Below are 60,948 nucleotides of genomic sequence, written 5' to 3'. Positions count from 1 at the left end.
CGTGAAAGAGTTCAGAAGCCAAATTAGCCAAAATGCCAGGTTATAGAGAGACAACAGTATTTAGAATTCATAAAACGAAATAAAAAAATATGGAATCACTATAATATATCTTAAAAAAAAAACAACATAGAAATGCTATCATCTTAAATATACTTAGGAATGCAGAAATAATATATTAATGAAGTTCAGTTCATAGAGATTATAATGAACAATTTTAAGAGAAAAGTTCAAGAAATTTGATATGGCTTATAAAAATTTTTTAAACTTTAAATTAACTGCACTATATCTTAATACATCAAAATTCCATATTTGTCACAAAATGGAAAAAAATATATTAATTAAAAGATATTCCTTTAGCATACTGCTGCATTTATTATACTGTTGACCCTGCGCTATTTTTTTAAAATTCAAAATCAAATAATCTGTAGGGAAAAAAAAAAGAAAAAAAGAGGGAGATAAGAAAATAGATGTTTCTATTCTATAATAAACCTTGTATTAAATGATAAGGATTACTATAAGATAAAATTTGTAATCATGCAGACATTATTTAACCAAAAACCAAAATTGAATAAAAGAGTTCCAAATTTTCAACTTTAACAATATATTTTAACTAATAAAAAATTATTTCTATCAGAATCTAAATAATATACTTAGTCTTTAAATAAATGAAATAGAAAATAGATACAAAACTACAACACAGCTTGAGAGCTAATCACCTTATTTGTCTCTAAAAATAAACTAACCCTGAAACTTGCAGAAGTAAGAAAATATCTACACAATGTATTTAAAATTAATGCAAAAGGAGGTTACCAATGCACACAACTGTTGTGTATTTTTCAACAAGAATTCCTCTTTTTTGGAAGAAATAAACATAATGAAAGAATAATGGACAGACAAAGACAAGTTGGACGATCATTCAATGATTATCAGTGTGCGTGATGTAAAGATGAAAGTTAGGCACTGTAATGTCATGCTTATGGCACAACTACTCAATAAGTAGTTGACTGAAGCAAACAATACTTGTGACTTATCCACTGATTTTAAGTGGTACAGGTATTACTCTAAACACAAAACATTTTTCTAACAAGACTTCTTTAACTTTCTGTATTCAAAATAAGACTCATTTTTGTCTACAAAACTTATTTAACCTTATTTCCAACCAAAAAATTTTACATGGATATGCAAGTATAACAGAAGCAATACTTAAAAATTGATACAAATCCTTCATTTATTAATTTAGAAATTTAGTTCAAACATTTGAAGTAAGATTCTTTACTAAATTTTATTTACTTATTTTTCAAACAATGATTAATACACTTGCAATTTCAATTTTATGAAATTCATGCACATAATTGCAGATAAACTTAGTTTAAGAAGTCTTGTTTTATTATAATGGCAGTCTAAGAAATATCTCCAAGGATTTTTCATGTTAATAACAGTAATAATAATAATTAAAAAAAAGTAGGGAATGAATTATATCGTTTTTTTTTTAAACATGGAACATCTTATTCTTTTAATCTCTATGATTTGATGATAGTATGATTTTTCTTATGTGGCAATGAATGAATGATTGTTTTGAAACTTAACTGTATGATGGATCAGTTATGCAGCAAATTGCTGAAATATATAAATAGTTATGAGAGGATATAAGAAATAACTGCCTCCACTACAGCTCAAAATTGTATTACTTTGACCACATTTATATCCCACATGAGATAACAGATGATTCACTCTTCATGAGACAGAATGGCAAAATGTTACCAATATGTGTCCCTTTATCTACATAATAAATGCCTTTGATTTTTTAATAATGAGACAATAGAGCCAATGATTGGAGGGAAAGGGAATCGAAGAGTAACAAAGTAGATCTTGCATATTGTTCCAATTTACGATAATTCTTATTCAAAGTTTTTTTAGAAAAAAAATATATATATATTATTTCGAAAAATCCACAGAAAAGTCAGAAATAAATGCAGCTTCATCACAATACACTGATGAGTCATTATACTGTAATAAAATTAGTGATTTCAACTAAGAATTTAATAAATTATAAAACATGATCATTAAAAAAATCAAAGCAATAAAAATTTTCTGAGTACAAATAGCTTCTATAGTAAAGAAAAATTATTGTATATGAATAGAAGAAGAATTGTTAAAAAAAGCTTGAATTTTAATTCAAAATTGCTCATCTTCAAACAAATTCTTTGAAATTACTGTTTACCAATAAAAAAAAAAGTAAATCAATAAATTCAGTTAAAAAAATTTTTGCTTATGCAGTACATCTATTTGAATGGCTGGATAGAATTTAGTAAAAAATACTCTCCAAGTAGACTTGTTGGAACTTATTCATTTCCTGAAACTATAGCGAGTCTCCACACAACTATTCTATGTCTTAAAATACAGCAGTGACACAAGCTTTTCTGTGGCCAGTAAATACTAAGTAACATCTTTACTACAAAATTTGTACTGGTAATGCAATTTAACAAAAATACAAAATTCTAATCTAAAGAATTGAACAAATATTTCTTTTTCTTTAACAAGTGCATTAAGGATGGAACAAGTTTGCTTTCTTTTTTTAAAAAAAATCAGTTTAACATGCTTTTACCAAGCATATAGTCACTCACAAAACTTTGCAATACAAAAAGACTGAATAAACTTGTATAAATTTTAAAAAGGCAATAAAAAGAAAAATTTGCATATCATTGCAAATTCAATATTCCTTGGAGTAAATAAATTAAAGGCAAGAAGAGCATTATTGATAACAAGAAGATAACTACTAACAATGGTTATGGTAAATTAACAAATCTTCAAACAACTGTATTTTTAATTACTGATTTAATATTTAAACAAAAAGGAATTCAAAATTTTCAAAATGATTTCCTCTATATCGAAAACAAGGGGTTTGTTAAAACAAATTTTTTCCAAATTACTGAAGCTGAAACAAAATTATTATGTATGGCATTATAATTAGTGAATAAAAATAAGCTAATAACAGACTTTAAAAGAAACAATTCTCCCTAAATAAGTATTAATAAATTCTAAAAAGAAAAATCAGGTATAATTATCATTCAACTGTTTAGGATAGGTTGGATATCCAAACTTTTGCCTTATGCTATGTCATACCAATTCTGTCAGGTTTTCACACAATTGGTTCTGGTATGAAACAGCTGGGTTTGCATGGCATGGAGCAAAAGGGAACGATCAGCTTAATAATATGAAACAAAGTACTAAGTGGGAAGCATGAACTTCTTTATTTTTAACATGAACATTGCTTAAAAATAATAAATTAACCACATTTTAGAATGTTTTACTTTTCAGAAATCCTATCAGATCTAATTGTTTCAATCAATAAGAGGTTTTTAAAGACCTAACTACCTGAGAAGTAATTTTTGGACCCTGAATGTAATGTTCTTTTTTTGTACATGTATACATATATATTCTTTTTCTTTACAAGTGAATCCATCATTCAAAATTTTCAAACTGCAAATACAGTAAAACTAGTTTACAAATTTAAAAAAAAAAAAAAATGTTTCTAATATTATTGCTGTAAATTTTTTAAATCAAATTTTGTATACAGAATAGATATAATAATTATAATGAACAGAATATTCTTGGTAGACTGTGTATAAGCAAAATAATTTTTGTTTATGCTTCTGGATTAATATGTTAATACCTGAATACTAAAACTTCAGGCAAGAGATTCACATGCAAAAAAGGTATTTTCAATTAAAAACACATTTAGTCACATAAAATAAAGAAACAGATGAATTGAATACAGACAAAGACATTTAGTATTAGTATATGAGAAGTTCTTTGATATGTAAGATTTAGTCAAACCAATTACACTGTAATTTTTTTTTTTTTTTTTAAATAAAGAACTGTTTCTAACATTCATATTTGAATAATTAATGAAATATATATGAATTAGAAGGTTATTAAAAGTAATCATCACCTATAATTTAAATAGTTTTGGTAAGTTGAAGCACCATAACTATATTTATGAATTCATAATACCAAAAACATATGCCGCCAAATACTAGGTAACAATGCAACAGATAATGCACAAGAAAATGCTCGATTTTTTTTTTTTCAATCAAAAGAAAAATGTTTTAGAAATAAATAAATAAATATGCTTATCATTCACTAGTAAATAAATATAAAATAAATTAAACTAAGAGTATTAAATTAAAAACAACATAAGCCTATAGTCCTTTCAAATTTCCAAAAGTCAAAAGGGTTTTTTTTTTTTTTTTTTTTTTTTTTGCTTTGGAAAATGTATTAAGAAACAAAACTCCATATTCATAGAGGTTCAAATTACATGAGATAGTTTGCTATTAAAAATTTATAATATGTAGATAATATATAAGCATATTTAAAGAAAAAAGAACACATTTAGAAAATTTTTAGCAAATAAATATTATTATAAAAATATACATAGGTAAAAATTTGTTATTTAAGAGAACTTTCTTTTGAGAAAGAGAAAAATGTATATCCCAAAAGAATAGATAAAAAGTAAGCAAATTAGCCACATCAAAACAGGATATAAGCATTTACAAACACCCTATTTTATTGCAAATATAGAATTAAATAATATAATTACTAAATGCACGTGCATAAGCTCTCATGTTTTATGCCATAAATACAAAAGAAATTTTTATTATTATTATTTATAGTTATTTGATTCTTTCTTTAAGAATCATATAACTTTTCCCCAGATTTTGAAAATGAAAACGAGAATAACAATTCTAAAAATTTCATGTATGGAAAATTTTAATATAATATCGATTATTTTACACTTTTAAGTTCTATAATCTAATAAATAGGTTTCATAATAGACATCTGATTTAAATCAGTATATTATCCATTTACTTAACCAAACTGGATATAAAAAGGAAAACGTCTTGATTATTAATAATAATGAAAAATATAGATATATTTTCATATCTATATTTTTCATTATTAGGTTCAGCAAATTTGAAAAATTAAAAATTCTCTTTATAATGAGAATTTACAATTCATATCTAAATTTGAAATGAAGTCAAACAATTATAATCTTAACATATTTTACAACTGCTTTTAGAGTACAAATATAATAAAAAAATTTACCCAAAATTTTAAATTATTTTAACCATTAAAGAAGTAAATGTATATTTGTAAAAAAAAAAAAAAAGTCTATTTAACAATTAAGTCTTCAGTCAATATTTCTATTCTCAATTTAAAAACAATTATATTTTTAAAGCATTGCCTCCTTTATAGCAAATATACAATTTTTAGCATTTTTTCCCCCCTGATCTAATTAATAGAAATAAAGGAGAATACAAACGTTTTCTGCATTATTCTGGTTTCTCTCTTTTTTTTTATCTGTTATTCAACAAGAAACAACAGTGAAGGGCTTTAGAACATATATTTTAAAGATCTTTCAATTTTGATTATTTCCTTGTTTTGATGCAATTTCAAACCTTAAAAAATTCTAAACAGAATTTTAAAAAATATATTTTTAAAAATCTTAGGAACTAAGTTTGACTTGCAATGATTTGCATGTCTAAATAAATAGAATGGTATATTCAAATTATTATTTTAGAAGTTAGGAACCATATATACTGATTTTAAATTATCACACATACACAATCCAACGAACAATTCTGTATATTATTAGAATTCATATGACATTTTTTTTTTTTATCACGGGAGAAGCTACTTCACAATATAAGTCTTTCTAACTATTAAAAATTTGAAATTCATCGGGCTCAATTAATTCGATGTACATTCAATTAAATTTAATTAACAATATATATCTGAAAATAAGAATGCTTATTTAAAAATAATATAGGCTATAAATTAAATGAAATCACTAGTATGAAAGGACTACCAAATACCATATAAGATAAATGAGATTAGTAGCAAATATTTTGAATGTTATTTAACTATTACACATAAATGGTGAATGTTCGGATTTAAGGCAATCAACTGCCAATATTGACATACTCTTAGTATTCATGAAATTGTAATCCTCATTGAAATATTACATTCGATTTCAACATTCAATGATAACAACATTTTGAAAAATGAAAATGGATTTCAAAAGATTTTCCCCCTCATCTAGAAAATACTCCATTCTGTCAAGAATGTGGAATGATTTGCATAATAATTTTCATTAAAAGATTATGCTTAAAATTATCTGCATGATGGATTTACATATACACACCATGATAGATTGTTATTTATATAATGGTAGGGAGTAAAATTAAGTTCCAAAATTAAAATAATCCAAAGAAAATTCTACAAAGAGGAAAATAAACCATCTTTTTAAAGGTAAAGACAATAATCAAATCGAATATGAAACATATAAGTAAGCAGGTGACAAATCCACACTTCTATACATAAACAGAAACGAAGCGGTTTTGAAAGCAACAATTATGCAAAAGCTAATAACAGCGTTCATATAACAAAAACTTAAATAGAAAAGTTAGATCAGGGTATTAAAAATAAATAGTAATTTTTACTTAAAAAAAATAATAACCTACAAGACTGACATTAATACATTTTCGACACAAAAAATAAAAGCAAAACAAATCACCTGTCGTACACCATTTTGCAAACAATTAATGAAAAAAATTTTATAACAAATTAAGACTATACACATATAACAATAACTCAACAATTAAAGAATGTTGCTAATGCATCACTTTTTCCTGGAATAAATTTCTTATTGCCAGAAACAAAATCAGAATAACATAAAATGCAAGTATATATGGCAGCACAAAAATTTCTCAACCCAACAAATCATTTAAAATCATACACTCACCCAAATAGAAGTAAAAAATGTCCAAGGTGGCACAATGCATATAAATAGAAGAAAATGAAATGAAAAATCATCTTCATTCAGATTCAGAATCATCATCATTGAATCCAGACAAATCTACATCTTCCAGTAAGCCTCTACTTAGAGCATATTCTAAAAGAGCTAAATGGCAAAAAACATACTGATCGGGCATTTGAATACTGTAGGCTCTTTGTGCCCGAATTTTCTCAACAGTTTTTACAATGTCAATCAATCCTGTAGCTTCCAATTTGTTTATGCAAATGTCCAGGGTAATAAAAGTACCTGTAAGAAATATAATACATTTTTATCAAAACCAATTTTTATTAGTGTACTAAAAAGAGATTCATTTTAATTATTTTGGTTTTTAATTCATATTTCATTATAATTAATGTTAACAGTTTTAACATGATAATGTCTTAAACACTGGTAGACAATCTTGTTTCAAATGACATGCATGGTGAAATGTAGTTATTCAAATACTAAAGAATATATTGCTGAACTTAAAACAATAAAATTTAGCATATTGTTATTTCTTGAATAAAAGATGTTCACAATCAAAGGGATTTTAAAAACTTTATTTAGATCACTAATTAAAAAATATTCTGAAATTTTAAAATTTTTCCTCAGTAATTTCAAACTTTTGCAGAAAAATCATCTTTAAATTTCTTAATTTTTTATCATCATTTTTTGAGATGTAAATTTTACTTCAGAACATTTTTTAAAACTTTTTTATAAATTTTTTGAAATCTAATTGAAATATTTATTATCCTATTTCTCATTTCTTAAATAATTGAATTTATATTAATATGTTTTACAAAATATTATACTCATTCTTTGTTTATATGTAATCATTGCTGTATAATCAAACATTATGATATTGCAATGCTCCAAACTAGGAACATGAATCTTTTAAACTGTCCCTGCACTTCTTCAGATTCATTACCAAGTGGCATGATTAATATGGGATTAAGATTCAATTATATTTATCGATAATTATGTTCTAAAAATAATAAAATAATTTACTTGCAATAACACAAAAGATAATTCCAACTTTCTACACATGAGATAAAGTAATAAAACATTTATCTCATACAACAAATGCAAATTTTCGTAAAATCTATTCAAGTCTTTATCAACTAAGGAATGCAAATTCACACGGAGAACTCATAAATTAATGACGACACTAGGCTTGAATAAATTTTATTTGCATAAGCTAAATTCTGTCTGCAACTCTGAAGAAAATATATTATTCCTAATTTTATTGCAAAGAATTAACTTTTTTTTTAATAACCAGGTGAGATAGTATGGAGACTAGAGAATCAAAATCAAGATAGTTCAAAGCCTCGTTTAATAATAAAAACAAGTTCATTTTCATGTGTAAAACAAAAACCATCCGTTTACCAGTTCTGCCAATCCCTGCACTGCAGTGCACTACAATAGGTGGTCCCAATGGATGCCCCTGCCAATGGGCTCCAATCATCTGCACAGCTTCAGCTTGTTTCCTGCGGACTTTGTCACGGAAATCTAACATAGCTAAAGCTGAAGATGGAACTCCAAAGTCTGGCCAACTAGTGAATTGCATGTGGCACACTTCTTGAGATGTATTTTCCTAATTTGACAAGGGAAAAGCACACAAACTATAAAACTTGAAGAAAATTGTTTTTTTAATACAATTTTTGAGAATATTGTAAAGGGAGCTAATATTCATTTGCAAACATTGAACTGAGGATGTATGTTAAAAAGATAATTAGGAATATTAGATTATCATTAATAATTATTCTGCGGAATGCAGCATTTTCCATTACCTAGTCTGTCAGATTTCTTTCATCAGATACTTTTTGAGTGACTTCCATAGCAATGTGTACTAACCACAAACAAGTAAAATAAAATATAAGATGCCCAAGAAATCTAAGATTGAATGAACTGCTAGGAATATCTCATAACTTGTAAAAGGCATACCAATACTTAATTCATTTTTTCTCCCCACAAACAGAAACAATCTCTATGTTGAAATCCTATTCGACATAAGAAGGAAAGTGCATTTTATTAGGAGATATTTTTCTGGTATACAAAATAGAGGCAGAGCAAATTATCTCTATAAGTGCTAGTTCTCAAATCGAAGAACATTACCAAAAACATTTACAATTTTTTCAACAATTAAGACTAAATGTAACTAAGCAGAAGCAAAGCTGTGAAGCTAGATTATGAAGATGATCTCAGTTCTAATAATTCATGAATTTTGTAGTAATAAAGGTGATCAGAATTACAGTGTCAAACAGTAATCAAAAAAGGTTCACTGAACATACATTAGTAAAAATAAGCAAAACACTTTCAAGTATAAAATAAAGTAGAATGCATAAAAGAACATGGCTAATACTTTTAGAAATTTCAATTAATGATTCTCAAGGATTACATACAACTAATAAAATTTTCTATATGGGTAAGTTCTGCAATATTCAGAGATTTAGAAATGAGAGGGAAAAATAATACGAGATCTTAAAAACACTTTGTAATTTCTTAAAAGCTTCAGCACTTTCTCTGTGATTGTTAGGGGATTAAATCTCTGGTAAAAATGTGTTTCTACCACAAAATATATTTTTAAAATGCATAGTTGGAAACTTTACAGATAAATGAATCATACAGAACTAATTGGAAAATATTAAGCTATTTTTAATGAATAATTTAAAAACTGAAATTTTAAAAACTATATTTTGAGTAAAAATTCTTAAACTTTTAAAACAATTTACATCAATAAATGAATAAAATAATGTATGAAGAATAGGATTAAAGAACAGGTTCAAATCCATTTAATAACCTCCACAAACAATGAAAGAGAATATGTGTCTAGCCTGGTTCAAATACACTTTAGGAGATTGTACATCATAAAAATGATTTCCTTGGAAATGTTAATTAAGAATTAAACATTTTTCTACATTAACTTACAAAGATAATATTGCTCAAAAATTGTTTTTTCAACATTTTAAAATTTAATTTTTTAATAATATCTATTTAGTTGTCATATAACTACTTTCCAAATTTTAACTTCTTATATAATTTTAAACAACAAATTTCATTGTAGCAATAATATTTAAATTGTTTTGGCTCTGTCACCAAACATTTTCTTTATTTTCCTGACAGAAGATAACTAATGAAAAAAAGATTCCAATTATTATCTATACAATTCAGATGAAGAATATGATGGTCAAGTATGTATACAAGATTTATTATAACTAATATTTATATCAAACAAGCTAATAACCAAAGAGGCTAGTATATTATAAAAAAGGAAATTAAAAAAGAAAATAAAACTCATAGAGAAAAAATTAATGCAGAGTAATTTAAAATTCTTGAGAAAACTTACTTTCTTATTCGTTAAGACTAAATTGGATACAATATAATCAGCAAAATATTCCACACCACTATTATAAACATCAAAATCCTCATATTCTTGAACTGTGTTTTCTTCAGCAGGCCAATACTGACCACACTTCACACGACCTCTCTCCACTGTCTTTGTGGTCATCACAATGACATGGGATTCTTGATCCCAGATCATGCGCCAAAAATCAGCAAATGTTTTAGGAAGGGGCCCTGAAAAATAAAAATCAGAATAATTGTTAAAATGAAACTAGAAGATTACAAACATTTCGAGTCGAAATAGCTACCTTTTATAGTATTTAAAATCATTACATAGAAGACAAAACTTTTTTAAACCAATGTAATTTTATTTAAGTTCATAAAATTTCATACTTTCCAGAACTACAGAAAATTTTCTAAAAACAAATACTGTACCAAAAAAAAAATACTTAAAATCTAAATAAATTTCAATAAAAATAAATTACATTTTTTTTAAATAAAAATTTGGACGTCTTAAAAGTGATTACAAAACTATACAAAATCATTACCACTACTATTGCAAAATACCATAAAGTTGTTACTAAGTAAATAATAAAATATTAGTTAAATTTCAAAGCATTGTATTTGTTTGCAGCAAAATAGCAATTTTGAGATTAAATTGGATTGAATATTGCACCATACTCATAATTAAAAGACACAGCTGCATGGTGTGAGAAAATATGACAAATGAAATGATTAAATAAGTTGTAAAAAACCATTAAGTAGTTGTTAAAGGCAAAGTACAAAAATTAATAAAACAGATTTTTTTTAAAAAACTGAAACTGAAAATTATTTCACATTAAAAAATATGCTAAAATTTACTAAAAAAAGAGTTGCAATTTAAGACTTAGATACAATATCATTATTTTTAATGAAAATTAACATATTTAAATGATGTTCTTTTTTACAAAATCTATTTAGATTAAATCTATATAAAAGTTCAAATTATATGAATTCAAATATATTGCACATCTTCTTTATAATATGATAAAACATAGCTAATTTGAGAATTTTTTAATTTCTCCATTGTTTTTCATTAAAATCCATTGAAATTCAAATCTTTTTCTGGTCTTTTAAAATTTCCTATTAATGTAATGTTCAAATAATCTCCATGATACAAATTTATTTTAGGCTTAAAGACACAATTAAAAACTTTAAAATTACAATTATTTCTAAATTGTTTTCGTAAATTAAAACATTCATTGTAAATGGCACCCATACTTAATATTCTTTTGTACTTTGTACCTTGAGTGATTACAAATAAATAATATTTCAAGAACCTTAATTCATTCCACTTCAGAACTTTATTGTTGTAAAATATATTAAATAAAAAAATTATTATTATTATTATTTTAATAAACTTGCATAACAATTATATAGTTTATTTTAAATTTCAATGTAGAATTTTTGTCTTCAAAGTGCTGCATGCTGCTTATTAAAATTTATTATTTTTTTTAACTACAAAAAAAAGTTTTATTACAAATAATATTATATTTTTTAATTGCTTATTGTTTATTTAGTACGAATAATCCATTAAACTATCAAATAATTAAAAATCTTTACCATTATTTTTAATTCAAATAATATCTTTTGCTGTATTAAAAGACTCAGTTTTCTTGAATCATTTCTTTTGTTGAATTAAATTTATATTTTGTCTTATAAGCTTTGAATTAACGAAGCCCTCAGTAATTAAACATTTCTATATAATATATTTCAGCTTGTTATATATTTTCTGGATAATGGAAAAGTCTCAAGAACAAGAAAGAAGTTATAAAAGGAATAGAACTTAACATTCATAAGTTTTAAACATTATAAGAACCATAACATCTATAAACTTTTAAATATACCTTGAGTAGATATAAAAGCACGCTTTTGCTTATAACCATCAACATAATTGGCATTGATGTAGTCAGAATATGGATCATGATCTATTATAGGAAGTTTCACTCTGCTGTGATCATAACAAAGAACATCGGTATATCTGTTCTTGCACTGATTCACCTTTAATCTATCAGTAGAAAAAGAAGATGATATAAGTAGATATTATTTAATACTAAATTCAATATGGTAAAAAATGATAGGAATAAAGATAAAATTTTCAAATTATAAAATGCAATATAGTTTTAACTTTAACATTAATAAAAAAAAAAAAATTGTAATTTGGAAATAAAATAAGAAAGTTTAAACTAAACTTAAATTAAAAGAGATAGCAGAAACATAGTTTAAATTAAAAAAGATAGTAAAGGGAATTGCATCATACCTTAGATTAATACTACTAAGTAAAACAAAGGTGATTAATAGAAAATACATAGATATTTTCTCCAAGAATCAAGTAAATTCTTGAAAAAATATTTACAAATTTTTGTTTAAGAAATCGGTTGTAGATAATCTTGTTACATACATTTGTCTTATGTAATCATTATAAATAGTTTATATTTTCTAGCTAATTTATTTCATAGCTCTCTGCTTATGCTACATTAAAATGATGAATATTAAAATTTGCAAAACAACTATTTGAATTTTTTTTTAATTCTCTTCTACTTATTGTTTTTTATTCTCTTCTACTTAATGTTATCTTCATATCCATTGTTACCTAATGTTATTCTTTCCATTTTGTTAATAGGAAGCAAAAAAAAAAAAAAATCATAATATGAAAAGAACAGGATTTTTTTTTTACTGGTAACTTATCTTATTGAAGTTGCGAGAGAGGGGGAAAAAAATACATATAAATATATTCTAATGACAAAGAAAAAGGTTTTGTTGGAAAAAGGTAGAATAAGTACTTTTGTTTTCAATTTGACTATTGTTATATTTGATAAAAATGTATTACTTCACTGGATTATGAAATTTCTTCATAGTATTTATATCTGATATGTATATAAAAATATATATAATGAAAAAAAGCTAATTTGATTAAAGCACTTCTAATTTTAGAAGTAAAAATTAAAATGCATTTACACCCTTGAAAAAAATATTTGAAATGCTAATAGAAATTTATCTTTATACTACAAAAATTAAAAATTTTGTATTATGAACAACCTCCTTTTAATTCTATACCCCTCAACAAATCAAAATGGTATTAAAACACTACTCACTTGGACGTTTCAAATGTACCATCAGGAGGAGTATTTTTAATTTCTGCATACTCCTGATACAAGCCTTTTCTTCCTTTCATACGAAGATATTCGATGAATTTTTCAAGCGTCATGCCTCCACTATTTTCAGTATGAACTGAATCCTCCCAAATGGACAGTGAAACTGTACTGCTTGATAAAGGTTTTTCATTCTCCTCATCCTCTGTAAAGTCAGTGACAGCAGATTCTGGAGTCAGAGGACATGGTTCATCTGAGTCTTTCTGCAAAATAATGAAAAAGACACATTTCATGGAAAACTATAGAGAGTGGCAATATGAAAACATACTTAAATCAATAATAAAATATAAAATTAAAAATAACCAGCTATAACATAAATATAACACATTTTTTTAAAATACACTTTTATTAGTATTCTCTTTTTATTGTATACATTTTTTTAAAATTCATAATAAATATCCTGGAACCTTGAAATCATCCACTTCTTCTAAGATTCACAGTTATGTGATGACGCTTAAATGGAAATAAATTTAAGTGAATCAAATAATTGATAATTTTTGGAAATAACATAATAGAGAATAAATTAGGACACAAAATTTTAGAACTCTCATACACGATTAAGAGAAAAAATTGATTACGAAACTCCATTCTTAATAAACATGATGATATTAAAATATATTAATATTATTATAAAATTAATATTCTTTGCTATTCTGAACCAAGTATATAAAATCTTCAGAAGGAAAAAGACAGCTTCCAAATAGCCCAATAATTTAAAATAAAATCATAATTAATGAACAAAAGACTTGATTCCATTAGAAGCATCAAAAGAAGTATTTATTACAGAACATTGTTTACTCTGGCTTCTTTTTAAAAATTCTTCCCTTTATTCAAAAAACAAAACAAAACAAAAAAAAAAACTTCAAGTTTTTGTTATTTTTAATTATTATTATTATTATACATTTCATCTCAAACACATTCAAATTTTCATGGTAGTTTACACAAATGGAAACTAAATATTATCGGAAGGTCAATTTAAAATTCTAAAAATTAAAAGGAAGCTAAAATTTGTCACAATTTTCAAATAAACTAGAATTGTAACGCGATACATGCACCTGTATGCATAAACATATTTTTAAATGATTTCATTTGCAAAATAAAAAGTATACTTTCTAAAATCTTGTAAAAATTCAAAGTTTCAATACATTATTCCATAAAAAGATTATCTTTTTAGACTTTGAATAACAAAAACAATTGCTACATTAAGCTTGTCTTTCAGAGAATGTGGTAAAGGAAATGCTATAACTCAGGAACTCATTGCTATAACTAAGGAATTGCTATAACTCTAATTTCTTTTCATAATTAATTTAATTATGAGACTGAGCACAAACGTCACAATTTTATAAATAATAAACTACACTTTTGTGCAGTTTCTAACTCAAAATTCAACCAATTCCAATTAATTATTTATTCTATAAAAGAATGTAATATTCAATTTTTTAAAAAAATTAAAAATTGATTCTGAAAAAAAATAAGCTATATCTTACATTTTTTTTAGTTGACTTTCAATAATATAATTGCATTCTATTAAAAATTAAGTATGATCAGTATGGCATTTTGATGTGCACAATTGCTTTCCACTTTACTCTTCAAATATTAAATGCGAAATTAAGAATGTATATTAGCAAGCGTTAGAGAAACAGTTGCTGTAGAACGATAACAGCTCATGAAATGTAAAGAAGTTGATTTAAGTGCCCAGCTATTCTAATGATTATCTCACTAATATTCATTATAGGTAAAATCCCTTTCAACAGATTTTTTAAAGATTTTTTTTATCTTGAATTTTTACAATATGTTTAATGTGAATAAATATTATTTCATAGTCTTCACAGCACTTAAATTATCAAAATGAAGATTTTATATTCTCTAATATGTTATTCAATTTCAATATAACTTACATTTCAATGATATATTTGTACTAAAACAATATATATATATATATATTGCTTTTTCTGCATTTAACAAAAATGCAAACTCCGAAATTCCAGATACACCTGGAATGATAGCAATTAATAAATATCTCTACAACTTACAGGGGGCTCGAAGATCATTGCTTCTTTCAGCACCTCCACTTCCTTTTCCCTTTCTTCTGAATTGTACTTCTCATGCACTGAATCACTATGGTGGTCACTGTTCTCTTCCATATCACTGTCATTGTAGTGGTGCAGATGGAAGCCATTGTAAGGACCATTGTCACTAGGCGTCACAGATGGGGAATCAGAGATTTCATCCATGCATCGGTTGATGGTAGACTTGAGGCAGTTTTGCAGCCATGTCCTGTGATCTACCTGGAAAGTACCTCCCAGCTCCTCAGGGAGGGAAGAGGTTGGGATATGAGAACACAACTGAGGGATGGTCACCATAAACAGCTGGGAGGGGGAAAAAATAAAAAATTTTTACTTCTCACTTCAAGAGTTTTTCCAGCAATAAAAGAAAAAAAAATATTTCATGAAAGCAAAAGCAAACAAATATATATTTAAAACTTGAATCATCTTAGACTAAATCAAAGCTTATAAACATCTTCATCTTGGATACTATTTGCTTTTTTTTTTTTTTTTTAATGTACATAGATAAATGATCTAACTGCTCAGATCATTAATTAAATTGTGAATTTCTTTTTCCAAGTAGTTTCAATACTACACTAATTTATGTTGGTCATTATCTTGGAGAGTCTGTTTTGAGATTTATCTTGGCTATTCAGTCACTGATCAGGATGATGAATTCCCAAGTTTTTTTTATACATGATAAAAACAAAAAGTATTTAAAGGACAAGGAGATGCAAAAGAAGAAAGTAGCTTATGGGTCCAAAACGGCATTTGCTTATAAAATTCCTTTTTCTTAAGAAGTCTTCCATAAGATCAAAAAACGAGAAAGCATAGCTTTCATATGTTTTTGAAATTTTTATAAATTTGTAGTTTCCTGAATTTTACAATAAAAAAAGGATAAGTTAAATATTTTTAATTTCATTACGAGGAGAACCAATTATAATTAAAGCTTCAAAATTTATGAAGTATTTCTTTGATAAGGAAAAAGTCTCAATGCAAATCTGTGATAACAGAATATCCACTTTGCAAATATGAACAATAGTAATGATAGGTTCAATTTTTATCAGATGAATTTGATATATTTGCTTTTTTTAGACTTTATTATTTCTTTGAATGCTTTTTTTTCCAGGACATTTGCAGATATTTTAGGAGAAATCTATTATGTAGCTTGAGAAGAGCGATTATCTTGTGTTCAGTTATGGGTCTTTCCATTTTTGTGGGAAGCTAGCATATCCTAGTATCCATACTAGTTTGAGAAATTTAATAAAATTTGGTGAGAGAAGTTTTTAAGAGATAAAAAATTAAACTGCACAAAAAGTCTTTTTTTTTTAATGAAAGATTATTGACTGATTACACATATTTTTAAAGACTTTCAAGATTAAAATTTTTTATGCATCATCACAAAATTCAGAAATTTTAAGTGGAATTATTAGTATTTCGACAAAAGATTGAAGGAAGACTGTCATTCCAAATTAGAATGATCAGGAGAATTGGAAGAAAAATGTCCGCCCTTGATATGAAAAAATACAATTGCTTGAGATAATACCAGAAATTTGCTGATTTTAAGATGTGCAGGTTGAAGTCAGAGGAAATATTTTGCTCATCTGATGCAATTATAATTTTATTGTTCCAGAAAGAAAATTTATTATTTTGAGCCAATCTTTAAAAAGCTTCATTCAGAAAATTTTGTTTGGAAGAGATAAATTGCTTTGGTGTTAAAAAAAGGGACTTTATAATGGATTTTATAGAGAAAATAAGGAATAATAAATAAAATGTAAATACTGAGGTTCATATGAAGATCCTTAAAACATCGTAGAGAAATGAGTTTCATTAGCTGATGATGATCAAGAAGAGATTGGAGAAGTCGGATTAAAGTTGAATTCTAACCCAAAGTGATATTTGATGTAGATCAAAGAGGCCAGATTATTATATGTGGACATAAGGAGGGTTGAATCAATTCAAATAAAAAAAAAGTGGGATTGGAGTTCATTTTGGTAAACCTGTGGCAAATAAAGTGCAGAATGATTTAACATTTCTAAAGAAGGAAGTTTGTATTTATTTATTCTAAAGAAAATACGATTTCCAGTTTATTTTTTGACTGCGGCATTGACTGTCTGACTTGAGAAGTATGATCCTGTTTTCAAGGAATGGCTGCTATTGTTTTAATAGCATTTAAATAACACAAAAATTTCTTTTTAAGATCATCGAAATTATGGCTAAATTGAAAATTCAGTTTGATTAATACTTGATGATTTTTTTTTATTTGAAAAATTGATTGTCAAACATTTATTGGGTTGAAAGTGAGGTGCGATGTAATTTTGATAGTTTGTAATTAGAGCAGAATAAAAAGAATTATTGCTGTAAATGTAACAAGAAATTCCACTTGGAATAATACCAAAAATGTCATTCAAGTAAACTATAAATAAAAAAGCAATTAATATGTTTCTTTGAAGGATTTCATGAAATAGATGCAATTTTTCTAGGATCAAAGAATTTTCCTTTCTAGGATCAAAGAATTTTTAATAAGACCACGATGAATCTAAAATGCAGCATTGATTTATGATTCATAAATTGAATCATAAGTTGTAGATGGATTTATCATAATAATTCAATTATAATGATGTATTTTTCATTGTTTCTTTGCATTGATAATATTTTGATGAAGAACAGATTGAACACAACTGGAATCTTTTTGTTGAAGAAAAGCTACTACAGAAATGAAAGAATCAGGAATTAAAAAAATTTCTTCCCAAATTGTTTTACACAGTTTATATCAGGTATTACAATTTCTTCTTAGTAATTTATGCATCAACATGCAAATTTATTACATGCATGCATCATTCCAGGACATTTTTTTGCTGCATTTTGTACACATGAATCATTTCAACAAGTTACCATTGGACGTAAAAAAGGAAAACAGAGAAGACATTGCTTTAGGCTGTCAATAAATAGATGTACATTCTGCCACACTTTAATGAAGCTAAGAATGCTTTTTCTAATAATTGTGACTAAATTAGACTCAGCTGTTCCAGTAGCATTCTTTTCAGAGTTAAAATGGCATAAAAATATTTATTACATGTGTAATTATGAAATATCATGAAATATATTTTGTAAATTTTTAATATTTTTTTCCTGCCGCTCTATAAAGTTAAGTAAATTAGCTTAATTTTCAATATCCTAACTTAAAATTCTCATTAAATATGCTGTCAGGACTGTAGATATTACAGGAATTACCATTGTATGCAATATAATTTTTTCACTGTGGAATAATCATAGATTTTTAGTAATAATGTGTCTTGACTGGATATATATATATATATATATATTCTCCTTTGTATTGATTTTAATGTATCAAAGTTTTTAAGTCAGATGTACCTCATTATTTTTTGCTTAAGTATTCCTCTAATAAAATTAAAGAAAATATTTCAAACTCCTATTGTGGAGTCTGGCACATATTATCCATGTTCAAACTTGAGATGTCAGACATGACGAGAACAAACCACTATTATTTTTATTAATCATGACAGAATTCCATTATGCAATTTGGTTTTTCACCATTTAATATTGTACACTCTTCACAATTGGAAAAAACAAGCAACATCTTAGAAATCATTGTAGGTAATCTGATCATTAACTTTTATATAAGATTAATTGGCCATAATATTTTCAAATTATGAATAGTAAAATTAACATGTCATTAATTAACTGCCTATGAAAGTATACAACTACGCTTTGACTAGTGAACACAATAACTTTCTGTACTTCCTTTTCTTTAAATTAAAATAATTAAATTTAAAGTAAGTAATTTTTTCACTACTGCATCTGAGTGTCATTTGAACTGATGAACAGATACAAAAAAGAATTACATTTAAGTTTGGAACTCCTGTACATTGTGTATATCCTTATTCATTAATTAATATTTTAAAGAAATTGTTTAAAATCATACATCAATAATAAAAAAATTAGATCAAATAAAGTATATCAATATTATTATCATCATCGTTGTGTATATAATTAAGGTAGGATTAATAACATGTCATAGTTTTTTTTTTTTTTTTTTTTGTAACAGAAATGCTAACAATTAATGATTTAATAATTTTTTACTAATTTATTAGAAGTTTGAATTTACCAATTTTATTATAAATAATGATTGATTTACCACTCAAGACCAATAAATTGTTACCACAGGAGTTTGTATTCCTTAAAATGAACAATTCATATATTTAAAAACAGCCTTGTTACAATATTGTACACAATCTTATTTCATTTTTTATTTATTCTATTTTAAAGTAACTTCCATTACAAATTTATACCACATGGAAATTTAATTAAAAATGATTTTTTTTTCAACCTATCAGAAGATAAAATTTATAAAATGATGACCAAATTGTGAAATAATCTATGTAGAAACAAATTAGCATTCTAGTTTTTCTTTTCATTCTATTCAAATAAATCCACATATTCCCATTTAAATTTACCATAAAATAAAATAAAAGCTTGAAAGCAAAATAGCTATAAGAAAAAATTTTCACCTGACTAAGTGAGAGGAATAAGATTAAAAAACAGTGTTACGCATTATCCCATTTACATGATAATAAGTCTTTGCCAGAAAAATTTAATGTTTCTAAAATGTTTAAAGTTATTAAGGTAAAAATTTATAATTTTCATTATCTTGTATGAAAAATTTAATTGAAAGTTTGAAAAGTCCATTCTTTTTGAATGAAATTTGTTTTATGCTTATTTTGTAACACAATTTGCAGATAATCAGGCTTATAAACATCACCATGTGAAAACGAGAATTTAAGAAGAGCTCTTAACCAACAAATTATTTTTTCCACAATTATACTAATACACAAGAGAACAGAACCAAAATAACATAAAACATGCCAATACATAAGGAAGGTATTATGGATGGACAGAACGAAGCAATTTTAGGAGAAAGCTTAGTTTCCTATCACACATTTACTATTAGTACCAATCCAAAATGCTACGCACACATCAAAGCATGAAACCAAAGCTAGAGAGGAGGAATTTCAAGCACCCAAAGGGAAAGGAAAAGGAGACACAGAAGGAGAGAACTCATGGAAGAAAACATACCTTCTGTACAGCAGCTTCTTCTGTTTGCTAAACAAAATTTCACAACCATCATAAGTGATGCAGGGATAAATACACTTAAAAGAATAGAAGGGGATGGGATTGAAACTCTAATCATTCATCTAATAAGTTTATATAAACTACCAGTCTGACTACATGAACAGCAAAACTGAAGCATTATGAAGTAAACTAATTATGAATTTATAAATTAAACTGACATCAGAAAATGCCTGAATAAAATTAAAAATATTATTTTTACTTAAATATCAGTTATAACATGAAATATATATTTAAATACATATATACATTTAAACAAAATGCGTAGAAATGATTCATTATTTTAATAACATATCTCAAATTAAAATTAACCAATTTAAAAACATATCTCATACCGCTGAGTCAAAAATGAATGGCCTCAAATTAATGCTTTTAAAATTTAAAACTTAAGAAACTTATTATAAAAACAGTAAAATTTAAATTTAAACTTAAGAAAAATATTACTCTACATAACAGCTTACAGATAATACTACTAAACAGAGGAAAACAATACAAAAAATAAAAGAAAACTTTTACAAATATTAATAATGCATTCTAAATAATGTTTTTTCACTGGTTAGAGCAGCATTTTTATAAAAAAATTTTTAAAAATCATTCCTTACGTATTTTTATGCATTCCAATTTTGATCATAAAGGATAAATTTTTTTTAAAAGATAATCTAAAATAATACAAAAAATTTGGAATTAAGTACATTAATATCATTTATATAGAAGAGAGACACTGCAGAGAAAAAAATTATGGAATATTTGCTTCTAATTATATTTTTACTTTCAGAATTATATTCCTTATATAAAATTAACAGAAAAAATGTTTACTTACCCGATCTCTTAACTTTTCTCTTAAAAATAACTGAAATATTTTGAAAGAAGCTTTAAACCATAATGGTGCAGAAACTATTAAAACTTTTTTCAAACGAGCTGGATATCCACCCTACAATTAAAGATAAACATTTTATAACTACATAAAAATAAAAAGATTGGTAAAACATTTGAAGCTATTGCAATCATGTTCATCCATTTTCATTGCTTAAAATAATAAAAAAGAAAAAATTGATTATGATGGTTTAGAATCTAAAAAGAAACACGTTTAAAAAACATAATTGTTATTTTAACAATTCATTTATGAATGTAAAAAATTTTACGATTCAAAAATTTTAGATGTTATTAATAAAAAAAATGCTAATTTAAAGAATTCTTGAAACAGTTAAATACTTTTTGAAATTTAAATGACAGAAAAAGATTTCTTTAAAAAAAACTTACTATCAGTTTGAAGTATATAGGATTCCTTACTTACTTTTAATAAATTTAGCATTTTTTGACTCAGCTCATAATCAAAGTTAGCATACTTGGATCCTGTCATATTATAAATGAATACAATTCCATGCCTTTGAGTTTCCAAACTATTAATAGAAAAAGAAAAATAATTTAAGACCATGGAAAAAGGATTTTAAACAAGTAATAATAATAATAATAATCTAACCTTTCTAAAGCAACATCCAGTTGATAAATAACGCCTTGAAGAGTGATCTGATGTGATGTTTCCAATGGTACATGTTTATGGGCAGTGAAAATAGCAATTGCAGCACCACTGTCATCTCGTACAGGCTAAAGCAAACAAGAATTTCAAATACTGTTTTACATATTATATACATAAATGTTGCATGATATAAATCGTAAAGTAACTAAATATCATGAAATACAAAATTTTTGGTAGCTACATATAGGAATTTTAAACCCATTTAAGGGGGGGGGGGAGGAGAAAGCCAATAAATAAAAAAAAAATTGAATTTAATAAATGCAGAACAAGATTTTTAAAAACATTTTTCATTCAAAAACCATTTTACCTAAAAAAAATCATTGGAATTTAATTTTTATTTATATTTATATTTTTTAATAAAAAAATTGCTCACCCATTTGAAGTGTATACAAATCAGACAATATATACAAATCAGATAAGTAAACAGAAAAATTAAATAATAATAATAATGCACACAAACGAATTGAGCAAGATATGCTTATTTATACAATTTAAACAGAATATTTCAAGTCAAAACAGTTTGATTGTTGTTGTTTTAAATCATATTTTGATGCTATTTTTATTTGCTTTCTCATGTCTGTTTCGTGAAAATTATGCAATTAGTTTTAAACTAACTTTTTGATAGGCTAGAGACTTTAAACACAGTTCAGAACTAGATAATATTGCAAAATTAATTCACTTTCTGGCCATCTATTTGTTTGTTTGGTACCAATTTTGCAATTGATTAAAATTTTCATTACCAACAAATGACACCATACACTTAGCTCATCAGGAAGTTAGTTAAAATAGATTGTAATTTCACACATACAACTAAAAAGCAAAAAAATAATTATTTAAACAAAAAAATTTAATATATTTTTTTAATGGATTTTTAAAATAAAAAATAATTTCTCCAAGCTCTATACAGATTATAACCCCATACACATTGGCCTCAAAATGTATGACTAAATTTTTAAAAGCTGTGATGGTGAAATTTTAAAATTAACAGTCACAAATTTTCAGAACTATCTGTATGGGACTAGGAAATTACTTTATTTAGGCCATTTTAAAAATGTGTTACATTAATTTTTTTTTTAATTATTTTTACTGAGGCTAAATTCTTTAGCCTCAGTAAACAGCAGTACTAGACTTCAAAAATCAACAGTACTAGAACTTCAAAAATCAAGCATGCAATCTCAAACTTCATAAAGTGTTCATTGCCAAGGTATAAGAAATAAGAGCACAAGATTTGGAATTTTCAACCAAATTAAAAATAAACAATTCTGAAAGCTCTTAACATTTTCACAACAAAGGATATTTGTCATCATGATTTCAAGGCCTATTAAACAACTTCAAGTGATTCCTTGCTACTCCTTCATCCTACAACATCTTCTAGGCAAAATTTCATGCCGAGAAGAGCCATAAATTGGTTATCTCAAGTACTTCTCTCAAAATATGCTATTCACATTGACAATCAATTTTCTCTGTAAGTTCTTGCAGCTCTCTACCAGCCAGAGGATGAGAATACCAATTAGTTATCTGTCATGCTGAATTTCAAGCTATTGAAATTCAGCATGACAGATAAAATCTTTCAAAAATAGATTAATGATTTTTTTTTTTTTTTTTGTACTCAATTGTTGAATAATAGGCTAACTTCTTCTAATTTTGGGTTTAAGGATAAGAGGGTTGTTGAGGAAAAGTAATTCCAACTAACACTCCAGAGACTTGCCAGCCCAATAGCACAAAATATAAAAAAAGAGGCTTTATCAGGTCCGCCGTAACTCCTTCCGCACAGGTTTATTGAATATTCAAGAAGTTACATGCATAAGCAGAAAACAAAGGCAGTATTTAATACATTATTAAACACTCTTGGAGAAGCTCAACCAACATATGAGGTAATATAAAATTTGTGGTAGCATATATCAACTCACAGTCACAAGGAAGGGTTGTTATAGTGTCTTGTGATTGTGGCATCTGTGCAGATAAAATTGATACATACCACAGTATAACTATTTGTCGTACAACCGAAATCTTTAATTTCATTAAACCCAATGTAGGAAACTTATCAACCTGATGCCAAAATATTGCTCAAAATAAAATATCTATGGCCCAAATAGTAAAGATAATGAAATTTGTATAAGAACAAAGGTATGACGTCTTCTCTAATGAAGATTTACTTTATATATCTTCATCAGTCACTAAGACATTCATTGTCATTCTTATCAGTACACAATGTATGTTATGTTTTCTTTACTAAAATTTTCTTCATTTATATTTCAGATTCTTCCTTATGCTGAGAAGGCTGTGTTAAAACCTTATCAAGCCCATTCTTCCCAGTGGTTCAATAATAATAAAAGCAACAAACTAATCTTAATATTTAATCTTTAAGAAATTTAGGATTTTTATTTTCAGAGTGACTTAGTAAATGACATCCTCCCCCCCCATTACACAATTTCACATTGATTCTTTTTTTTATATTATTATTTTATTATCACACTACACATTTCAGGAAATTACAATATCCAAAAAATCCTGCATGGGTATATTTTCTTCATAAAAAAAACAATGTACTATATTATATAAGATATAAAAGAGGCTAAAATACAAGGATTCAGTAATATGTACAAGTGCAATTATAATATAAAATAAAATTCCTTATGGAGGGTTCTAAAATTCAAATTTAATTTATAAAGGAGAAATAGTGTTTATTAATACAAATATTCTTTTCATTTCAACACACATTTCAATGATTGTCATAACATCTGTTTGAACAATAATGAAGCTGTATCCTTTTTTGTTATTGTTGAATCCATTTAATGTTGTAAAATATTAATAATGACATTCTTCCTTAAAATCAAATACTTTAAGAATTTATCAAAAAATTAAATAATGCATTTTAAGCTTCATATTATTAGAACTGATTAGTTGAAGTATTTTTTGCTACTACAACATATAATTTAAAATTAAAATACAATATTCTATATGAATATTCAATTAAATATGAAAGCTGTTTTAAATCATTTTAATTTTGAACTTACTAATATGGTAAATTTGCCTGTTTCCAACTCTGTTCTGAGCGCATCACTGGTGGGATCAAACCTTATTAGTCCTTCTCGCCGTCGCATAACCTGCAAATTAAAACTCATGCTAGAATTATATCAAACTTTTTTTTAATCATGACTATTTGTAAAAGTATAATAAAGCTATTACACATTTTACAATTTGTAGAGGAAGAGAGAAAAGATGCTTACTTCATGAGCTTCAAATAAGGCTACAGCTCGACAGATATCGAATTTTCGTGCCATCATAAACTTAACAGCAGTAAATTCATTCCAAGATTTCTTATCTCCATTTTTGTGCAACTGTAGTTCTTTTACAATGGCCAAAAACTCTTTTACAATCTGAAAATAGCAAAAAAAATTAAGGACAAATTCTTCAAAAATATACATTAACATTTTTTGTCACCGATATTATAAATTTCAATAAATTTAGAATATAATAATTCAATAAATCTATAGTTGATTATAGATTGTGGAATAAACATGCTAATTGTCTGTAGAAAAGAATATCTAAATATTGTTTTTCAACTATAAAAATATAAAAAAATTACAAAACTTTGATAAAGGCAAATGTTTGCACATTTTTGAAGAATGCAACTTTAAAAACTAATAGAGTTTGAAATATTCCATAGAACTATCCCATTAATTTTCTTCGTTACTTCCAAATTATAGGATATTTTGTAATTAATTTCTTAGTATACTGAAAGAATTAAATTGTACATAGGAAAAGCCCTCTTCTTATTGATCAAATCTTAAAATTTGATCAAGATAAACAATTTTTAGTGCAAACACCACACACATAATTTCCTTCCTCTTACTTGTAGTAGCCATTTTAAGAATTATTAATTCTTTTAGCTTTACAGTAATAATATGAATTTATAAATATTTATAAAGGAAAAATCAAATTATATAACCTTGCAGATGAATTTTCTTCGTTGAATCATTAAAAAACAACTTTTAATTGTAGTTACATATGTTACAATAAATGTAATAAACTAGCGATTATTCATAATCAGTGGATTAATCACATTTACCATAACATATGCATACATATATTTTACAATTAAAAATTCATTATTGCACAGTCATTATCTCATTCTGTTAGAACAATCCCATGATATATATTTTTAATCTAACGGTGATTACATATTAATCTAAAAAAGGGAAAATTTTGTATTATTAATATTTTAATCATTTAAAACCTAAATAAAACAATACAGTATTATTCAGAAAATTAGACGAGGAGTGAGTTACATAGCTAAAATATATGCTTTAATGGATAAATATTTCATTCATAAATATTTTTAAAATAAAATTTGTCAATAAATGTCACACAATAGAGTATAATTGTTTTAATATTACCAATGAAATTATTTGCAAATATACGATTTTGAACTATGGTTTACCTCTCGTTCTGCTTCAGTAAGTACTTCTGCCATATTTTGATGATAACTGTACAGGCTGCAAATCAAATAAAACAAGTGAAACATAAAAATTGTATAATAAGCATATAATATTAGCATTCAATCCAAATTAAATATGAGCTAGAAGTCCTTTTTTTAATATTGGGATTTAAAATAATTTTATTTTTAAATGAAATAATTTTGTGTTTAAAGTCCATATCAATATTCAGAATAAACGAATTTATAAAATACTTTTATGAATAATTTAAGCCACAGAATGCTAAACAGCAATATTAAGCAATTTTTAGAATATATCATAGATTTAGCCTTTTTAAAGATCAGATCAAACATAAATTAATTCTAAAAAATAATGATGAGAAATTATTAAAATATTTCTAAAAATACAGAAAAATTGACTATTTACTAATTTTTCTCATTTATAAATTATTATAAAGATATTTTGCCTGAAATGTCATTTACAAACTTTATGGGTAAATTGGAAACATGCTGTTTTTGCAATAGAACATGGGATGGGAATGCAAAGAGGGTAAAGGATAACAGGGATGATTTTGTCAGCAAATTCGCCAAAAGGAAACTATATAAAATTAGATTTATACATAGAATTTAATGAAATATCATCAAAACAAAATGAATGAATGATGAAATATCATCAAATAACAATATAAGAAGATAGCATCTATTCAAACAACAAATATTTTTACTATAAGTACTGTTGATACAGCATTCTACAAGTCATAATTACATTTATCATGATAAATATAACTTGCAATACAAATCTGCAAACCACATATTGCAAGCATGACTTGTTTAAATATACCTGACCTGCCTTTAAAATTTGTAAATAATCTTTTAAGATACCCTGCATACCTTTCAAAGAATAAATTCTTCAGGAATTTGTTAAAAAAAACATAATTATATACACTGTTTTGGAATATAATAACTTTAAACAATGAGCAGCTCTAAAAGAAGATAGACTTATCATAAACGATAACAAAATATATGATCATCTCGGGAAATAAAAACTTACATATTCCAGAGAAACTTATTGTGTGTCACAATTTGCTAATTGGAGGCAAGGCTATTTCAGATGCACAGGAATGGATATGTTTACAACAGACCAACTGGACAGCTATAAAAAAAGTATACATTTTTTAACAAATATATAAAAAATTAATTTCTAAATCTGATAAGAAAATCCAGGATATATATAAAAATTGCACGCTAACACAGTATATATTATTTTTTAATGCTAAAATAAATTACTAAAAATAAATAATAAAGGTCAGGAGATTATCATTTTAATGTTTATGAATGTTACATTTAAAACCAAGCTACTTTAAGTTTGCCATTTACGCATTCAGTTTACATTTTAATTTTAGCAGAAAACATCGAGTTTTACATTTTCAGCATTCTAATAACTAAATTAGAAACATGATTATACAGGGAAAAAATTATAACATTCTATGTAAATTCTAGTGGGTGTATACACAATTTCTCATAGCAATTTAGATCTACAATTTTTAGCATTAAATTTATTTAATGAAATATTAATGTAGCTTAAATGATAATGAAAATACACACACATATATATACAGCTTGAAGCATTTAAAACAAATGACAGTGTTGTTTATTTTCACTCATCAGAAGAAAATGCATTCTTCAAAAATAATCATAAAGCAGAAAGTTTACATTTCTTTCAGTGTTATTTTCATTTATCTAAATATGTACAGTCAATGAGAAATGTTTAAAATCTCACCTTCAATTTATTTTACAATATTATAATAATTTATTACATTGTTACATGAATATGATTTCAATTATTGAATTTATAATAATTTTAATTTTATAGCAAATAAAAAAAAGTTTCTCTATTTCAAAATCTTTTTTATATACATTCGATAGTAATATGCAATAAACATCTTTTATTACCAACTTAAGAACCAAAGTTTCAATTCAAAGAAATTCTTTTCACAAATGAATCTGATTACCTTATGCTAATATCTCCTACCTTACACCAAAGGAAAAATTAGACTTTTTAACATAATTAACCGATGTAGGAACATGCTTTTTATTGTCTCTTGAATTAAGCACATCATTTTTCAATTCAGATAATTAAGTTACATATTCATTTATTGTATAATTTAAGATTTCTTACTGGAAATAAATTAAATCTAATCTAATTACACAGCATAAAACTTTCATATGTAAAAAAATACTAAATATAATAATTCCAGAAAATGATTTCAAAATATTTACAGATCCAGCACACAAACAAATGTAAAAAAATAACACATTAAGAACAGAACTAAATTTTAAAGTAAATAAATAATGAAAAATAGTTAATATTTCATTCATAAGTTAAAAAAAATTATAAACATTCAAAAACTTATTAATTTTATATAAATATAAACAACATAGAATAGATTTCTAATAAATACAAATACATTATTGAATAAAAAATTCCAAAAATAAGCAATAAAATTTGTTTTCAGAAATGGTTGATATATAAAATGAATTTTTAAAAAACTTGAATAACTATAATTTGTTGTTCAATAATTTGTTAATTTTAGACATAAATTAATAAAACAAATATCCTTAGATATTACAGGTGACATTTTCATATAAAATTAAATAATTGTGAGATTATAATAATGTAGTCGCAAAATTCAATGCTGACATTTACTGCTGAATGATTCATTACAATATTTACATTATAACTCACAAAAAAAGAAATTTTTTTAAATAATTGCTCTACCAACTGTCACGATGATTTGATCAGTAAATTATTTTATAGTTACAAATATTCATGATAATTGTGCTTCTACTGTCATAAATATAGGCAATAAGAATCATAATTGCGAGACAGGTGGATAATTACCTCTAATTAAAGACTGGTGGCATTATAAAATGTTGTCCCACCAATGAAAAACAAAAATATGATAATTATTGATATAAAAATCTTTTTAAATGCTAATAGTAAAACGTCAACACCATTAAAATATCGAAAGATAATTAAATGTCAGTGGTTATTAATGAAGGAAAGGATGTTTACATGAATCAAAACTCTTTGACAATCCAAAACTGCCGAATATTTGATATACCATGAACGAATTATTTGAATATAGTTTTAAGTACTCACTGTTTCCAAATCAAAGACTGGAGGATGATAAAATGTTTGTTTCCAATCACAACCACATTATGGATTCATTAATGCCCACCGAAACCGGGTAGAGTTAACCGGAGGACGTATTGGAGGATCAAGCTAGGTTCCAATTAGTGCCTGTAGACGGCGCCAGCAGTCTACAGCCATCTATAGGCGCTAACAAGAACTATTCCAATTGCAGGATTAGCAATAATAGGGGTTATAAGATTTGGCGAATAAGCACATTTGTGGCGAATTATGCCAAACTTTTTCTTTTCCTATTACGCGATTTTGTTTTTTATTTTATTCCGCCAACACTTGGAATCGTCAAACTGATTCGTTTCTTTTACTCTTTCTGAAACTTTACTCGTTTTTTTTACACTCTTTCAGAAATTCATCTGATAATTTTTTATTTTAAATTGATTTTGATGTAAATAAATTCTTTATTATTATTAAAATGTATTTATTTATTAAGAATTTTTTAGGTCATTTGTTAAAAATTATTATTTATTAAATTACTTATTGAAAATATAAATGTATTCATTTATTTTATTATTGTATAACTATTTTTCATTTGAAAGAAAACGTCTCCAACAGTCGATAATAATAGAAATATTTTCATGCGAAATTTGAATAAATAAATTCTTTTATGTTATTGCGATTCGAAATAACATTTGGCTGCAAAGACTCTCCATATAATATATATATAAATTTTTTACTAAATGCAAATTTTTTTTCTAATAAAGGAGAACGTGCGCGTGTGTATGCAGAGAAGAATAAATATGTAGGAAAGGAGGGTAGGAAAGTGTAATGTTTGGTAGAGCAATTTTTTAATTTTTATTATTTAAAAACAGCGAAAAAGTTTGAAGTTTTTCTGCAATAACTTTCGAAAATGTTTCCAAATTAAAAAAAGATTTTAATTCATCTTTAAAATAAAAGTATATTTAGACATATATCTTTTTAATTATAAAATCTTATAATATTCTTTATTTTAACAAATTTTTAAATTTTGATTTTCAGCAATATTGTAAATGAAAGACAAATCATTTTCATTTTTCAATCAAAGCTGAACGATTTTTCTTTGTTAAAAAATATGAGATAAAATTATTCATACTTTTAATATAATAAAATTTATAGGCTGGCATGCTATCAATAAATTGCATCTTTCGAGGCAGGTTGTTGGACTTAGAGCTTCCAAATTTGGCTGGCAATTAGCTATTTCTTAGATAGCAATATTAAGAAATCTTGTTTCAAGAATTAAATTAAAATTTTAATAAAAAATTAACAAAATTCCAGCATTTTCTTTATAACTTCGAAATATATCACTGACCAAAAACATTTTAAATTTTAAAAAAATTAATTTTTCAGTTATCTTTTTTTTTTTTTTTTTTTTTAAATTCCATTCAATATTTTTCTTCTTTGATCTTAGTATTTTTCAAAATACTTTTAAACATATTTTTCAAAAATATTTTTCATTGGTTTAGTAAACTATACTTCTATATGAGTACATTGCAGTGATATTCAATGCAATTTTATGCGCATTTTATTGTCATTTTAATTTTTTAAAGATAATATAAAACTAAACAATTAAAATCTACAATCTTGGCTTTCTATAATATTTTGGATGAAGATTCAAATCTACTTTATTATTTTCATTTCTATTATTTATTTTTTATTTATTTTATTTCATTTATTTTAGGTTAACATAAAATTAAAAATTAGGTATAACTGGATTATCATCTTTTTCTCTTTTTTTTTTCTTTTTTCCTAATAAAATACAGTTGATTTTTTTTATTTGTCCAGCTTTTTAAGGGTTTTTTCTATAATTTAAAAAAAGCAATTTTAAAAATTAACTTTCTATTAGTTTTAATAGCCCAATCATTAAATAAGTCCTCTATCAACTGCAAGATAATTCTTTTCGAAGGTTATGTTAATTATTTATATATTATAGTTTGCTTAAACAGTAATTCACATAAAAAACTAAGAATTAAAGAAGAATTAAACTGAAATTAAGCATTAAAAAATAATTCTCAAAAAAAATTCTCATAAACAGTATTTTTTATAATAATTTACAATTATATGTAACTTGTTATTTTTTTGCAATTCATGCGTTAATTTAACAAAAATTAAATTTATTGCAAATACTTTAATTGACATAATTAAAGTAATACTAAATGAATGATGGACAGACCAGCTGGTCACCGAAAGCAGCTGGTACATCCCTAATTATTTCGATTTCGTTTCCAAAGTATACATCTAACAATAATCATCCTTATAATGTAAATGTGTTTTCAATGTGAAACAAAACCGTCTACTTATATCATTGGGGGACGCGGTGTTTATTTATTAAATAGTTAGCTAACATTAGAGCTCATGTTTCTTCTTCGGCTCTAGCCATGTCATACATGGAATACCTGCTTATTTATGCACCGACTCCTCTTAAAATCCAAAATTAATATTTATTGACTGATTCTCTATTTAGCATTTATGTTCAGCTGCCGGGTATGCGCTTATATTGTTATATTAATGTTGAATGTTTAGCCTGGACCTTTAATTGTTCTATAAATTTCTATATATCTTTTCTAATCAACTACTATTCTTTGAATAATCTACATTTATTCTCTGAAAATGTAATGAACTTGTTTGTAAATTATTTGATGAAAATAATCTGGAATGTATAAACCCCTTCAAACCCATAATGGGATGTATGATATTTGATTTTATCAAGTAAATTCTTCCAATCAGACTTCAAATCTTAAGAAATAAAAAATTCAATTAAATTTGCATCAAAAACTATTGTTATGACTTTTTCAAACGCTATCAATAGAAGGATATTGGAAAACCTATCAGGAAAAATGATAGAAAAAAACCATGAAGGAGTCCGAAGTGGAGCAGTTCTCTTAGTGTTCGGAAAGGGGACATCCTACAATTGCAAATTTTCAGGCACTGTGTTTTAATTTTGTTCAATTAAATCCTATTACTCCTTCCAATGATTAATACATTAATCTTATCCGGTATCAATAACATCATGTAATTGATCTTGACCATTTGTTATCTGCTAGGAGAGAACAGATTAAGGAAAAAAATCTCTTTGACGGTAGATCAAAAAGATCCTTATATTTTCTATAGACTACTTATATTCTCTTTTCAAATTTATCACAGAAATTATACAAAAAATAAATATTAAGGTGATTCGAACCTTTAATTTGAAATATCGTAGTATAATAATATTTTAGGTTTCATTTATTCTATCTTTATATTGTTCTTTTTCCTTAATTACAACAGCAATAAAGTAAATAAAAATGGTGTTTAATATCGAGATTATCAAATACATTCTTGAGTATAAGACCAAGAATTAAGCAGGATCGGTCTTTAGTCAATTGCTTCCAATTGGGCGACGTTCATAAGGTCTCTCTCATATTTCCTGCATACAGGGTTAATTTTTCTTCTTCCGCCTTGCCATGGATCTTAACAAACATAAAAGAATCCTAGTAGTCTTTTTACGAAGGGTATTGTATGTCCGTAACATAAAATTTACAGCTACTTTGTCTATTTAGTAGGGGAAAAAAGGGGAGGGGCACGAGAAGGGTATTAGGACCAGACATTTCCGTATGAGTTAAACGTCCAATAAATCATTCTTAGCTCATTGAAAAAAGGAGCTAGGGAGTGATTAGTCTTTACTAAAAACGCATAAGCCAGCTGGCAAGAATGTTTAATGAGAAAATGTATTGGTATTTTAACTAAATTTTGATATTTAAACATAAGGAAAAAGCTTCTGTCTGTTTGTACATGTGCTGACTTTACAAACCAGCCTTTTTGACATGTATCAATCAAATTTGGCAAATATTTAGTTTGGTGGGTAAAAATGTGCTTTTCAAAGTGATTAAAAATTTTTTAATTAATTAAAAATTAAGCGAAATATTGGTCTTTATTCGGGATAACTTTTTAAAAGTTTACAGTAGAAAAATAGTTTTTATAGCATTATAAAATTAAAATATATATTTATATATATTTTAAAATATATATCCTTTTAATGAGACCAAATTTGTTTATCATACAATTTTTCTTACAATATTTAATAAATTTTTTGAAATATATTTTAAACGTATTTTGCAACAATATATTTCACTTTTGAAAAAAAAAGCTCAAAGCCGTTTTCAATGTTACTACTATATTTGTATCAGCTTTTTCTTTTCTTTTTTTTTTCTGTTTCCATCATTGTTATCAGTTTTTTGTCTATCATTGTTTCTATCTTTTTTTAGAATTTACAATTTAGAAGAATTCGGAAAGTTAAAACTCTTCAGCAACGGAAATTATTAACTTCTAGACCACTTAACATGCTATTTACTAATGGATCTGTGGCGAAACTTTTCATGAGCAGAAAATAAAAATTTCAAGGCATTTTTTCTTTAAAAAATAATTAGAATTTTATGCATTAGATTCTGGTTCATTATAAAAGTGGTGTTTTCTATAGAATTTGAATAAAGGATTTTTTAAATAAAAGCCTTTTAATGAGGAAATGTGAATTTATGAAATTATTATTCTGCACTGAATTTATTCAAAAACAAGATATTTGTTCTTAATTCGAATTCTCCTGTAATCCTGAAGGGTTATTTTTAAGAATTTTATTTTAACTTTTGCGAGCTCACAAAAATAAATTTTTTTTTCCATTATGGTAGATATCGATATTCTATCAACATTTTTATTTATTAATCACTATTTTAACAAGACGCATTTATCCATATGTCATTAATGGGAACATTTGGAATAATATAGTTTTTTTCGTGAAATAATTTGCAGAAGGGGGAAAAAATCCCATTCCGATTTCTTTTTTGAATGAAAATATGATAGTTGAATGCTTTGTGAGGAAATTGAAGAATGCCTTTGGAAATAAAATAAAATTAAAAATAAAAATAAAACCATGAAAATTTTGAATTTCTGGCTTGTAATAACAGATAAGACGCATTTCAAATTTATTTATTCATCTACGGATTCTCTTGACAGTTTCAGTTTCTTTAGCATTTGTAGAAATAAAGTTTTCCAACTTGAAATTAATTACGATCATTAAATCATTAATTATAAAACATACTTACGATCATTAAATCATTAATTATAAAACAAACTTACGATCATTAATTCAGCAAGGACGCTTAAATTGTTGGGCAGTTATATCGATTGGATCTGAAATCAGCTGGATTTCAGATTTATATAAAAAGTTCGCAAAAGAAAATAAAAACAAGAAAAATTGCTCCCTAATAATAAATGACAATAATGATCTATAAATTTTCAATTATTTTTTATGTAAGTCCTAAAAATTATTTATTTCTGACAATGTTCTTGCATTTCAATTTTCTTTTTGTACCAAATAAAGAATTTTCATAAATCTTTGTTAAGTCACTGAAATAAATAGTATAGTGACCTATTTACTTATTACAAATAGTATACAAATTTTTGTCCATTTGTTGGCTAGCTTATGTGCATTTATGAATTAAAAATTAAAGCATATGTTTTAAAGTATATATAAATTTACGAGTATGTTTGGTTTATTAATGCATTTTCCTTATTTTTTGCCAACGCCACTAACCATCGTGGATGCACTTTGATATTTTTAGTCTTTTGACAATACAATCTAATTTCTAACCTAGAGCAAAACAAAAATTGGCATTTTTCTTCATATTAAAAATATTTTAAATATAAATTTTTCAGATTTTTTTTTTTTTTTTTTTTTTTTTTTGCAGAATTAGATAATTATATTGCTTACTTTCCTGGGGTCAGCTTTGCCAGTCATAATTTTTTTAAAGGACAGAATAATAATTCGCACAGTAAAACGAAAACTGAACATTTTTTTGCAAATTTAATAATAATTTTGGTGTTCATCAAGAATTCTTATTATTCTTGATACGCTTAATATTTGCTCAGAATTCTTAAGATTTTTGCTGGAAAATGTGCCTAAAATATTTTTAGAAAATTGATTAAATATGAAAAAAATATTTATACTGCAAAAAATTACAATCATTGAAAAAAAAATTTCTGAATATATAAAAATAACATTTATACTGTAATATTTTCGAAAGTTATCGAGGGGGAAAAACATCAAGAACTTGCTTAATTTTAAATTAATTAAAATTCTAAATGAAATTTTAAAAAATTGCTCCGAAGTGCACATTTTATCCGTCCAACATAGTAAGTGCGTACTACGTTTGGTAGCTATATGTCTTACGGTTTGATTAATAGAGCGTCAACACCCAGATATACAGACACGCAAACACATATTCATCTTTATTATTAGTAGAGATCGCTCTACTAATAATACGCTTTATTATTAGTAGATAATGCATTTCATGTTTGTAAAGATGAAGTTTTGTAATGGAATTTTTATTCACTCTCTCAAGTGACAGAGTTCAAAATTGCATTACACGTTTGTATTCTCTATGACTATACATAATTTTGCTAGAAATTAACTTGTCAATTTACTTAATTTTTAATTTCACATGAGTAGTGTCATCCGGTACTGAATATGAGGAAAGAAACAATTTATTTTTAAATTACATAATACATATAATCTGCACTAATTATAAAGATAAAATTGTGTGTGTTTGTATTGGTACTGTACAGGGAAAATCGTTTAATCTATAACAACCAAATTTTGCACATATATTCAGTGCGGAAATTTGAAATTTCGGTGGGATTTTTTGAATTTTCAGTTAATTAAAATTTGTGAAATTTTGGTGTTTTTGCAATAATTTCTGAAAATATTATAGCAGAAAAACAATTTGTACAGCATCTTAAAATTCAAAACATTATCTTCATCATTAAGATGAAAAATTTTTTGCCAAATAATTTTTTTTTATTTTTTAAAAGTTTTTAAGTTTATTTTACAACATTGTATTTTATTACTGAAGAGAAACTGAAACTATTTACATTGTTGCTCCTAATACCTCATCTTAGCCTTTTCCCACTGATATGACCAAGATATGAAGGTTTGGTTTATTTTCCCATGTTGAGTTGACTTAAATATGAGGCATGCTTTTAATAATTTTTCTATATATATTTTGTTATATTATATATAAAAAAAGTTCGCCCTTTTGTGACCAAAACTGAGTGAATTATGACAATTTGAATGTCACTGTTTTATAAAAACGCGGAACTCCATTGACTGCCTCGAAGATACAAAATCAGTGCCCCGAGTTTCCCCAAGATTGATCAATCTAAAATAATTACATTTTTGATTGTCCTAAAATAAGGATATTCAAGGCTTTATAACTCGGTCATATTTGCCGCAAAGATGGAAACGTTAGATGGGTCAAGATTATTTTACTGAATAGGATTCGTAGGTCTGAAGGATCGTATAAAATTTAGACTTCATAATCGTTTACAGAAGTACTTTTTTAATTGAAATAAAATAAAATATTACGTCATTTAAATCTTTTAGAAAGCAAAATTAAAAATAAAATGTTATGAAGAGGCCAAAGAAAATATTATTGAATTATGTTTTTATTTAATTCATAAAATATGTAAATATTCTGTAATACAAATTAGATATTAATTCTGAACTCATATATTTTTTAAAGACGTGTTTGGTTTTAAAAAAATGTATTTATTGAAGTTTTATCAATTCCGGCTTCAATTTCAAGTTTACATTTTACGGGAGCTCATAGAAAATTAGAGAAAGGCATCGAAGAACGATCAGAATAAGGAAAGGCTTCTATAATAGTATCGGTGATATGTTTATAAAAATTTGAAGCTTAAAAACATTTTGCTTGAGAATCTATTAAGAGAGCAAGTTACATAAAATACTTAATTGAAAAGCAAATGTTAATGCTAGGCAAACCAGCTAGTTGCCAAAGGGAAATAGTAACAATAATTTAAAAATTTTAAAAAAATCAATTAAAATTTTTTAAAATCTACTTTTAATTCACTAATTAGAATATCTTTTAAAAAGTGTTTTTTTTTACATAAGTTATTTTATATAACTGGTAAAAATTGTCTAGAAATAAGTATTATAGAAAATAGTTTCAGATTGGGCCTCGCGTTTTCTAAGACCAACCCTGTAACAAAGGTACTAGAAAGTATTATTATAAAATATTCTTAAAAATATTTTCAAATATTTAATTAAAATATGAAAAGAAATTACACAGAAATAAAATTGATATCACTGAATAATTAATATTTTGAATTTTAAAATGGCATAAGAATGACTTCTATGCAACAATACGCTCCGAAGTTATTGAGACAAAGGGTTAAAACGTCAATAAATTTTTAAAGAAAAAAAAAACCTATTTGCAATTTTAAAAACTTAAGTGAACATTTATTATTCAAATTACGAACCAACTTTCGGTCGAACGGTCTAGCCTTCAGAAATCTCGAATATGTTTTTGCCTTATAAATGTTCTAACTTAATGCAGAGACAACATCCAATCTATAAATTTAATCATGTTAAAATTTCTGTAAATAATGCAACATCCTTTTCAGAAAAATTAGACATATCACCCGAATGAAAAATTGAGCCCAATAAAAAAAAAATAAATAATAAAAGAATAAATAAAAATCGATATTTTAACTTGCATTTATTTTTGCAAACGATTGCCTTTATTTGAGAAGCTACTTTTAAGCGATTTCTTTCTTTGATGAATACAATACCAAATAAGAAAGGGGAAAATATAAAACTCATGTTATTAAAATTTTTTGGTTAAAATCTTCATCATTAAGCAGATTAATAAAAATAATAAAAATTTTGCTATATGCTGCCTTCCAAATAGCTCTTCTCGGTCCTTTTTAATGAATATTAAATCAACAGAATAACGTTAGAGTAAGATACTGATACCCGTTCGTAATTTCAGTCTTACTGAAGAATAATATAATTATTAATGTGTTTATCTATATGTTAACATGAGTTACAAGACAGACTGCCGCCCCAAAGCTTAACATTTAGCAAACGTGATTTAGAGGATAAAAATGGGTACTTTTAGGCAATTTATCAAAATTTACAACTATAATTTTAATTAATCTCTCTCTTTCTATATATATATATATATATTTATACATACTATGTATTGAAATAAAACTCATTCGACATGGTTGTATAAAAAATGGTTTTGTCCATTATTGCTATCAAAACATTAACTATATTAAAATGCAGCTCAAAACAGCGAACTCAAAAACTGACTAAAATACATCGATAAAAAAGTATTAAATAAGAAATAAATCGTAATAATAATTCCAATATTCTTTATCAAGTGTTTGTAATATTTATATGCTACAAGGGAAAAATAGATTCAGTTTAATCAACTTTACTTAAAAATCATCCGTTCAAAATGGATATTCACAGATCAATGCGAATGTCAAATACTTTGTTATATCATTTGTGTAAACAAATAACTGTCTGTTTAAATATTCCTTAATTTGTCTTTTTTTTAATTCAATAAAAATTTATTCATTTGCCTTTATAAAATGAAGGCATTTGTTTGAAGGAAATTAGATCGTGAGTTCACTGAATTTTCCAATCTCCAGGCATGGGTTAAAGTGTAATTATCAAGTTTCGCGTGGGAAAAATGTTGATTATCCCATAAAAAAGAATCATTATCCATCAATCACTCACATTATAAGAATGAGAAATATGCATTCCCTACAGCTTTTCTAACTGTTTACCAAGTTTTCTCTAAAAAGTAATTAAATTCCGTTAATCCTACAACTTTAGCACATATGATACTAGATAAGAGCGCATCTGCTTACCACCACCCGGCGGTTTTGTTGCCGTAAGCAAATTGGGGTAGCTTTTCAAAAGCAGCAGAGATAGATAAGTAGATGGAAGTGGAAAAATCATTTACAGAACTGTCATGAGTATCTATTTTTCTTTCTTTATGCTCATAAAAGCATCGGTTACTGCGCTATCTAAGAAATACTTTTCTGCAAATAAGCTTTCTTTGAGAAACTACATTTAAGCAATTTTATTTTGATGATTAAAATGCTAAAGAAAAAAAGAGGAAAATATCAAAATAATGTTTATTAAAATTAATTGATAAAAAAAACCCTTCACTTTTAAATAGAATAGTAGATGAATAAAAATTTTACAAGATGCTGCATTCCGGTAGATATCAAATCAAAGAATAACATTAGGTCAATATACAGATATGCAATTGTAATTTGAATCTTACTGAAGAAATATATAGTTGTTCATATATTTATCTATACTTTAACATGAGTTATAAGACAGGCTGCCGACTCCAGAAACTGAAAATCTTTCAAACATGCTTTAAAAGATGAAAGCGTGTGCTTTGATGCAATGCATCAAAATTTCCAGTTATAATTTTAACTAAACAAAATGTTGATGTTTTCCTCTTATAATTCCCAAATATATTATTGTACAAAAATGATACTAACACCATTTTCCAAACTTAATATCAAAATCCTTTTATTGATATCAATTTCATTATCATACAATTGTCTTTTTAATATAAATAAACTAAAAAAATATTTTAGAATGTATTTCTACAATAATTTTTATTATTGTAATAAAATTCATTTCATTCCCAAGACTGTCAAAATTTAACTAATCAAGTAAAGATGAATTTATTCTTTTGTCATTAATTTAAACTTGTTTTTCTATCACTCAACATTACGCGTTTGTTTGTATGCAATATAGTGATTACAAAAAAAAAAAAAAAAAGTATGACAGCAATAATATTATTTGATAACAATAATCTTTGAAAAAAAAATGGAATATTATGTTTGCAGTAGTAGCTGAAAAATCTACAAACGAGGTAAACAATTCAGTATGACATCTTGAAACACCACAATTTCTCGTACCCTTCAAGATATTTTATTTGTTCAATAAAAATGCTTAGGTAAATTAACACAGCCATATTCGAAATTTTGTTAAAATACCATTTTATCATTCAGATTTAGTATTTAAAACTTCAAAAAATACATTTGGAAATTATGAAATTTTCTTCTGAAACATTAACAAAGGTTTCTTTTATTCGCAAAATAATTATTTTTCTTCAAAAGTAAAATTTTCTTTTAAAAAAATGCTGTAAAGAAATTTAAGTGTGAGTTGATTAGTGATGGCATTCAGGTATCTAATTTTAAGGATAAATATCCAGAATGGATATCTAATTTTTCAATTAATTGTATTCATATAAAAAAAAACTATATGATCTTATATGCTAATGTTATAAAGAGGCAGAAAAAGTGTAAAGATAAAAGAGAGAAATAGAGAGAAGCATATAATTTTTTTTATTTCATAAAATTTTTAAAAAATTAATAAAAAAACAAAGAATAACACATCATACATTTACATACTTAATTTAAATTCTTTTTAGTTACAATGAATAATAATGAGGTAGACGATTTTTTAAAAAGTAATTTTAACTAAATAAAAAAGAATTTTTTTTTATATTTAAAATGATATTGGAAACAAAAGTGAAAGATACTGTTTACAGTTTTTTTCCTTCCAATTTTCAGGCTGTGGTTTAAGCATTAATAAGAATCATGATTTAGAGGTAGAATTTGAATTTTGAGAGGAGTTGCATAGATTATCAGCTTTGATACAATATCTTGAGAATATATTATATCATATATTCCAATTGTAAATGATTGTGCTTTCTCTTTGTTCATTAAGTTTATTTTTTTTTTCCCTGTCAAGTTCTCTTTATCTCTTTAGAAGTTCCCAATTATATGATACATATCCAAGTTCAACTGCTCTTTCATATGCTAAAAGATTTCTTTTTTCTTCTTTTGTGAAACAATGGCCCAGGAAGTTCTTTCAGTTGCATTTAAAATGTACAAAACTACTTTGATTTTTAAAATACTGGTTTCATACAAACTCCTTCATCAAAACAATGATCAGAACATATTTTGTGATCCTTCTGATATTATTCATTCTCTGTTCATCCTTTTTTCTGTAATGAATAAAATCTGTCTTCAGTTGATTGCCATCTATTTTCTTTTATTGATCCAATTGATATATGTAAGTTAAACCACTCAGACAGTTTTAACCTATTTGCGTTAGTAGTTTAAAATTTTTACTGAAGGTGAATTGAATCAATACTAAATTATTTTTGGAAATTAGCCTTTCTTTACGTTTTTGTAATGGGGACAATGGAAGTTGATTTAAAGTTTCCAAGTGACTAAAGTCATATTCTCCAAGTTATTAAATTCCTATTGAACAAATGAATTTGCAGATAATTTGATTCAGAGATTATGATTATTTTTATTATTGATTCTAAATTGTAAATAATTTTTTTCAATTTAACATAAACAGTGATAAATTTCATTATTCCAATGTAATTATTCATTACTTTAAAACAAAAAAGATTATTTTCCAATTTTTTTTTCCTAAAACATTTTTTTTTCTTCTATATCCTCATAGAAATTGTCTTTTTTAATAATTTAGTCAAAACCTTAATTCTAAAAGATAAAGTAGGTATATAAACTATATAAGTTTTATAGGTTTTAAGGATTTTCATCATCCTTTATAATTTTTTTTACACAATATCTCAGAACTATTCATCACTTGGTATTTATCCACTCATTTGAATCAGTTAAAACAATATTAGTATAGCATTTTTTAAGGTGCAGTAAATGTTTATTTTGTTAATGGTTTGGTTAACTAATATACATTTGTATATTACAATAATGAATGCTTGTGAAGCAAATCATTTTTATTTCATGAATTATTATTGAAAATCAAAATGAGAAGAAATTAAGCTTCAAAAAAACTAAGAAAAAGAAAAATTTCTTGAGAAAATGTAAGTGTTGAATAAAATATGACTTAAATATTATACAAAAATTAACAAATGATATTTTACAATTTAATTGAAAATTCTATTGACTAATTTAGAATACACTAATATTTTTATATTAAATTAAAAAATAATTTTTATATTTTGAAATTAAAAATTACATTCCAAATTTTCTTTAAAAGTTTTAACTTCTGTTTATTATTATAAAAGTAGAAAATTCAACATTTAGAACAAATTTATCCACGATATTAGAATTTTTAATACAAATTTTCTTTTAAAAATATTGTTACACCAATCGTATAATTAGAAATAATTGATTCTATTACCTTTTCAAATTTAGTTTGGCTACTTTCAATCAAAATTCTGATTTTTAGCATTAAAAGAAGAATTAAATTGCTGTATGCATAAATAAATGTATTAAGCATTATGAAAAAAAAATTAATAAATTAGAATAAGAAATATATGTATTGAAAAAGTACTTTTTAAAATCATGTAATATTAATCAGCTTATGCATATAATTTTTAATTCAATATCAATCTTATTTTAACAAAACAAAAATTAGTATTTATTAAATAGAAAATATTGAATATTTTGATGATTCCTTTAAGGATTTTTGGTTATCATACTTTCTTAACAGAGAATAAGCCATATTTTATCAAAAACTTAGCTAAAATTATATATATCTTTACAATGCATATTTTTACAAGTACGAATTATTCAATTTGAAAACAAATTTTAAAGAGTTCATCATGCACATTATCAACATTAAAAAAAAAAAAAAAAAAGAATGGACAAAACTGCAAGAAAGAGATTACAGATTTTTATTATTGCAATTTTTAGACCACAAAATATAAATGCTTTATTGCTACTATAAATACTAGCAAATAACAAAATCAAAGCATGCCTGCAGTTATAAAAAATGTTTTAAATTTTCTATAACACTAATTTATTACTTAATTAGGTAAAAATATATATATATAATTTTTTAAAATCATCATTTAAAAAAATTTTTAGCTAATTTTTAAAAAAACATTTAGCTTTGTACAACAACAAACAAACAAAATATGGGCATTAAAATTAATTGTATAAAAAAAAAACTAAAATACTTTCCAATGAATACAGCCAAATTGCAAGAAATAAAATTAAAACTACATCGAATTTGTATTCCGAATAAACAATCACTTTTAGCTTCCATTAAGAATTTAAATGAAACTTGTAAGTTCATTCCATTACTTTGTGAAAACTTTAAATTTCATTTAACAAACCAATAGAAGATAGAATTTAATTCTGAGTTAACATATTAGTTTCTTGCCATTTAATTAATTATAAATAGAAGGCGCCTGTAGAAAATTCAGCTTTCCCAAGTTCCCAGCCACAGTCAACATTAATTTCTAGTCAAAAATTAGATTCATAAAACTTAATTATGAGCAAAAATAAATATATTATAACACGGTATTATTCTTTTATTAAAAAAGATCGTGCATAAATAAGGTCTGCCTTCATCATAGATCCAACCGACATTCGTCCACACTCCACCCTATACATTCCAAAAATGCGCTTCATTCTTGGCGGGTAAATAAATTTTCAAATTTTGGCGAAAAAAGCTTTTCCGTAAGCAACCATACATCGATTCCCCCATTTCCATCACTACCGGAATGAAATCCGTCCTCCAGTGCTGCTTCCCCCCACTGCTCCCCTCTTTCAACTTCAAATGGGGGGTTCAAGCGTCCTCCGGTTAACGATTCTCACCGAAACCGAATAAGAAAGACACAATGAAGTATTGCCATAAAACTCTTGCTAAATTGTGTGAAAACGATGCAAAGCTGATGACGGTACTGCCATGAAAAGGTTTTTATAGACTTACGAGTCTTTTTTTTAATAGAAATCTTATTAAAGAATTTTCTACAAACAATAATATTATTTAAAGATAGAATGATATCTTTATAGTTAATTTAGAAGTTCAATTCGAAAACGTTGATGAATTAATAATGTTAAGCGTCTTTGGAAATTAAGACATACAGAATAAAAAATCTGGCGAGTCTTTAAAAGTATTTACATCATATGTTATCAAGTGATCTTTGTAACGTAATTATGAAATTCCTCTTATGATGTTTGAAGCTGGTGAGTTCAAGTTCGAAACTCGATTTCGTCGATTAGCCACCATGCGTGGGCCGACTTTTAAGAATTTCTATACTCTTACACCTTCACTTACACTCAAAAATTTTATTTATAAATAACAAGTTATGGAAAAAAGATATATAATAGTTCAAAAAGTGGATGGGTCTTTAAAATTATTTACCTCAGATACTATCAGGTGGCGTCTGTAGCGCAGCTGAGAAATTTCACTTTTAATATTTGAAACTGACGAATTCTATTTTTAGTTACCCAATTTTGTCGAACAACCAACAAACCTGGACGGTCTTAAAAATTTCTACACTCTTGATCTTTATTTGTACTCAAAAATTTTATTTATTATTTACACATTAAAATCTAATAATTGATTTTTTGAAACACATAAATGTTTAATTTATTATAAATTATCAATGGTGCAGTTTAGCCAGAAAATGGCTCTTGAAACACTTGTGGTGGTAACTTCGTTAACCAGATAACAACGTCCGGAAAAGAGTGATCACTTTTGTCTAGTGGTTATGTTATTTGTGGTTATGTTACTCATGGTTGTCTAGTGGTTATGTTACTAATGTTGATAGTTCGAACCTCAAACTAGAAGTGAAAGATTGAGATCTGGATGCATCCTTAGCAATAATATAATAATCTTGAAATTATTTGCATACAGTTTCTTCAAAGAGATTCTTGATCATGTAACTAGGAAGAACTTTATTTTGAAAACTAAAGTCTGAAAGATGAATTTCACAAAAATTGTTTAGGGAGACAGTGGGGTCCGGCAGATAAATAATATGATTTTTAGTAACATTCAGGTTTGCAAATAAATGTTCAATTATAATTTCATTTTTTAAAATTAATTTGATTCCAGGATTGGAATTATGATGATAAATAGGTGAATGAGTGCCATGGGCAAGTTGCCTGAGAAAGAATTGCAATTTTGTCCGTCCAAGTGCTATTCTAAGAGCTATAGTTTGTATCGAATCGCAGGCTTTGTTTTGAGTTTCAGAGAATTTATTGGTAACTGAGCTGTTGTAATAAAATAGGCTTAGGATGCTATCATTGGTTATGTTTAAAAGATCCGTTGTTCTAGGGCCGTAAGTTTTATACGCAATAGATTTTAAAGCATAATTTTTCTAAGTGATTTGCTTTAGTACAAATATTTTTTAAAAAAATATAACAACATTTTGGTTTGTTTTCGAAAAATCGATTCTTAAGTATTTAATACATTGTTTCCAAGGGAGAGGGAAACCAGCATATACAATTCGAGGAGTCAATTGCAATTTCTTTTTGGATAAGTCAGCAATAGAGCATTTCTCGGGCTGATTTTACGTTTCAAATAACTACACCATTTGTGGACGTTTTCCATTGTATTCTGAAGCTTCTTTAAAATATAATATATGATAAAAATGTCATCAGCAAAAATTAAGCATTCCACGTCAACCTCAAGAGTTTCGAAAAAATCCGAAAGGGAAGTTACAAAGAGTATGTGTGAGACAATACTACCTTAAAGCAAACCTTTCTGAAGAGTTTTTCTCCTATAAAGAGAATTTCACCAACGAACTTGAAAAGTTCGGTTTTGGAGAAAGTTGTGTATGACCTTTGAAATATTGCCTTTGATACCAAGCTGAAGGCACTTCAGCATAAGACCATCAATATAAACAGAGTCATATGCACTGTTAATATCTAGACTAATTCCGATAAAATATTTTTTAGATTGTGGGTTTCCCTAATGGCTGTATGAATTTGATATACTGCAATCTGATTGTCCCTGAGGGGAAGGAAACCATTCACAAAAGGAGGACTATTTCTCTCAGTTATTAAATTATAGGTAATACGTTGAATGAAAATTCTTTCAAAAGTTTTTGGGAAAACAGAGGTGAGAGCTATTGGTCTATATGAAGTGATTTTTGTTTTGTCCTTGTTAGGTTTAGGAACTGGGGCAATGACTGAATGTTCCATTCCTCCGGAATAAAAGATGTTGTAAGAACCTCCTGAAAGACGGATGTAATGTTTATTAGATCTGTGATACTAAGAGTTTTAAGCCAATTTGCTGTAATACCATTAGCACCAGTGTGGAATTCCGTGCTTTTTTTTGTAGTGTATCTAACTTCTTGTAAATGAATGGGAGTATTAAGACAATAAATGCAGTCTTCGCTATAGTGAAGTGGAATCGGCTCGTACTCGATGTTACTGCCAGCAAAAAGATTGCTTGCTGAAATGGATTTGCGACAAAAGATTGTTATGCTAAATGAGATTTGAAATATTCAATTCCTGGTTTGAATGATTGTAAAACTTGTTGAGTATCGACATGATGAATGTAATCAAAATCAATCAATTGCAGTAACATAAATTTAATTTTGATACTTGCATATTTATTTTTCTTCATTGCATCGTTATCGTTTGGTAAATTACAAACGATAAAAATTAAAACAAATAACTGACAAAGAAAGAGCGCCATAAAAGAGGGAGACTGGGAAATTAGAAAGCTTGCTCTAAACAATGATATTAAAATTAAATTATATAAAATATTTGTCATAGTTCTTGTACCGCATTTCCGGCGATAAAAGAATGTCAGCCACGATAATCTAAAATCTCTCTATATATAACACTAATTGTTAGAGTTTTGATTCCCTCCGGTGGAGAAAAGGGGAAATTCTGTTCCCCTAACCAGATGTAATAGAGACGCCAACGCGGCTACATGTACATACTCTCTCTCCCGTCTTTTGTGTTGTGATGTGTTTGTGTGGTAGATTAGAAATGTTCGTGTCCACATATATGTGAAAATAAAACCTATGAAAGTTTCAACTCCTACTTCGCGTCATTAATGGAATTGTCATGCACTGATTGAACACTAATGTAGGAGTCATAGAAATCGCTCTTATTATTTATTAGTCGTCCTTGGTGACCAGTTGGTACATCAGAATTATTGTTACATTTAATTTCAAATAAATTGTTTAGAAATCATTTCATGTCTGATTTCGCCAAGTTGACAGATATTAAAATTGAGTTATTTTAATTGCCTTATTTAAGTTCTGTTTATTGTATAAATGAATCGTTTTGCAGAAGGTTACTTCCATAACATCTTAGCGCTATTAAAAACAAAAATGTCCGGGTCATCTGTCTTTTAAATTTCGCAGTATTGTAATTTATTTATTTATTTATTTATTTTTGTTCTTTTTCTAAGCTAAACAGAATCCTTCTTCTTTAGCTTTCAACAATGGAAGGATATCATGGGATTAAATATTCGGTTAAAGTTAAAGTTAAAGTCGGTATAAAGTTTGGAATTCAAGACAACAACATAATCTATTGTTGGAAATAAGGCAAAGCAAAATAAAACTTTTTTTTTAAATATTGCTAAAATTTAGTATGACTATTAAATAGATGTCTTAAGCGAATTTTTTAAATTTTGAAACGGTGTAAAATTTATTTTTGTTCAATAATACTTATTAATTAGTATTAATTTAGTCATTAATTAGTTAAAATTTTAATTAGAATTTAAAAAAATCGCTCTAAAGTGCGCATTCCCACCCTCCAAAGCATGTATAAAAATTTACATTTAATTTTAAAATTCGGACTTTGAATTGCATTGAGTCATTATTACAACTGTCAAAATTCCATAGATTAGTTTGGACACAGCAAATACACACAAATAATTGTAAGTATAGATGGTGAATATTAAGTTCACATTTTAACCCCCCCCCCGGGGTTCACCTCGAAATGAGGATGAGATGCTTCCGGTATGGTGGTTGGATCTCGCTACAATGGTGGGTACATAAATAGGTGGGGGTCGGCACCTCCCATCGATGACGGGACGTACTTCCTTCGGGAAGGGTTGTACCATGGCCGGTGATAGCTCTTAGGACTCAACCACAGTTCCCGAAAATGTTACTGTTGTGGCGGTCCGGTCATTCAGTATTATTTATCCGTGTGTCTTCGGGAGGGTCGGATAATCAGTGATATGACTTATGCTCACATTTTATCTGATATTGTGCTGTCGAATATTACAATTTGGCTCATAAAAGAAATTCCTGAACTCTCTCAATATATATATATGTGTGTGTGTGTGTGTGTGTGTGTGTGTGTGTGTGTGTGTGTGTGTGTGTGTGTGTGTGTGTGTATTACATAAGGAAATAGCATAAACCAGTGGGAATGCTTTCTCGGAAATGTTCTTGCAAACTCTCCAATAAATGTCCCATTCCCACTTCATCTACATAAAACGGTGGACCTTAGGTAAGGCCACGAATTTCCAGTATGACGTTGTGGCTGATTGATATAAAAATTTGACATGGAGCTGCAGTTGTAACATTAAGATAACATATCGAATTTCATTGATTTAAGTGATAATGTTCTACATTTATATGCATGCATAATTGCAGAGCGACAGACGGCCGACCATTTGAAGGTTTTGGTTCAAAATTTGATAAGTATCTATCTTTTCGATGTTACAACTTGCATGAAATTTTATCTTCCGAGCTTTTTGTGTTTTGTAATCATCAAATTCATTTCTAATCGAACCACCAGACATACAGATTTCTGCGAATGAATTTCGCTCAAAGTTCAGTAGAAATCTATAAACATGGTCGATATTTCATATATTGTATCTCAGCCTTGTGTTCAAAACGGTTTTGAGTCATCATGTTCTCAGACAAACAAGATGCTAAAATATGTTTTTCGGACTCTGGGAGGGACTCTCAGCCTGTTCGGACTCTGAGCCTGTTCTGAATCATGGTAGTGCATATATAATTTTTAAATATTCGAAATATACTGAACCTTTTTTTGTATGCGCATGCAGACACTGATGTATGCAATTTTATTTCATTTACGCATTTCGCTTAGTAAATAGGTTGATAAAAATTGAAAATTCAACAACTCGAAAAATGTACCGTGGCAGTTGTAATTAGATTCTATTTAGTTGCATCTGGCATTGCAAAAACACAACGCATATTTTCCAGTTCTATTTTTAAATTTTGTGATTTAAAAATCTGCAGTTTTGACCAAAATCAACAATGGCTTTTGTCCTCAAAATGTTGTGTTGTAGCAAACTTTTTATGCATAAAGAATATTATGTTCAGAATTCTGTTATTCATGTGCGCTCTGAAAATCTCGTAATAAGTTTAGTTTGGTTTAATTTAGTTATATAACAATTCCGAATTTTAAAGCAACGTTAGGATCTCATATTCTTGAACCGCAGTCAGATGACGAAGATGATACCTTAGCTGTCACTTTTTCCCTCAAACTTCAGCGGGTCTGATGATATAAAGGAAAGTTGAGAATAGAAAGGAAATTGTAAAAATTCTACTCGAAGAAAATTTCTCCCAAAAATTACTTTTTTTTTTTTTTGCATCGATTAGGGGAGGGCATGGTCTTCCACTGGTGTTACACCTAGTTTTCATTGCTGAAATTCGAATGAGACCTATTTTATTATTTTAACAAATTTTTAAATTATGTGTTTTTCTTCTGTTTAAAATGATCATTGTATCCGAGATTACTTTTTTTTTGCCAAAGAATTTTACATAATCTTAATCCTTGAAAATATATTGTTTTTAGAGTTTACGAGTATTACATTCCCTTATGTTTCGGAATATTTACATTTTTTTTTACTATAGCATTTCAGGATAACATTATGTATTAATGTTTTAAAATGTTTTATAAATTCTAAATTTATAGATATTTTTAATTGTATATTTCCTAAGCAAATGGAAATTCTCCTTATACTAAAAGTCGAAGTATCTGTAACTATTAATTTATAATATTTATTATGCGATAGAAGAGATTAAATATGTAATTTCTAATCACCTTATAAATACAATCATTGAAATAACGATTAATAAATAATTTTTAAATATTTTACCCCTTATAAGTACTGCAAACTATTTCATAGACATGTTATTGTGATCATATAATCTATATGATCACAATAACATATAATATAACATAATCTATATGTATAAAATAAAATTCTTCTTTGTTTAAACTTTATACGGTTCCATTCGCCTTGACAAATTCTAACGTAATTTGATACGTATTATCCTTGGCCCAAATATGATTTCGTATCTCAGAAGATGTTAAAATGGGGTTAAAACGTTTTAATGAGTTTCCATTGTAATTTCGGGACATATCATCGTACTGAAACTATTTTTACATCAGATTAAAGTTTTTTAATAATTTTTCAGTGACACTGGTACAATTATTTCTTGACATTTAATTAATTTTTTCTTTCTCCAATATGTAGTATAGAGAAAATATTATAATCATCAAAAAATTCGTACTTAAGATTTTGATGAATCTCCGCGTTTTAGACCTTTCTGAGTTAGAAAAACGCATTATTGGAAAATGTCCGTCTATCTATCTGTCTATGACAAAGATAACTCAAAAACGCTCTGAGCTTGACAGATGAAATTTGGTATACGGTCTTTATGACTAATTTGTAGATTTCTAGCAAATTTAGTGAAATATCTGTTCAGAGGAAGTCAATCTGTCCGGTTGATCGTTTATAATATAACATGATAACTACAAAACGAAAAGCGATAAATTTATAAAATTCAGTACGCAGATTTAATATCTATAGTATAGACACTTATCAAAGTTTGAAATAAATCCGACAAGGAGTTGAACGCCTGTTGGTCTTCACTTTCAGAAACCTGTATACGCGATAACACGAAAATGCAGTGATTAAATATATAAAATGTGGTATGACATTTAAAAACTGCAGTTGTAGTTGGTGTCAATTTTTTTTTTTTTTTTTGTTTCAATCGGTATCGTGTTTAAAAACATAAATTCGATTTTGGATACTATTAACCGCACGCCAGGATAAATCACTAAAAATCTCGCCAAGGATCATGATGGATTCAATAAAAATGCTAAACTCACATCAAAAGTTGGTATTTCGTAATTATTGTATGATAGTGCCATTCAATGCCTTCTCTAGGATACCACTTTTATTAGAGAGTATGTGCGAATGTTTTGGTGAAACCACTCCCGTACGTCAGGAATTAATCACTAAAAATCTCGCCAAGGATCATGATGGATTCAATAAAAATGCTAAACTCACGGAAAAAGTTGGTATTTTTTAATTATTGTATGATAGTGCCATTCAATGCATTCTCTAGGATAACACTTTTATTAGAGAGTATGTGCGAAAGTTTTGGTGAAACCACTCCCGTACGTCAGGAATTAATCACTAAAAATCTCGCCAAGGATCATGATGGATTCAATAAAAATGCTAAACTCACGGAAAAAGTTGGTATTTTTTAATTATTGTATGATAGTGCCATTCAATGCATTCTCTAGGATAACACTTTTATTAGAGAGTATGTGCGAAAGTTTTGGTGAAACCACTCCCGTACGTCAGGAATTAATCACTAAAAATCTCGCCAAGGATCATGATGGATTCAATAAAAATGCTAAACTCACATCAAAAGTTGGTATTTCGTAATTATTGTATGATAGTGCCATTCAATGCATTCTCTAGGATACCACTTTTATTAGAGAGTATGTGCGAATGTTTTGGTGAAACCACTCCCGTACGTCAGGAATTAATCACTAAAAATCTCGCCAAGGATCATGATGGATTCAATAAAAATGCTAAACTCACATCAAAAGTTGGTATTTCGTAATTATTGTATGATAGTGCCATTCAAGGCATTCTCTAGAATAACACTTTTATTAGAGAGTATGTGAGAAAGTTTTGGTGAAACCACTCCCGTACGTCAGGAATTAATCACTAAAAATCTCGCCAAGGATCATGATGGATTCAATAAAAATGCTAAACTCACATCAAAAGTTGGTATTTCGTAATTATTGTATGATAGTGCCATTCAAGGATTTCTCTAGGATAACACTTTTATTAGAGAGTATGTGCGAATGTTTTGGTGAAACCAATCCCGTACGTCAGGAATTAATCGCTAAAAATCTCGCCAAGGATCATGATGGATTCAATAAAAATGCTAAACTCACGGAAAAAGTTGGTATTTTTTAATTATTGTATGATAGTGCCATTCAATGCATTCTCTAGGATAACACTTTTATTAGAGAGTATGTGCGAAAGTTTTGGTGAAACCACTCCCGTACGTCAGGAATTAATCACTAAAAATCTCGCCAAGGATCATGATGGATTCAATAAAAATGCTAAACTCACGGAAAAAGTTGGTATTTTTTAATTATTGTATGATAGTGCCATTCAATGCATTCTCTAGGATAACACTTTTATTAGAGAGTATGTGCGAAAGTTTTGGTGAAACCACTCCCGTACGTCAGGAATTAATCACTAAAAATCTCGCCAAGGATCATGATGGATTCAATAAAAATGCTAAACTCACGGAAAAAGTTGGTATTTTTTAATTATTGTATGATAGTGCCATTCAATGCATTCTCTAGGATAACACTTTTATTAGAGAGTATGTGCGAAAGTTTTGGTGAAACCACTCCCGTACGTCAGGAATTAATCACTAAAAATCTCGCCAAGGATCATGATGGATTCAATAAAAATGCTAAACTCACGGAAAAAGTTGGTATTTCGTAATTATTGTATGATAGTGCCATTCAAGGCATTCTCTAGAATAACACTTTTATTAGAGAGTATGTGAGAAAGTTTTGGTGAAACCACTCCCGTACGTCAGGAATTAATCACTAAAAATCTCGCCAAGGATCATGATGGATTCAATAAAAATGCTAAACTCACATCAAAAGTTGGTATTTCGTAATTATTGTATGATAGTGCCATTCAAGGATTTCTCTAGGATAACACTTTTATTAGAGAGTATGTGCGAATGTTTTGGTGAAACCAATCCCGTACGTCAGGAATTAATCGCTAAAAATCTCGCCAAGGATCATGATGGATTCAATAAAAATGCTAAACTCACGGAAAAAGTTGGTATTTTTTAATTATTGTATGATAGTGCCATTCAATGCATTCTCTAGGATAACACTTTTATTAGAGAGTATGTGCGAAAGTTTTGGTGAAACCACTCCCGTACGTCAGGAATTAATCACTAAAAATCTCGCCAAGGATCATGATGGATTCAATAAAAATGCTAAACTCACGGAAAAAGTTGGTATTTTTTAATTATTGTATGATAGTGCCATTCAATGCATTCTCTAGGATAACACTTTTATTAGAGAGTATGTGCGAAAGTTTTGGTGAAACCACTCCCGTACGTCAGGAATTAATCACTAAAAATCTCGCCAAGGATCATGATGGATTCAATAAAAATGCTAAACTCACGGAAAAAGTTGGTATTTTTTAATTATTGTATGATAGTGCCATTCAATGCATTCTCTAGGATAACACTTTTATTAGAGAGTATGTGCGAAAGTTTTGGTGAAACCACTCCCGTACGTCAGGAATTAATCACTAAAAATCTCGCCAAGGATCATGATGGATTCAATAAAAATGCTAAACTCACGGAAAAAGTTGGTATTTTTTAATTATTGTATGATAGTGCCATTCAATGCATTCTCTAGGATAACACTTTTATTAGAGAGTATGTGCGAAAGTTTTGGTGAAACCACTCCCGTACGTCAGGAATTAATCACTAAAAATCTCGCCAAGGATCATGATGGATTCAATAAAAATGCTAAACTCACGGAAAAAGTTGGTATTTTTTAATTATTGTATGATAGTGCCATTCAATGCATTCTCTAGGATAACACTTTTATTAGAGAGTATGTGCGAAAGTTTTGGTGAAACCACTCCCGTACGTCAGGAATTAATCACTAAAAATCTCGCCAAGGATCATGATGGATTCAATAAAAATGCTAAACTCACGGAAAAAGTTGGTATTTTTTAATTATTGTATGATAGTGCCATTCAATGCATTCTCTAGGATAACACTTTTATTAGAGAGTATGTGCGAAAGTTTTGGTGAAACCACTCCCGTACGTCAGGAATTAATCACTAAAAATCTCGCCAAGGATCATGATGGATTCAATAAAAATGCTAAACTCACGGAAAAAGTTGGTATTTTTTAATTATTGTATGATAGTGCCATTCAATGCATTCTCTAGGATAACACTTTTATTAGAGAGTATGTGCGAAAGTTTTGGTGAAACCACTCCCGTACGTCAGGAATTAATCACTAAAAATCTCGCCAAGGATCATGATGGATTCAATAAAAATGCTAAACTCACGGAAAAAGTTGGTATTTTTTAATTATTGTATGATAGTGCCATTCAATGCATTCTCTAGGATAACACTTTTATTAGAGAGTATGTGCGAAAGTTTTGGTGAAACCACTCCCGTACGTCAGGAATTAATCACTAAAAATCTCGCCAAGGATCATGATGGATTCAATAAAAATGCTAAACTCACGGAAAAAGTTGGTATTTTTTAATTATTGTATGATAGTGCCATTCAATGCATTCTCTAGGATAACACTTTTATTAGAGAGTATGTGCGAAAGTTTTGGTGAAACCACTCCCGTACGTCAGGAATTAATCACTAAAAATCTCGCCAAGGATCATGATGGATTCAATAAAAATGCTAAACTCACATCAAAAGTTGGTATTTCGTAATTATTGTATGATAGTGCCATTCAATGCATTCTCTAGGATAACACTTTTATTAGAGAGTATGTGCGAAAGTTTTGGTGAAACCACTCCCGTACGTCAGGAATTAATCACTAAAAATCTCGCCAAGGATCATGATGGATTCAATAAAAATGCTAAACTCACGGAAAAAGTTGGTATTTTTTAATTATTGTATGATAGTGCCATTCAATGCATTCTCTAGGATAACACTTTTATTAGAGAGTATGTGAGAAAGTTTTGGTGAAACCACTCCCGCTGGTTAACTTGAATTTCTAATGGACGTGAGAAATTTTGCATATTACAAATACCAGTTTATGCTTCATTAATTTAATTTCGCTGGCAATATTCTTATACATAATTGGTGGAAATCTTCCTATTTCTATATTCGCCATTTGTTTTGCCTGCAGTAGAATATAAAACGAAATTTACAATATATTTTAAGATTTTTATTTAATGTATTAAGCAATCTTTATTGCTCTTTAAGAAGTACAAGGCATAAGTAAAGCAGTAGCGAGATCATTAATTACTTCCATGATTAGTTTATATTAAGGCTATATAGGGTGTCTCAAAAACCTTGACTGCGGCTTTTATTCGTTAAATATTGATCAAAGACATATACCGTAAATTACAAAGTTGCATAAAAAATGGTGCAAAATGTTATGAAATCCATTAAAATTTTAAGGGAATTAACTTTATAAATACAAAATTTAAATATTTTACGGCCCCCGTACACAAAAAAGTAAAAGGTGCCTCATATACAAATAAAGTCATATACAAAATTTCAGCATTTTATCACAAAAAGTCTCAAAGATATAAAATTCCATAAATGTTGACTTAAACCACTTTTCGATGCCTGGATATGAGTTCGCAAAGAGGAAAAATCATGTAGGATGTTCGTGTTTTAGGGGTCGTACACAAATTAACAAAGAAAGTAATGATTGGATAAATAAATAATAATTTTGCTATTTATTGGTTCAAGAGTATTAGAAATTTGTAGAAATAATAACTTAAAGGAAAGATTACATAACTTGTTCAAAATGTTTTCCATCCATGCCAATACAAAGCTGCATTCGTCTGATGACACTTCTATACACTCTATCAAGTTCTTGTTTGGTGATGTCACGACAACCCTCTAAAATGCGTTGTTGCAATTCTGCTTTAATTAAGGAAGGTGACAAATAAAACCGTTGTACGCAAACGACCCCACAAAAAAAATCCATAGGCGTTAAATCAGGTGATCTAGGAAGAAATTCGACTGGACCATGCAAGCCAATCCTCTTATATGGAAACTCGTCATTTAACCAGTGTTTCACAACTGTAGTATGGGGAGCTGGAGATCCATGTTGGAACCAAACATGTGGAAGTACTGTTAAAGGAAGTTCCTCCATAAAATCAGGATTAACCACATTCAGAATCTCATTAACATACCTGTCTCCCGTAAACGTAGCATCACGCATTATGCATTCACAGAAATTTGCCTCTGATGATGAATAGCACGTACTACGAATGGATTTGCGTCTGCCCAAAAGTGCTCGTTTTGAGGATTTAAAACAGCATTCATCGGTCCAAATTATGTTTTTCAGGAAAGAGGGCTTAGCATCTTCCTGATCTAGACGACGTTGATAATCTGTTGGCTCCTGTCCTTGCATACCAGAAATGCTAAAAGGATCCCATCTATTCCGTCTCAGTATTCTCCACATTGCTGAGCGTGATTGGTTCATTTCTGAAGCAGCAGTAAGAAACACTACTATGTGGATGACTGCAAAAGTAAGCCAAAATATCAATTTCTTCATCAGTTGAGTGAAGTATGGACCTACCTGGTCCACCTACAGGATATACACTTCCTCTTTCACGCATTCGTTGCATTAATCGGGAAATAAATCTCCCAAAAGGATGTCGGGAATTGGGATATTTACACTGAAATTCCCTTGCAGTTTCGCTAGCATTACGACTGCATAAACTATAAAACATTAGGATTTCAAAAAGTTCTTCATTGCTGTATTATGACATATTGTTTGTACAGGCTAATTGCACTCTCAAAATGTAGCAGAAGCGTGAAATATTTATGTGCGAGTTGTTCTTACGTAAGCTATGCTATTGATCAATGACAGAGCACAAATAACATAATATAATGACGCGTCTGTTGAGATTATGGGAAGCACCAATCAGAGGCATATATTTGCATATGCAAACATTTCTAAGTTTTTTCTCAAGTTCATTGACTGTTCTATTTTTAAGTTATATTCTGTAATTCATGATGTAAAATTTTAAAGTATTTTTCAGGAAGCATAGATTTTAAAATTTGTATTTAAAACTAAAGATATGAAGCATATTTTATTTCCTTATAATGCATTCTTGTGTCGCGTCATCTGCACAGCTCTAAACATTTTCATTTTAATTTGTGATTGACCCTTCACCAACTTTGTTTTAACATATCTTTGAGAGTTTTCATGATAAAATTCTGAAATTTTGTACATGACCTTATAAGAGGATGGGACACATTTTACTCACTGGGAATTTTTTGTACGGGGTCCGTAAAAAAATTTAAATTTTGTATTTTTTTAAATTTAATTGCCTGAAAATTTTGTCTATAATCAATATTTAAGAAATAAAAACCGCGGTCAAGGTTTTTGGACACCCTGTGTAACCACTTTCGGTTATTAATAAGAAAAATATATTTTCAAGACTCGATTATCAAGATCAAAAGTGAAATTAATGCATAGAACTTAAATAATGATTTGAAATTGAGAAATTTTGAAGTAAGGAAATTAATCACGATGCTAACAAACATTTTTATCGTTGTTTTTGAGAAGTTTTATTTTAGTTCTAGGGAAAAAGGGAGTGGCAGAAAAAAAAAGAGCACGTTTTTCATAAATGCAACTAAATTATTCCATAATCTTGCGCCCTCTAGCATTGACCCCAGGGTACTTGCCCTGCCAACCCCACTCTACTTATGCCACTGCCTTTTATTTATATTCTAACTGTGTTAGAATGGGCGGATGCAGTAACTCAGAAACGGCATGTATCTACACTCATGTCCATAAATTAAGGATAATGCCAACTCCTGCAAATCAAGGTTCAGGAACAAAACAAACGTAACTTATTCATAAAGCCCATTTATTAAACACAAGATAAAGAACAAATAAAGATGGCATGTGTACGATACCATTTTTAATGTACGCATCACCACGTGCATAATAATATTGACATTAATTATTGAAGAAATTGCCAACCTTTAAGCTAAAATTACCGTTTATTAACTATAACACATATCGGAAAAGAATAAAATTAATTAACAGAATATAACTACAATAGTAGACATTCAAACGCACGCTACAAAAGCGAACGTCTTTCTAGCTGAGCGGACGAAGGAAGTCTCACTGGAAAAGAGAAATTTTTAGCTCTTGCCAGAGTTTAGGGTTGCCAACCTACAGCGCACTGTGTGTGCAGTACGCTGGGTCGGTAGTTTGGCGAGTTGATCTTCCGCACATTCATAAAAATTTAAGCTTTGTGCTCCCTGAAGCAAATACCTCTCTTACAAAAACTTTTTACATGTTTGGTAAGATGTTTAATACATTGTATGTCTCCCATACGATGAGATACAATTCATACAACACTTAGGCATGCTGAGTATCAAATTATCGAGTTGATCATGAGATAGGTGGTTGACGGGATGCAGCACGTTGGCCAAGAATGTGCCACACGTGTTTTATTGGATTCAGGTCAGGTGAGAATGTTGGCCTTTCCATAAGGGTAATATCCTCAGATTGAAGGCATTCGTTTACGATGTATGCATGGTGAGGACGGTCGCTGTCATCCACAAACACAAATTCTGCTGCCATGGCACCCCTAAACAAACGTACATGTAGTTCCAGAATGATGTCTAGAAAATTTGACCTGTCATGGTTCCGATTCGAACATGCAGATATGTTCTGGAGTCGAGTATAATTCCACCCCAAATAAGCAATCCTGCATCACCGTAACGGTGTCGTTCAGGGACGTTTTCTTGGTGGTAACGCGTACCTGGCGTTCACCATATGGAAATCCAACGTAAATCAGATTGCAAGCTAAACTTAAACTAGTCGGAAAATATCGCACAAGCTCACTGTGACGATGTCCACATTGTATATTCTCTACTTTAGGATAGCAGTTGGCGATAATGAGTTATTGTGAGCGGAACTCATCTGACAGTCTTACGAATATATAATCAATATGTCCCAAATGTCGGCACACGATTTGCCTTCATTCGGCGTTGTAACTCTGGAGCGACCTGTACTGTAACGTCTATTGATATTCCCGTCATCTTTCAATCGTTGCCATAGCCTAGAGATGACATTTTGGACGATTCCAAGTTCCTCGGATTCTTCCATCTGAGTACGTCCACATTCCAGATGGCCGATAATTCTTCTATGTAAAAAACATCCATATGTGTCTTCTGGATCATATCTATTCAGTTAAGGCATTGAGCGGCTTATAGAACGCTTGCGAACAATTTTACTTTTCAACCACCATTCTTTATATGCCCTTCACTACACTCTAGTCATGGTGACTACTATCCGTCTCATTTGCTGGCATCCTCTAATTTGCATATTATTATTGAAGATTTGTGTGATAATTCTGCAGGTGACATTTTTATTTTAGAGTTTGATTTCCATGCGATTCTGAATTACCCTTAATTTATGGACGTGGGTGTATTTTCACAATGGCAAAAGTATATCTAATATAGCATTTTGACTTATTAGTGAAATCACCTTCATTATTCAGGCAATTTCTATGCGATGGAAAGATTTAATACCAGCAATAAATTTAACCTCTTGCGGTGGCAAAAATTCTCAGGTTGGTGCGCTCAAACAGTCTACTGCAATTCGCAGCGCGACCACATAAAGTATCCGATACCTTATAGAAATCAGAAAAAGATTTATATCTTCTAATTGGATTAATTTTAGATCTAAGATTGTGCTCCTGTAAACTGTGTTTCGATAAACAATCTTAGTTGACAGGTCGCGAACATCATTTTTATTTCTGTGATTATTGCTTCCTGACATGTATAAAGCAAGTTGATGGTGATTTTGAGATAAAAATATCTCGACATGGGTGGAACATTTTTCCACCACAAAAGGTTAATATCGGTTATTATAATTATTATTTTCACTTCTACACTAATGTAATCATTTCATAGAAGCACATTACCTACGCACACATTAGTTCTCTAGAAACAATGCATACAACAGAGCATCGCCAATACCTCCTAAAGCCTCAGCTCTGGCTGAAATGTGAGCGGATGAGTCATGGGAAGATGTGTGATGAATAGTAGCTGATTGCGAGCTAGCTGGTGCGTAGATTGCCTACAAACCGTTGGCGGTAGCTTCCCATCTTTTGTATTTCCTTTAGTAAACTATGTATTAGACCAGCGATTCTCAACCTGTGGGGCGCCCCCCCCTAGGGGGCGCGAGCACACTAGAAGGGGGGCGCGAGAATATCCAAGAGAAAATATTATGCCTGAAAGGAAAGCACACATACACATAGAAAACAAAATACATTTCGACATATTTAATAACTTATTGAAGTAAAACAACTTACTTAATCAAAACATACTAAATTAAAGACAAATTTAATAATTATTAGGGACTTCCTTGGGCCTGTCTTGCAGAGCAAAGTTTTTCGAAGAAGGGCTTAATATTAGAAATAGCCAATCTCAGTTCTCGAATATATCGACCAAGTACCTCAATTTTATCACAAATAAACTATCGCGAAAATTCTCGGCCTCCTGTCTGTTTTCTTTTTCCAGGAAATGGCGATTTCTTCTCTTAATTCATAAACATGTTTGAAAAATTTCCTACGTGAT

General features: G+C 27.7%; 1 protein-coding gene across 2 annotated transcripts; it reads right to left on the bottom strand.

Moving 5' to 3' along the window:
• Positions 1–5,183: 5,183 nt before the first annotated feature.
• Positions 5,184–29,792, bottom strand: LOC129964113 (tyrosine-protein phosphatase non-receptor type 9-like). Of its 2 annotated transcripts, XM_056078800.1 has the most exons (15): positions 29,706–29,792; positions 27,594–27,695; positions 26,549–26,603; positions 25,335–25,484; positions 25,122–25,211; positions 22,048–22,172; positions 21,862–21,967; positions 21,388–21,498; positions 20,514–20,540; positions 15,405–15,740; positions 13,315–13,574; positions 12,067–12,227; positions 10,185–10,414; positions 8,225–8,432; positions 5,184–7,105 (listed from the first exon to the last, which is right to left on the bottom strand). In XM_056078800.1, the coding sequence occupies exons 3-15, from the start codon at positions 26,579–26,581 to the stop codon at positions 6,879–6,881; spliced, it is 2,064 nt and encodes a 687-aa protein (XP_055934775.1). In that variant the 5' UTR covers positions 26,582–26,603; positions 27,594–27,695; positions 29,706–29,792; the 3' UTR covers positions 5,184–6,878. The 2 variants fall into 2 exon arrangements, with proteins under 2 accessions (XP_055934775.1, XP_055934776.1); XM_056078801.1 differs by lacking the exon at positions 20,514–20,540.
• Positions 29,793–60,948: the final 31,156 nt, after the last annotated feature.

The sequence above is a fragment of the Argiope bruennichi genome, chromosome 3 (genome assembly GCF_947563725.1).
Source record: "Argiope bruennichi chromosome 3, qqArgBrue1.1, whole genome shotgun sequence".
NCBI classification, from domain to species: Eukaryota; Metazoa; Arthropoda; class Arachnida; order Araneae; family Araneidae; genus Argiope; species Argiope bruennichi.
Note: the sequence above shows the minus strand (reverse complement) of the source record. Positions and strands in the feature narration are given on the sequence as shown.

Excerpts from the sequence above, each read along its gene's own strand:
- LOC129964113 (XM_056078800.1), bottom strand. The coding sequence starts at position 26,581 with ATGGCAGAAGTACTTACTGAAGCAGAACGAGAG. Across the intron at positions 25,485-26,548 it reads TTACTGAAGCAGAACGAGAG|ATTGTAAAAGAGTTTTTGGC; the intron begins GTAAACCATAGT and ends TGCTATTTTCAG. Across the intron at positions 15,741-20,513 it reads AAGAAGCTGCTGTACAGAAG|CTGTTTATGGTGACCATCCC; the intron begins GTATGTTTTCTT and ends TCCCCCTCCCAG.